The following is a 70,806-nucleotide window of genomic DNA, read 5'->3' on the forward strand; positions in this document are numbered from 1 at the left end:
AACAATGTTTTATTGAGACTTAAATGCACTTTATATGTATATGTTGTTTGTTCATGTGTTTTATCTTATGCAGTGACCTGTATATTGCTTGTAAGGTGACCTTGGGTGTTCTGAAAGGCGCCATGAAATACAAAAATGCAACAAGTTCTTACAATTTGTCCAGTTTGACTTTTAGTGTAATAACCTGATTATCCAGCAAATCAGGACATTTTGTGTTTGTCTTGCAGTCATGAGAATTTCTTTTATTTCACTATATTAATATATATTTCACTACATTATAAATAATTTCATGTTTTTTTTTTTTAAATAACATTAAGATATTCATTTTGCATAGGGAGCGGAAAGCCAGACTGGAAGCTCAGTCGCTCACCTGTCTCAGGTAAATTCCCGGTGTGAAAATAAGTCCTCCCTCCACCTCTACTCCATGTATTTCTCTGTCCAGGACCAGGCAGCAGCAGCGGAAGACGTGAGCCGGGCCCCATTCGATGACCTCTACCCCGCCGCCTCCACCGGTCTTCAAGATTCCCATCCTGAGCTGCTTCACCCAACGGAACGCGACACTGTGATCATCAGAGACTCCATTGTTCACCACGTCCATGCTGCTGTGGCTAAAGGTAAGGCTCGCACTCACTGCTTACCTAGTGCCCGTGTTCTTGATTTTGCTGCCCAGGTACCTGGGATCGTGAGCAGGAACACCGGAGCTGTGGTTCTTCACACCGGCACAAACGACACCAGCCTAAGGCAGTCGGAGGTTCTGAAGATGGACTTCAACACCCTGGTGGAGATGGTTTGCAGCACAGTGCCCATGACAAGGATCATTGTGTCTGGACCGCTTCCCAAGTACCAGCCGAGGAATCGAAAGGTTCAGTAGACTTTTTCTGTTAAATAAGTGGTTACAGTCATGGTGTCAGGCTCAGAATTTACTCTTTATTGATAGCTGGAATGTTTCTGGGAGCGTCCTAGGCATTTCTGTGCTGATGGTCTGCACCCCAGCAGAGTTGGAGTGGAGATCCTCTCGCATCACATCTCCAGGGCGCTGAACACCTTCTGACTGGTAAACTACGATTTAAATCTAAATTTCAATAGCCATCCTTCACCTCATCACATTGACACAAATGCACATACTGTATAGCTCATCCTATAGAAACTGTGTCTGTTCCCCGAAGTTCTCTAAATAATCTTATCGTAATTACACCAGAAAAATACCAAAGAAACAAACAAAAACAGTTCCTAAAGTTTGGGCTTTTGAACATTAGATCATTTGCAGATCTTTTGTTCTATGTTTATGTTCTGTAAAGCTGCTTTGAGACAATATCAATTGTAAAAAGCGCTATACAAACATATTTCTAATGTTCTTTGCAGGAGACAAATAGTGCGGTACTTGGTGAACTGGGAGAGATCCAGGCTGGAGGAGTGAACGCAGGTCTTTCATTCTGGACCACAGAGCCCACCCAGATGGACACGTGAGCATAACAAATGACCTCATGCAGATGGTCTGTTGCATGTGCGTGGTACTTACCTGAGGAAGAGATGGCTGTATATATATATATACAGTATTTTCCGCACTATAAGGCACAGTCTCAATTATGGGTCTATTTCTGTACTTAACCCATACATAAGCCGCACCGGATTATTAGGCGCACGTCCGATTTTTGAGAAAATTAAGGGCTTTTAGGTGCACCTTATAGTGTGGAAAATACTGTGTATATATACAATTATTATATAATTGATTGATTATATGTTAGCTTTATGAGTTTGAATTATGATAAAAGTTCTTGATTATATTGGTTATGTTGTATTGCTGTTTTTGCTAAGCCCTTGCTCTTATAATGTTGCTTTGTATATAAGTGGAGTTCTATGTTAAGAGTCCTTAAGCTTACTAAACCTATGAGCTGAACATTGTTATGATCTCAGTCTGTCCCTGTCCAGACTGGGCTTGCACGCACATGCATATTTTAAGCCTTAGTTTCTCTATTTCCACTAAAGGTCAGGTTCCCCTTAGACCCTCAATCTCAGATTCAGCCGGTCTGTCCATCTGGTCACCTGATTCAGCTGTCTCGCCCTTCTCCCTACATGACGCCTGTTTCAGCTGAACTCTTGACTTTCACTTCCTCACACATTGTTGATCAGAGAGCTCAGACTGACGAGGCCTGACAGTCTGGTTACAGTCTGGTTACTTTTACTAAGTTTATGATTACAATAAACATCTTTTCTTCTTTACATCTGGCCTACAACATCGCCTACATATGTCCTATGACACCACTTGTAATATTTTCCTTACTTATAATATTGTAAGGAATAATACCTTAATTATTTTTACTAAATAAAAATACAACAGTCACAGACTCATTTCTTTTTAACATGATTTATTTTTAAAAATTGTTTAAACTACACAGCAATATATATGACGATACAGAGTACATGTCCGAGGCTCTGAAGCTTCTGAGGATTCACTAAAACATTTTTACTAAATCTAACCAGGACATGATTACAAGAGAAATGGAACAATTCTAATATTTATTGGTTTGAGTAAAATTACTGAACGATAATTTAAATGACTCCCCACATATTTCCCCACATTACATCATCACATGTTTAACACATTCACACTTAATTCTTCAGTGAGATTTCAGGGAAGCGTGTTAGATACAGTGATAATTGTTATGTTCCTAGTGATTTATTTACTATTTAAATCTGAGCTGTAACTCATAACACCGTGCAATATTTAATAGATTTAATAGAAATGTCATGAAAGTAAAATCTGTATTAAAATGTAATTGGAATTGAATTTCAGGTTCAGCAGTAATAAGTAACACAGTTAACACTAATATCACTAACATTAATATTCAGATTTATTTCACATTAAAGTCATTAATATTTATGGAAATCTGTGTGGGTTAAACATCATAATGTGCATTATATTTACTTATAAACTGCCTACAGCTGGGGAATGTGATTTAGCTCATTTACAGTAATTACATTATCCACAGATTTATTTATCCTCTCACATCTGACATGTTTTAAAGAAGAATAAAGGCCTGATGTGAGACCTGAACGGTCATGAAGGTAGCTTTTAAAATCAAACTATGGATTTTATTGCAATTCTAGAATTTTAAGAGAAAATGCTAAGAAAACATTTCAAATGTGAGGATTTTATAAATTTAGGGAAAAAATGCAGGATATAATTTAAAGACCAGCTGATCAAATAATAATAAATACAAATGAGAAGGTTACACAGTCTGTAATGGTGAAAGAACAGAACTTTAGACCACAAATAAGAAGCTTTAGTCTTAAACAATTAAAGCAAACTAGTACATTCATGATTTAAAAATCTGTCTAGTTTTAGTCAAGAATTTAAAATTAGGAAAGAAGTAAATTTTGGTTGTCTTTAAATTCTGAATTAATTTCTCTTTCTCTATTTTACTTTAACTTGAGCATAAACATCTTCATGGCTCTTGGCTCTGGATGTTCTAGAGGATGAAGGTTTCTTATCAAAACCCACAGCTGCATAGTTCAAGACCTCTTCAGCAGCGACCTGATAAAGAACAAGAACTGTTTATAAAATTTCTTTGATTTACAAAAAAGTTATATGTTGTATTTTCTAAGGTGACATCAGTGTACACTTTCTGACACTGATCCATATTCATAATACTTTTTAATATTTTCTTTCCTTTGCTACTGTAAAAGTGATTCGATTCCTATTTTTCTTTTTAATATTTTCTATTAGTGTTTTTTTTTTTTACATTGACAGTCAAAACATTTCACTGCATGTCATAATGTATCTGATTGTGTGTGTGTGTGTGTGTGTGTGTGTGTGTGTGTGTGTGTGTGTGTGTGTGTGTGTGTGTGTGTGTGTGTGTGTGTGTCCAAAAATGTGACAAAAATGTTAAAATTGATGATAAAACACGGAATTACCTGATTTTTGTTATTTGGTTGGTTGTTTGAAGCCCCTTTATACAACAGTAATAAACATAAGGATTAATTACCATAATTGTTTGTGATACTGATAAATTAATTTTAAAAACACAATAAAAGTAAACAAACCTTTTTGTAGTTTAAGTAAACGTCCGAGCAGAGCAATGATCACGATAACACATATTACATTGGAGATTGTTAAGGCAACAATCCACTGCCTATTTGCTGAGAAGATTAAAAACAAAAGAAATTTGAATCAGTATCACTGTAAGTGTCTCTGACTAATCACAGGAACATAAATGTTCTCCAAGTCTTACTTGTATCTGCAGCTTTATTTCCATTCCTGAAGAGGATTTGTCCACACTCAGCCACAGCACAGTAGAGCATTTCTTTACCAGAGGTTGTGAGGTTCCTCTTGGGGAGAGTGTAGACACAGCTCTGTGGAGGAGAACCAGCCTCAGAGCTCTTCTTACACTCATCACTGGTGTTTCCATGAGTGTAAATGATTCCTGGATCAGATTCTCCTGAGCCGTGTCTGAACCAGTACACACTCGGTTCTTCACAGCTTGAAGTAATGGCTTGTACTGAACACTGGAGTGTGAGCGACTCTCCGTTCTCCAACACCGTTACAGCTCGAGGAATTTGTTTTGTCTCCTCATCTTTAACGTAGTAAAAATATTACTATAAATAACGAGTGGTGTGAAATTACAGAGAATTCTACATAAAGTCTTGATCTGGAGCTAGTTATTAGTTATAGTTAGCAGGTTATCAGAGTAAAACTGTTTACCTTCAACAACCAAAAGGGTTCCAGATGTAAAGTCTGGTGAAGTGTTCAGCATTTCTACACAGAAGTATGTTCCTGTATCCTCTTCTTTCACATTTTTAATGTTGAGATTAAACAATTTATCATCACTAACACTGAAGCGTCCATCATTAAATTCTGCATCAAGTCTGATATCGTTCCCCACTGCTCTCCCTACCAACTGAGGAACCTTTCCAAAACTCTGTTTGAACCAAACAAGTTTAGTTTTGTCATTAAACACGCCACATTTTATAGTAACATCTTCTCCACTCTTTACTTTTTTAACATGAATCTCCTTGATGTTAGAAGGTTTCACTGGAAAAAAACAAAACAAAAAAAAACACATTGTTTAATGGTTTTTTAGTAATAAAGTCAAATGTGTCATAATGTTTTTTTTTTAATATAATTTTATAAAATTCTTTAATATAAAAATATAAAAATGTAACTCACCTGATGTTAAGAGGCAAAGAGCAACAAAGAGTGTGATCATCGTTCTTGTACAAACAAAGTGATAGTGATGTTAGGAACTCAGACAGTTCAGTAGAAAACCAAGTTTAGAGACAACCCCTGATTGGATGATTTGAAGCTGTGGTCTGATTTGATTGGTCCAGTGGCTGTAATGAGAACTGATGGTGGAGTTTATACCCAGATATGACACGATCTCATACATGCAAATATTTTAATAAACTGACAGATTTTTCCATGTGGCTGTTTTCTCTGACTCCAGTGATCATAGAACTCTATCCAGATAATCACAGTGCACTGGAAAGTCCGAGATGACTTGCAAAGCTGAACTCAGCAGTTATTGGCTTAGTTTATGTATTAATACATTTTTTTCTAACTTACTTTAAAGCCATAATAACAAATAAATGTGAACAATACAAAAAGAGTGATGAGATCTCCACTAGAGGTGTGAACATGTGTGTAATTCCCATTCCACCTGCTCCAGAAGAATTCATCGAAAAATGATCACAAAGACTAATAAGTGTAAAATATTTGACATGGTCAAGATTGAGTTTGTTTAATGTGTTGAGTGCAGGATTGTTATGTTTCCCAAGGCTCCGGTAGGAATAAGGAGATGGGAGGCAGGCTTGGGACAACTGAAGGAATCTTTTTTTTTTTATATTTTTTAATTTACCTTTAAAAACTGTTATGCATTTTCTACTAGAATATGATTGAATTTCATTGGTTTCATGTTTCCTCCTGGTTCCATGCTGTATGCCAGTGCACCCAGTTACCATGTGTGGAATCAGAGAGGGTTTGTGTGTGCCATCTTGGTGAAGATGTTATATACTGGGAAGGGGAGGCTTACACACAAGTCTGTTTCCCAATTCACCACAAGGGCTAGCCAGCAGAAGCAGGCTGCAGATGAGAAGATTAGCAAAAAAGCATGAACATTACTGCACTTATACACTAGTCTCATCACATCATCCTGTGGTCAAAGCTCCATGGACGCTTGAGTTCTTTCACTCAAACTTCACACACCATGTCTATGATCCAATTGAGTGGAATCTACATCATTCAAAGACATTCTAGACATTTCTGTACTTTCACCTTTCACTGTTTCTAGAGGAAGTTGTCAAAGTATGGTGTGAGTGGGTAATCTAGCGTCTCATGGTTTGGTCACTAAATAAATCCTTTTCACTATTATAGCCTGAAAGTTCTATTATTTTCCTGGGACACTGGAGACAACATAATGTTAACCATTTCTACAAAAGATAAGGGTTACATTCTTATTTATGCAAAACTTGCACACAAACTGCTGCTGCATTTTAACACCTTTGATGAGGTATAAACCACACGCCGTCCTCATGCTGGTGTTTGGTTTAAGAACATCTCACACTATACAGTACATGTGAAAGTTAATGGAAACATCACACCTGCTTAAACTGTTTCAAATCTGAGGAAGTGTTTAGTTGTTAAAATTACAACTATAGTTTATTATTTTTTCATTGGGGCTGTAAGTGTTGGCACAAGTCAACCCTGAACTGATCTGGAAGATTTGTTTATTAGTTATATAGTTTTAAAAAGTAAAAATGAATTTTGAATAAAGATGAACATTTTATTCATGTCTGGACCATTTCCCATGTACCAATGAGGAATCGAGAGGTTCAGTAGACTTTAAATGAATGGTAATGGTAATGTTAATGGTGACCTCAATCTTCCTAAGGCTTCCTGGGCTAAATTCTGCTGAAGCATCTCTCTCTCTCTCTCTCTCTCTCTCTCTCTCTCTCTCTCTCTCTCTCTCTCTCTCTCTCTCTCTCTCTCTCTAACCATTCACTCACTCCCTCACCCCCATTACTTCTACACTGAATAAATTGTGCTACCGGCATTGTTTTTATCTTACAAGAGACGAAATCCCGTGGTCCCCAAACCAGACTCCCTCCGGCCCCCGACTACACCTAGAAATCCTGTCCATATAAATAATGAACAGGAAAGGGCAGCCCAGCCGGAGTCCAACATGGACCGGGAACAAGTCTGACTTACTGTGGGCTATGCGAACCAAACTCCTGCTCCGGGCATATAGGGATCGAACAGCCCTTAGCAGGGCCCCGGACCCTATACTCCCAGAGCACCCCCACAGGTCACCACGAGGGACACAGTTGAATGCCTTCTCCAGATCCACAAAGCACATGTGGACAGTTTGGGCAAACTCTCATGAACCCTCAAAAAACCTGGCGAGGGTACAGAAATTGTCCAGTGTTCCACGACCGGCACGAAACCCGCATTGTTCCTATTCCGTGTCCAGGGATTGGGTTGCTGAGGTCCCCGCCTTCCACTGCCACCAAAGCCACAATGTACCGGCCCCTTACGGTTCCTCCTGCAGGTGGTGGGTCCATGGGAGTTTGGCCCCACGTCGCTCCTTCGGGCAAGACCCGGCCACCAGGCGCTTGCATGCAAGCCCCAACCCTGGGCCTGGCTCCAGGGTGGGGCCCCGGTTGCGCCATACCGGGCGACGTCACGGACCTTGATTTTGATCTCTTCATAAGGGGGTATTTGAACCACTCTTTGGAGGGGTAATGATTTAAAAAGTACTCCAAAAATCATTTAAAAAAAGGAGTTTAACAAACGTTTTTAATCTGATTTAATGCTCAGTGTCTGAAATATAATTTCAGCTTAAACAACCACGTCATGGAGTAACCAGGTCCTTCCCTCACTCACCAGCCTTCACATGCACCTGAGTACTAATCAGCACCACCTATTCCACATTCACCAATCAACACACACCCTATATAAGCCACTCTCAGTCACTCACTCATTGTCTGGTTTTGTTTGTACTAACGTGATTTTCTCTGCAGTCATTCAAACTCCAGATTCCTGTTTGTCTCAGAGCAATCGGCTACCCTTAATTCGTCCTCCCTTTGGACAGGATTCGCTCCTATATATACTTCCTCAAGTTAAGGATTCAGTTACTCGGATTCCTGTGATATCCCCTGCATGTGTGTTTATGTGTGTTGCAACATTTTGGTGCTTCGTACTTTCTTTCCTGATAGATATGTTCATGGACTTCAATAAACCTCACTCTGTTTTGCTTACCTTGGTCTGTAGTGTCTGTGTATCATTACAGAAGGCCAAACGTAGTACCAGAAGCAAGCTAAACGTTCGAGCATCGGATCCCAGTTGCGAACTAGTGGATCTTCTTTGCTCATCGCTACAATCCAGCACCTGTCACGGAACTGTCCTCCTCTGCCACCGTATTCACATCCCCCATGGCCAGCCCGGCACCCTACTCTGGTTCGGCAGAGAATTTCACCAGATTTTTCCTGCAATGATCACTCATGTCCGAGATGCAGCGGCAGCAATACCGCACCAAACGCTCCAAAATAACTTTCATCAAATCACATTTCCAAGGGAAGTTCAAGGAAGTTTTTCATATTTCTGATGCTGATTCCTTGGCACGTGACAAATTGTATCACTTACAACAAGGAAAGTTGAATGTGACTGACAATGCCTTGAAGTTTCGCACCCTAGCACAATGGATTGAATCTTTCATTACGGATACATCTCGTCTTTTATGATGATCTAATGGGATTGGAGAGATTCATTCAACTGTCCATTTGCACGGATCATGGCCACTAGGTTGTCTGACGATGGAAAATTCACCACCCGTTTCAGCCGACCAGAGTTCGCTCCTCCATAAATTACAAACATGCAGGTGGACTCTACTCATCTCTCATTGTCAGAGCATCAGCAGAGAATTAATCGAGGATTGTGTCTTTACTGTGAAGCTTCAGAGCATACTATTACCTCATGCTCCATCCACCCACCATGACACCCGGTGAGTGTTATCCAGTCTGAACCATCCCTTCACTCACCATTGCAAACTCAAGTGTTATATTTTTTCTCCATCACTCTATTTTTATTTCAGCTCTCCTCGGTTCAGCCGGTAACTTCATCTCCTCGAAACTATGTAACTCCCTTAAGATCCCCAAGATCAGAGTTCCTAAGGCACTCCAAGCCCAATCCATCACCGGAAAACCATTAAACAGAGCCAACAAACACCATAGTGCAGGACCCATGGCGCTGACAGTGGGAGCACTGCATGTGGAGAATATCACCCTTCTGGTCCTGGAGAATTCCACCTCGGATATCATCTTCGTGCATCCGTGGCTTATACAGCACCACCCGAAGCTCTCTTGGTAAACCGGTGAGGTAAAGAGGTGGAGTTCTCACCGGTTGTTGACCTGTTTCCCTCAACTGCCTTTACGACGTAGTCCATTAATATCCAGAGTCCGAGTATGTACTACTTCTATTGAAAGACCTCACCAGAATATTCTCTCCAGGATTCCAGTCAAATATCAGGAGTATGTCAACATATTCTGTCCCAAGTGAGCTTCGCAGCTACCACCTCATAGGCCATGGGATTGCACAAATAATCTTCTACCAGGTGAACCAGTGCCCAGGGGAAGGATCTACCCGCTATCTATGCCCAAACAAAAGGCCATGTAGGAGTACATTCGAGAAGCTCTCGCTGAAGGTACATTTACCTCTCCAGCTGCATCCACCTTCTTCTTTGTATCTAAGAAGGACGGAGGCCTCCAACCATTTATTGACTACCGGTCACTCAACAGTATCACCACCAAGTTCCGCTGCCCCCTTCCCCTCGTCCCAGCTATGTGACTGCAAGATCTTCACTAAGCTTGATCTAAAAGGTGCGTACAACCTGGTAAGAATCCACTCTGGAGATGAGTGGAAGACGGCGTTCGTGACCCCGTCAGGCCCCTTCGAATATTTGGTGATGGGGTATGGCTTAGTGAATGTGCCATCTGTCTTCCAGGACTTTATGCACCATGTGTTCTGGGTATTCCTGAATCAGTTCATGATTGTCTATATCGACGATATCCTCATCTTTTTCAATTCTTTACCAGAACATATCCAACATGTCACTGCAGTCCCTCGGAAGCTCCGGTAACACTAATTTGTATCTCAAAGCCAAAAAGTATGAGTTCCATACCTCCCATATAGCCTTTCTAGGCTTATGAGGTATCCTCGGCTGGAATTTCTATAGATGAAAAGAAGGTAAAAGCTGTTCAGAATTGGCCAATTCCCAACACCATCAAGGAGCTTCAGTGCTTCCTGGGATTTGCTACAGATGCTTCTACAGATGGTTTATCCAGAACTTCAGCTTCATAGTCACACCCCTCACCTCACTCCTCCAAAGCAAACCGAAATCCCTGTGCTGGTCTGCCTTAGCTACGAAAGCATGCGAAGAGCTGAAAGAAGCCTTCACCCAAACTCCAGTTCTCATTCATCCCAATGCACAACTTCCCTTCACCGTAGAAGTTGTAACCTTGCTATATTATTAAGGCCCACACAAAAAAATATATATACTTTTGCTTTTTGTTGTTAAAAAGAGGCACAGTTACAAAAAAAGTTTAAAACGCACAGTTTAAAAAGAGGCACACATGGTAACAACACTAAAAGACAAATCATTGACCTCTACTGCAGTATATTTCTCTATTGATAATGATGAGCACTGAGCACCAATAGACTCCTGAAGACGCGGAACGCCACCTTCAGAGCTGGAGATGAGGTGGGCCTGAGGACAGCCAGGGCCAACCTATCCCGTGGCATTAGAGAGGCTAAAAGGCAGTACTCCAGGAGGATAGCCTATCAAATCAGGGACAGCAGAGACACTCGGAGCCCGTGGCAGGGGATACAGACCATTACGGACTACAAATCTCCACCACGGACCTGTGACAGTAACATCTCTCTGCTGAATGAGCTGAACGCCTTCTTTGCTCGCTTTGAGAAGCAAAACAGCACCACTGCTCAGAAGACTCCACCTCCTCCCGGTGACCAGGTGATGATGCTGACCTCGGATAGTGTGAGGAGATCCTTCAGTAGGATCAATGTACGCAAAGCTCTGGGTCCTGACAACATTACTGGGCGTATACTGAGATACTGTGCAGTAGAATTCACAGACTTTTTTAACATCTCACTCAGTCAAGCTGTTGTCCCCACATGCTTCAAAGCTGCCACCATCCTTCCAGTCCCGAAAAAGCCGTCTCCATCATACTTCAATGATTACCGTCCTGTTGCACTTACTTCTATCATCATGAAGCAGAGGTGGCAAAAGTACACACATCCTTTACTCAAGTAGAAGTACAGATACTCATTTTTTAAAAGACTCCAGTAAAGGTAGAAGTAGTGACTACACTCTTTTACTCAAGTTAAAGTAAAGAAGTATGGGCTCTGACATGTACTTACGTAAAAAGTCACCGTTACTACTACCTGTTTAGTGTCATGCTGGTAACTGGACGTCATGTTTATATATATATATATGTATATATATATATATATGTGTGTGTGTGTGTGTGTGATGTACTGATGTAGGTGAGGTAGGGTGGAGTCAGCGTTCACATTCATCCCAAAGGTGTTCAGTAGGGATGAGATCAGAAAACACTTTTGGAAAATACAATATATACCAAGTGTATCACCAAGGCCATATCCCAAACTGTAGGGAGATTCCAGCTCTGTCCTTGAAAACAACTCAAAATTATTGTGATGTTTTACAAATGACAAAATTAATGTTAATTAAATTAAGCACTTCGTGTTTTTTGGGTTGACACCAGGGGCGGTTCTAGGATTTCATCTTTAGGGGGTTTAGCCCTCAGTGAGAATTTAAAACAAGAAGAGTTCTATATTATATATTATATGACAACTCTGGTAATAAGAATAGTGACATTTCACTGCTTTTGGTTGCCGTCTTTGCGTCTTTCCGCCGATTAACATTATAGATAAACGCCTCCAGCTCTGACTGCGGGTGGTGCACTGACAACAATCTCTCTTTGAATGTGGAAAAGACAAAGGAGATTGTTGTCGACTTCAGGAGAGCGCACACTCAGCATGCTCCTCTGACTATCAATGGTGCCACTGTAGAGAGAGTGTAAGTAGCACCAAGTTCTTGGGTGTGCACATCACAGAGGACCTCTCCTGGACTGAAAACACAGCAGCACTGGCAAAGAAATCACAGCAGAGACTCTACTTCCTCCGCAAACTGGGAAGAGCCAGAGCCACGCCACCCATCATGCACACCTTCTGCAGAGGCACCATCAAGAACATACTATCGAGCTGCATCACTGTGTGGTACGGTGCTTGCAACGCATCCTGCCAGAAGACGCTACAGCGCATATAGTGAGAGCAGCTGAGAAGATTATTGGTGTCTCTCTCCCCTCCCTCCAAGACATTTACGAGACCCGTCTCACCCGCAAAGCCCTCTGCATTGCAGGTAATCCCACCCATTACACAGCTTCTTCAGTCTGCTGCCATCAGGGAGGAGACTGCAGAGTCTCCGGGCCAGGACCAACAGATTGAAGGACAGCTTCATTCATGTCAGGAAGCTGAACCCGCTCTCAAACTTGCCTCCACTTCTCTTTTCTGCCCCAAGCACCACAGATCTATGAACCCAACACACCTCTCCAGATCCCACATCCCCAGGTCCTTCCACTCCCCCCTCCCACTGACATACGGAAACCTGCACCAGTCACTTTGTGCAGCATTGGTCTGCTCATTTTTCACTTTATCTGCATACTGTATGCTTTATTTAAATTCCATTGTTAATATTTTGCCCCTTGGGACTGAGAGAAATACATTTTCAATTCTCTATGTATGTACTGTACATGTGGAAGAGTTGACAATAAAGAACTTGAACTTGAACTTGAACTTGAATATGACAACAACACTAAAAGACAAATTATTGACCTCTACTGCAGTATATTTCTCTAGGGATAATGATGACCACTGACACCAATATGGTAACAGACCCAACTAAATGCTTTATGAATGTCAGAACAAACTACGAGCAATTTCCAGGGAAAAAATTGGAACAAAAATACCATAACAATGGTTATACATTCAATTATTAGATATTGGATTAGACTGGTCACTTCCATGCATTCCTACAATATACAAAGACACAAAGACAATTAAGACACACAGAGGACAGAGTTAGAGGAGCTTGTGCAGCACAAACAGCAGGACAAAGTCAAATTTATCTCTAACATATTCATGATCGTCAGGCATAGCAGAGAATGAGCAAACCTCCTGGTAAAACGAGGAACGAACAAATCTCCTGCTACTTAGTGAAGATTAACAACTAATCGACTCCTTTCAGTCACTTTTTACATGATTCAGATGATAAAAACACTGCAGTTTAAGAATATGATATTTAACTGAGATAACAGATGATCACCACATGGTGGCAGATAGTAAGAAGAGGCCTTTATTTGCCACATACACATTACAGCACTGTGAAATTCTGTCTCCACGTGTCCCAACTTTAGATGTTAATGTCAGCCATGTTACAGCTCCCCTGGACCTTACCTCCTCCTGGTTAATCCTGGACAAGCTCTCAGAGAGCTCTGTAGAATCTTTTTGAGTTCACTGCTGCTGCTACATCTGAGCTGAATTAAAGGAGTATTTATACAGAAGGAAGGTGTAATTCTTGGTGTTAACTTTAGGCAACACTGATGAAAAAACATTGTCAGGAGAAACAGTGGTGTGTAATGTATTTAGAAATGGATCTAATCACTGTTCTCTGTTGCAGACTAAGAAGGACAGAAAGATGTTGAAGGGAGAAGTGTGTGTGTGTGTGTGTGTGTGTGTGTGTGTGTGTGTGTGTGTGTGTGTGTGTGTGTGTGTGTGTGTGTGTGTGTGTGTGTGTGTTTGTGAAGAGGTATTTAAACTACTGAAAAAGAAATTGAAGAGAAAAATAGTAAACTGATAATAATAGAAATATGTGGTGGTTAAAACCAGTCACGACGGGAAAAATACAGAAATCACAAATTGGCAAAAAGAACGTTTTTTTCTGCCTATAACAGAAACATGTGAAATCTATATGTTAATATTAAATAAATGTATTGGATGTGGGAAGTGAAAGATTCAATTTTGCTGGTTTTGAACAGAAATGTGTTTAAGGGGTTCAATACTTTTTCATGCTGCAACAATTTGAATGATTTTCTTTGGACTTGACATCTTCATTCACGCAAGCGTGAATAAAAAAGAAAAAATGATGATGACTCTGAAGATCTTATTAAAGTAAAATTTTATTGTCTAGTTTTTATTATCTAACACACACATACACACTGGAGTAAAATTAAAAAAAATAATAAATGTCATGTACTGGAAAATACAGTTAGAGCGACACAGACAACAGTTAAAAGACAATTATTATTAATTATATATTATTATATTCATTATATTATATATTATTATTAAACAAGATAATTATCAAGTTTGAGATCCTGACTTTAAAACCTTGTACCATATTGTAATTATAATAACTGTAACACTGAGAACTCCGATTCTTGAAATGGAGAGCCAGAAGAACAGACGCATGTTAGCAGTACAGCTCTCACCTACAGGGAGAAACACAATTATTGTTAGGAATCGTTCAGTTCTGGATTCTGATTGGTCAGAAGTTTATGTTAAGTTTCCTTTTTTTTGTATTAAATTGTTTTATTGCACATTGACTTGTGTTGTTTTGTGTTGGTAAATTGCTGTCAAACAAAGAATAACTAATAAATCTGCAAAAATAAAAAAAAAATTATCAAATTCAGACATTAAATAAATGTAGTTCTTAAAGTTCTTACTCATTTCATTGCACATGGATGTTCCAAGTGTTGGACGGTGTGTCGTCTCTTTATCTTTACAGATACATCAGAAAAGGAGAAAGTAAACAGAAATGATACCAAATATAAATAAAGTGAAATATTCAACATTTAATACATATGTAGACATAATTCTGGTTAAAGTGTTGATCTGGAATTAGCAGGTTATCAGAGTAAAACTGTTTACCTGAAAATTGCAGATGTGTTCCAGATGTGAACTTCACTACACTTCCTTCCATTTCTCCACAGAAATATTCTCCTTCATCATCTTCTCTTGTTTTTTTAATACTGAGGTCAAATTTACTGTCATTTACACTAAAACTGAAACGAACATCATTAAATCCATCACTAAATCTGTAGCCCAATTCGTTCTTGTATGGATTTGCAAAAAACTGAGGTAATTTTCCTGAAATCTGTCTGTACCAAACTACTTCTTTCTTTGTGACACTGCTAATGCTACACTTCATAGTTACATTTTCTCCACGCTTTACTGTTATCACATCAATCTCCTTGATGTCAGAATGTTTAATATTTAATGTCAGTAAATGAGTTAAATATAAAATATTATAGTTTTACATTAAAGTTTCAGAAAGTTACTCACCAGCTGTGAAGAGAGAAAAAAGAGCACAAAGAGCGACAAAGAGTCTGATCATCGTTCCTGTTCACACCAAGTGATCTAATGAACTTGTGTGTTCAGTACAAAACCAGGTCCAGACTCAGATCATTGCCATGCTGCTCGATGAATTCCAAGTCTGAAGTCTTGTGTTAAACGCTGCTGACAGGTCGAGTAGGATGAGGACAGATGACAGCTTGGCTGATCTAGCAGCATGTAGTTTCTCAGTAACAGCTATTAAACTCGACCACTAGAGAGTCAGCGATGTTCATAGTGGACTTCTTCTGGGACGCCTACAAATCCCACCCCCCGCCCTGTCTTCAAATCAGATCACGCTTCCCTCCTGCTCGTGCAAACTTAAACCCGCCCTCAGAACCAAACAATGCTGGTGGTACAGTTTAGATTCTACGCTACAGGACAGTTTAGATTGCGTGGACTAGGACATGTCTGGGTCTGACTTTGGTGATGGAGCTTTACTCAGATACCATAAAGTTCCATTAGGAAAGTGTTTTTTCACTTGTTCTCTTTTGTTCTTTCTTTTTTTTTTTCCTCTGGCTGATATTTGTTGTTTTTATTGCTGACTGTTGACTCGCTTTTTATAATTACTGCAAATTCATTTAAAAAAGCCTTCATTTTGACCTTTGACCATTTTTTTGCCACTTAATATGTCAGTGTTACAGAAATGTTGTCTTGTTGTGTTCTACCTCATCAGTATTCTTTCTAAAGTCGGACTGGTTTCTGACACACACACACACACACACACACACACATGCACACACACGCACACACATTTACATTTACAGCATATAACTCGGCAAGTTTTTGATCGATTTACACTCGGACAGGTCCTTTAGGACCTTACTCCGGACGAAGTTTTTATTTCGGAATTCCCACGGAATTTTCGGTTTTCCCGTAGTCGACGATCGAACATCCCCTAGACTTGAATAGGGAATTCCGAAAAGTCCTCTAAGCTCTCACACACACAATACATCCAACATTAAGAATTGCATGTAATGTTCTATGTTTTATAATAAGTAGAATCCCATAATGACTGCAGTACTGACATGAAATGTCTAAACCTTCAGTAGCTACTTTTTGCCAAAAGTATTACTGTACCATCCATAATGAATGCCCTGTTCTTTCAACCTCTTGATGCTATGACTGTTGTTGATGATATTTCTTGGGATCGTGTAGTTCTTGGGTTCTGATGCCATCTACCCTCCTTCAGGCATGGAGGCCTTCATGTGGGAGTTTGAGCTCTCCTGATCCCTGCCTCAGTGCATCTACCTCGATCAAACCTAATGATCCACCTGGTCATTTGTTTGTCAATGATTATCTGCTGCTTTCTCAGGCCCACCACTAGGCTTCCTGGTTCACCTGACACCCCACCTCCAGTAGCACTCTGGGCCTGCTGAGGTCACACTTTTGGTGGCCAACCATGGAACCCGCAAAGGACACTCAGTCCTTTGTCTCTGCACTGGAGCAGTTTCCATGGCTAAAAACCTCTTGACTTGTCTTTTGCAGGTTTTGATGCATTTGACATGCCATCCTTCTAAAATGTGCTGTTCATCACTTTAGAAGAAGAAACATGAAAATAATGGCTGCAATTTTGCATAAAAGTGAGCAAAAAGTGGTGAAACTGCAACTGATCCACAGTTCAGAAGGAATTCACACAAGAGATGAATCTCCTTGATGAAGATGATGTACAACCTGTGTCTCTGCTAGTGTGTGCATAAATGTCTATGAGGACTTGTCCTCCTTAACTGGTCTAATAAATAAAGGGTAATAATTAATGAAAGCTCTCACACTATGTGATCACTAAAGAATTAAACTGTAAAACACATCTTGACTTATGCTCGCAAAACCTTTAGACAGAGTGTTGCTGCAGTCTACGAGTCCGGCAGCTTCATCACCTTTAATGTGGTTAAAACCTTAATGGCCTCACGCTTCTGTTTGGTTTGAGCTGTTTGTGCTCTGGTTTCCATCACACCAGAGAATGTGTCAGTGTTAGTGGAAACAGCTCTGTGGTTTAAAGTGGTATAAAGTGGTATAAAGTAAAAAGTTGATTCTTTCTTTATCAGGGCATTAAGAAATGTTCATAAAATAAAATACAAACAAATGTCCTGACATGTATTCATGATTCTACATTAAGAATGTATAAAATAAAGAAATATAAAATAAAGAAATTAATAAATAGAAAGAAAGAAAGGCATTTAAATCATGTGTTGAATAACAATTTATTTTTCAGTACTGTTGAGTTAGTATTTATTCAGTACATTCATTGCAGCTCTACATGACAGTGAAGCATCTGAGACTTTTTTCTTTGAAAAATATATTAAAGCTAAAATACAAAACTACAAGCAAAATGTCAATGAAATCACAGACCATGATTATCTGCTGCTTTCTCAGGCCCACCACTAGGCTTCCTTTTTTCTTTCTTGTTTTATCGTGATCGTGAATTAATTTTCTCGTGATTTTTGCAAAAAAACTTTCTAGAGTTAGCAAAAGCTCAGTAATGCAGCATCATGGATCAATGTGTTTGCTCTGATCAGGGACTCAAACTGAAACAGCTCTCTGTCTGTCAGTGATTGACAACTTCCACATAAGTGTCTGACACTTAAGAAGTAGGCTGTGATGTCTGCAACTTTATTATTGTGATTTTTCTCGCTATACAATTACGAAAAACTGATTTTTATTATGTCGAGATCACAAGAAAACAAGAAAGACAATATGTAATAATGCATATGAAATTACAGCAAAAGTGAAACTAACAATTTTTTTTTATTTCTTTTTACAACAAAAAATGATTGTAAAGATAATAACCAACAACCTGTTTGGAAAAATACAGATGTTTTAAAACACTTATTTTTGAGGATAATGAAAGTTTGTTATTGAACACCGTTCCACCTGTGGAACACTACCGCTAGGGGCTGAAGCTGCATAATTTCATTGTAACTTTTAAGCATTAAATTATCTAAAAACACGAAAAAACTTATGTTTCTAGTAAAGTTTATACTCTCAATATTTTTTCAAGCCTACGCACAAAGCATAATATGATTCATAGCCGTCTTACTCTTAGAAACATTTTTTTTTGGAGAAAACTGACCTAGGTGGCGCTATACCAGTTTTTCCCTTACCTTTAGACGCTTCCCTTTCTTCACTGGGGTAATATTTTCCAAAACAAATATTTCACCAAAAATCCCCAAAGGTCCAAGGAACTGGAATCTGTAAGCCTTTTAATCCAAAACGCTTTCGTCGCGCCGCAAATATTCCAAAAAATTGGAAACAGTGGTGCGCCACCATCATTGTTTCGGCTCTAACTTCTCATTGGGGTATTCAAAAATTCTAAATTCTATTTATAGCCCAGGGCGTAACGAATCAAACAAGCCCTCACTTGAGCCAATCGGTGCTTGTATTGCAGAGATAGACGGCTGAGAAGCCAATGAGGTCAGACATCATTTTTGGGAACCCTCCCTTGACTGACAATTACTCCTTCCAATAGCAATGAAATTGGCCGGGACCTATACAGCTCTTTAGCCAATAAGGAGACGATTCCAACGGTATGCCACGACCCGCCTCTCTAATGCGCGAAAATCGTGCACGATGGGTTTATTGCGCAATCCTCGACCTTTTCTCACTCTCACAGCTCAGGGTGTCAGGTTACAGGCCTCTTTACACAACAGAATAGTAGAGAGAGAAGCTGTGCTTGTTTTTGGCCATTTAAACTGAGCATGTGTGGCGAGGGTAATGTTGTTACACTAGATTATTTAAATTATTATTAATTAATTGTACTAACACAAGGCTTTTATTTTGAAGTTCGTGTTAGAAGAGATGGCACGGTGATGAATGGTCACGTGACCACTAGAAAAATATTATTTTTATTTCTTTTTCTACAAACATTATTTCTTTATTGGTTTTGTTTTCTCTCCTTTTCGAAACTGTTCACCTTTTTAAAAATGTTTATTAAGAATTGTATAATGGTCATGTGCAAGCGTGAGGGTGGAGCTGACGTAATTTCCGGTGTGCGCTCTCTTTCGCGGGATTTCAATGCGATGAGAGGTATGTTTTATCAGCTCCCCAAGAAAGTGTTCAAAAGTAGTTAATTATTTACTGTTTATGTACGTTCTGTACAAAATGTGATTGTTTAGTACTTTTTTTTGTTAAGACATTATTAATCTGAGTTATGCACATTGTAAAAATATGTTTAATGTAAAGTGCGAATTCACGTAATGGCTGCCATGACACGTGCAGTGGGCTGCTGAAACTTTGTTGTATAACGTTGTATTTATTCTGAATGATCCAAGAGATTTACACATATATAAATATACCTGTAATGATTGACAGGCACTTCTCGATCAGACGTAATCCTGTTACTGCCTGATGCTGTCTGTTGTGTGTAACACAGGTATGTAAATAGATAATTTCAGTGTTCGTGCCTATTCTTAGATTTTCTTATTTCTCATGTTACAATTGTATGTTTGATATTTTGTTTTAATGCTCTCTTTCGCGGGATTTCAATGCGATGAGAGGCACTTCTCGATCAGACGTAATCCTGTTACTGCCTGATGCTGTCTGTTGTGTGTAACACAGAGGAGAGATCCCGAGAGGCCAAAAGTAAACCATTTGACAACTGCATCATGGTGTGACATCTCTTTAATTCTAAAAATACACAACGCAGAAGAAAACCCACTACAAAATGGTGCCGTGACCTGTCGTTTGGTTTGCTGGATGCTGACCGCCTGGGGTGCTGAAAGTGTGACCGTCTTTCCTCGGATTGCGGTGACATCATCGTTGAATTGCGTGACTGGAACGGCTCATCTGTGACTGGTTTGGGCTTGTTTATCTTTGGAAGGACAATTGTTGTTTTTATTTCTGAGTACGGACATTTGTCTTTAAGGACTTTTGATTTAAGGACAATTTTTTTTTTGTTTGTTAGTGAAAATTGAGGAAAGTAGTTATGACTGATGAAAGTTTCACATTTGAACACAGCATGTTAGCTGGTAGGGGTAGGGGTGCGCTACTAACTACACCTGACAGAGGTTTTCAGTTTATGAGTCCTCAGTACACAAGCACTGGGAGGGGTGAAATGCTGAGATCATTGAATGCACGACATGACATAAGCTGTAGTCCAATAACAAAACCTGGCAACCCAGAGTGTATCAAACATGATTCAGGGCTCTCGAAGGACATGAATAACCTCATTAGACGCATTGGATCTGAAATTGGTGAAGCTATCAGGGACAGTTTGTTGCAGACTAGGCATTTAAGTATGCCGTCTAGTGGTTGTTTTGGAGGAAACACTAGTGTTTCTGACCCTAAGATGTCGAATGCAACCATTATTGATGCTTCCAAGTTAAACTTAGTATTAAAGTCAGAGATAACTGCACCTCCTTATTATCGTGGAGATGGTACAGATAAGTGTTCCATGTTGGAGTGGGAAGAACTGATGCAAGTGTACTTAAACAAAAAGGAAATGGTAGAATCTGAAAAGGTTGATGAAGTAATGAACAGACTAATGGGGAGGGCCAGGGACATTATCAAGGTCTGGCTGAGCAACAGAACGGTAACTCCCACCGTAGATGCTGTGTTCACAGTATTGAGACACCATTTTAGCGATTCCTGTAGCTCAGGAATGCCTTTAGCCGATTTCTACTCTGTAAAACCGTATTCAAATGAGAGCCCATTGGATTATTGGTTAAGGTTGAACAAAGCTGCTGAGGTGGCTGAGCGAAGCCTTAGGGAGGAGGGCAGAACCTTGGAGAATCGGTGCAGAGAACTGGCTGTCATGTTTATTCGACATTGCCCTGATAAGGAACTGTCTATTGTGTTCAAAAGCAAACCTACACAGTCATGGACAGCTTCTGAGGTCCAGGAGAGATTGGATGAGATGCTTAGGGAACAGAAAGCGACAAAGAGTGTCGTGTGTCAACAAACAGCCAGGGCTCTGGAGCCCATTGATGATCCGACTTCTCTGCCTCCTCATAGGTCAGTAACAGCCACACCGTCAACCGATAACACTTTAGACAAAGTTCTGACCATGTTAGAAAAGACTATTGTGTGCAATGCTCAAACTGTTCGTGGTGGTTGGCCTAAGAATTCTAACAAACGGAGCTGTGAATGTAAAGTTTGTAATAGCAAAGACCATAGTACTACTACTCATTGCAGGATGTATAATCTCTGTTTTAAATGTTTTTCTTCTGGACATATGAGCTTTAACTGTGAGAAAATCATGCCCAAGGAAAACACTGGCAGGCAAGATACTGTCGCGTCTCAGGGAAACTAGAGAGCCTCCATTGGGGGGAGGGCAATGTGGGGCATGATGATAGTTCCTCCTTAAACGCTGATGTTGAATCGGTTTATTCATTTTATTGTGAGAGTGTAAGCAAAGATAAAACTGTGATTTTTCAAAATACTATTCAGTCAATGCAGAGTGGCAGTCTGTTCTACACCAGTGTTTTGGTACAGGACAAGGTTTGTCTTAAGGGAATGCTGGACAGTGGCTCTATGGCGACTACCTTGAGTGCTAGTGTGGTGCCTCAACTAAGAGAAGCCGGAGTCCTGGATCAGGAGTTGTTTCCTCCGTCAGACATTGTCCTGGTTGGGTGCGGTGGGAAGCAGACTAGTCCTGCAGGTATGTGTGATCTGAAACTTGAGGTGTACGGATTCAGTTTTAGTGTACCAGTCCTTATTGTGAGTGGACAAGTAGACCAGCTTATCATTGGCACTAATGTACTGAAACCCCTGATCAGAGAGATGAAATCAAATGAGGGATTTTGGAGAGTTCTAGATAAACCAGACCAATCAAATCAGAGCGAAGACTGTCAGTTTCTGCGTTTGCTTTCGTGCATCGAGAGATGGAGGGGTAGTACTATCCCGGACAAAGTTGGTACTTTAAAGTCTAAGTCTGCCGTGCTTTTGCAGCCGATGAGCGAACACCTTGTCTGGGGTCGACTACCACCAGGGCTAAAACTCTCAGTGGGCAGCACGGTTGTAATTTAACCTAGTACTTCTCGCTGTGTCCACCGTAATGTGCTTATCGGTAGAGTAATCTCTCCCTTATGGGGCGACGGTTGGCTCCCGGTGAAAATGATAAACCCGACGAACTCAGAAATTGTGCTGCGCAAAAATGCGAAATTGGCTGATGTCTACCCATGCATTGCTTTGGAAGATTTTGATAATGTGCAAGGACAACGAGTTTTCCAGAACGTAGCCATGAACAGCGGTAGTGCTTGTGGTAGTTTGTCAGCAAAGAGCTCAGTGTCTGGTGCTAATCACTTCAATGACATTAGTTTGGATGAACTGGGCCTAAATGACTTAAACTTAAATGACTGTGAGGTGTCACCCTTTTGGAGAAGCAAGCTCATTGATCTGATAAAGAAATATGAGTGTGTTTTCTCTAGGCATTCGTTGGATTGCGGTGAAGCGAAGGGGTTTTGTCACCGCATTCGGTTGACCGATGACAAACCCTTCCGGTTACCGTATCGCAGAGTTTCCCCGGCTCAATATCAAAAGTTGAGAGAGACGCTCGATGAGATGGAACAGATGGAGATAATCAGGAAATCGACCAGCGAGTTTGCGTCACCTCTAGTGTTAGTTTGGAAGAAGAACGGTGATTTACGGTTGTGCACTGATTTTCGGTGGCTTAACGCTCGTACGGTGAAGGATGCTCATCCTCTCCCTCACCAAGCAGATGTTCTAGCGGCGTTGGGGGGGAATACCTTATTTTGTACCATGGATTTAACATCAGGGTACTACAACATTCCTTTACATGAGGAGGATAAGAAATTTACAGCTTTCAGTTCTCCCCTTGGTTTGCATGAGTACAACCGGTTGCCGCAAGGGCTTTGCAACAGTCCTGCTACGTTCATGAGAATGATGTTGACTATTTTCGGTGATCAAAATTTCACGAGTTTGCTCTGTTACCTGGATGACCTCTTAGTTTTTGGTAAGACAGAGGAAGAAAGTTTACAGAGATTGGAGTTGGTGTTTCAGCGTCTCAGAGATCACAACTTGAAACTTTCACCCTCCAAGTGTAGGTTTTTGCGTAGATCAGTCAAATTCTTGGGTCACATTATTTCACAGGACGGAGTAGCTAGTGATCCTATGAAGGTTGAGGCTATTGTGAATGTGTCCGAGAAAGACTTGATGGAAGTTGATGGTGTTACCCCATCTGTGGGCAAAATCAGGTCATTTCTGGGCATGGTCGTATACTATCAACATTTCATTGAAAATTGTTCCATGATTGCGAAGCCTCTCTTTCAGTTAATGACCGGTCAGAAGAAACCTAGAAAGGGGAGGGGTGCGATAAAAAGGTTGGGAGTGGTCCGGAAACTCACTCCTAATGACTGGACTGAGGAATGCAGAGTCGCGTTCGAGAATCTCAAGACTGTACTGGTAGGTCAGGTCCTACTTGCTCACCCAGACTTTTCACAACCATTTTTACTGTCAGTAGATGCTTCGACGAGTGGACTTGGGGCTGTTCTATCCCAGGTTCAGGAGGGTCATGCGGTTGCAAGGCCAATCGTCTTTGCATCAAAGTCACTCAATCACGCTCAGTCTAAGTACCCGGCTCATAGGCTCGAATTTTTGGCTATGAAATGGGCCATTTGCGATAAATTCAGTCATTGGCTTCGCGGGCACAGGTTTACGGTTTGGACGGATAACAACCCGCTCAAGTATATCTTGACCAAACCGAGGCTTGATGCCTGCGAACAGAGATGGGTTGCGAAACTGGCCCCTTATGAATTTGACATAACATACATACCTGGATCGAAAAACGTTGTAGCCGATGCGTTGAGTAGGGAGCCTTTTGCTGCTTCCAGGATTTTGCACAGACTGACCAGAACACCGTATGACGTCTTGAGGCATGAAGCGGAGACTCTTGGGGTTGAGCAGGTGCAGGGTATGTTTCATTCGTCTTGCGAACGCACAGAGGGGGAGGTTTTTGAGGACTTGTCTGGGTCACAGAAGTGTCGTGAAATGGCTAACCTGGTGCAGAGTTTTGCTCCAGGGAGAGTGTCCTGTGAGGAGATGTCAGCTGTGTTCCGTACTCATCGTCACTGGGAGGAAGGCGCGGCGGCTAGAGCAGTCGCATATGTTCAGCATTTGAGGGGATTGGAGGACGTAGCACAGTGCCCACTCAACAAGCTTACTCATGATGAGCTGCTCGAAAAGCAATGTCATGATCCAGTGATTAGTAGGGTGAGGTTCTTTGTGGAGCGAGCTAGACGTCCCTCTAGGAGAGAAAAGACTAACGAGTTGAAAGAAACCGTACGAATACTCAGACAGTGGGGCAAATTTACATTCAGGTTAGGTATACTTTACCGTGTGTCTAAGAATCCTGTAACCAAGACTAAGTCTTACTAGTTTGTTGTGCCAGCAGCTTTAAGGGATTTGGTCCTAAAAGGGGTGCATGATGATACTGGTCATCAGGGCCAGCAACGCACTCTTTGGCTTGCGAGGCAGAGATTCTACTGGAATTCTATGGAGAAAGATGTGAAACTGTATGTGTCGCAATGCAAGAGATGTGTGTTAAGTAAAACTCCTGAGCCGCAGGCTAGAGCACCACTCGTATCCATAATGACAACAGCACCACTAGAGTTGGTTTGTATTGATTTCTGGACGGCCGAGAATGCCCATAACAAGTCAGTTGATGTGTTGGTAATAACCGACCATTTCACAAAGCTTGCATGTGCGTATGTTTGCCCAAATCAAACTGCGAAGTCTGTTGCCCGTGTTCTGTGGAACAACTTCTTTTGTATATACGGCTTCCCAGCCCGAATCCATTCTGACCAGGGTGCGAACTTTGAAAGCTCGCTGATTGCAGAATTGTTGACTTTGTCAGGTGTTTCCAAATCTCACACCACACCGTACCACCCTATGGGTAATGGCCAAACTGAAAGCTTCAATCGTACTCTTGGTGACATGATAAGGTCCCTGCCTCCGAGGACTAAAGCTAATTGGCCTCAGATGTTGAACACACTGACCTTTTCTTACAATTGTACCAGGCATGAGACTACTGGCTACCCACCATTCTTTTTGATGTTTGGTCGTACCCCGAGATTGCCAGTAGATGTTTTGTTTGAGAGCGTAATCTTGGATGTGGGGACTGTTGATGTAAGTAAATATGTCCAGTCTCTGGGGAAGGATTTAAGGGAGGCAATGTCACTTGCGCAACAACATGCACGTCAGCAGCAAAACAAACAGGCTGAACATTATAATCGTAAATGCAAGGGTCATTCATTAGAGTTGGGTGATAGAGTCCTGCTGGCAAACAAAGGTGAAAAAGGAAAAAGAAAATTAGCAGATCGTTGGGAGAGCACGGTGTACATTGTTGTGAGCAAGAACTGTTCTTTGAACACGTACAAGATTCGCCACCCTGTTAATGGTCGTGTCAGAACTGTACATCGGAACCTGCTAATGCCTGTAAATTTTTTACCATTGCCTGCTTGGGGGGATTCAGTGAATTCAGAATGTAACTTGAGTTCAATTTGTAATTCATCAAGTACTGACCTCCGGAAAAGTGACACTGCAGACAGAACTTCTCAGTGGATTGCTGACTTGGGTGCAGTTGTAGGGAGGGAGAAAGTTGAACTGAGTGATGTAATTCACAGTAGTGAACATGGGACTTATGGTCTTGAAGTGGAGCGACAAACTGAACATGTTGAAGGGGCAGAGTGTCAAGACATCTCTGACAGTATATCCAGTACTTCATTGTCTGTGTACATGGCTTCGAATGATGAGACATCGTTTATGTCAGACGTACAGAATGTAGACTCTGTATCCCAAACTGTCACGCCTGCTGTTGATAATGTCTATGATGTTTCTGCTGTTGTGAGTGAGATGCCTATGAGTTCATCTCAAGATGCCACACATTCTGGTCACAATGCAATTGTATCTGGTGAACAGCAGGGACCAAGAACAAGATTTGGTAGATTGATTAAACCTGTGTGTAGACTGATACAAACAATGTCATCTCAAAGAGTTCGTCCTGCTCTGGAAGTTTAATTTTGTTTAGGTATTTCTTTTGTTGTTTCAGAGGGTATTTGATGGAATGGGCCTGCATTAATTGGATGGGAAAAATAACCTTCTATGGTCCACAACTCACGAGTTTGCTTGAGAAAATAAGCGTGCAGTGTGATTATTGGTGTACGTCATTATTGAAACTGTGTATATGGCATGGTTTTTCAAATGTTAGATTGGGGATTAGCTACCCTCGGTCTATGTGACTCTTTAATGAGAGAGCTTCAAAGCTGTACAACCTAAGGTGGTTTGTTTAAATGACTACACTGATATGAAGAGATGCTGGGTTGGTTGTCCAATAATCTAGTGTAAAACAGTGGGGGTGAATGTGGCGAGGGTAATGTTGTTACACTAGATTATTTAAATTATTATTAATTAATTGTACTAACACAAGGCTTTTATTTTGAAGTTCGTGTTAGAAGAGATGGCACGGTGATGAATGGTCACGTGACCACTAGAAAAATATTATTTTTATTTCTTTTTCTACAAACATTATTTCTTTATTGGTTTTGTTTTCTCTCCTTTTCGAAACTGTTCACCTTTTTAAAAATGTTTATTAAGAATTGTATAATGGTCATGTGCAAGCGTGAGGGTGGAGCTGACGTAATTTCCGGTGTGCGCTCTCTTTCGCGGGATTTCAATGCGATGAGAGGTATGTTTTATCAGCTCCCCAAGAAAGTGTTCAAAAGTAGTTAATTATTTACTGTTTATGTACGTTCTGTACAAAATGTGATTGTTTAGTACTTTTTTTTGTTAAGACATTATTAATCTGAGTTATGCACATTGTAAAAATATGTTTAATGTAAAGTGCGAATTCACGTAATGGCTGCCATGACACGTGCAGTGGGCTGCTGAAACTTTGTTGTATAACGTTGTATTTATTCTGAATGATCCAAGAGATTTACACATATATAAATATACCTGTAATGATTGACAGGCACTTCTCGATCAGACGTAATCCTGTTACTGCCTGATGCTGTCTGTTGTGTGTAACACAGGTATGTAAATAGATAATTTCAGTGTTCGTGCCTATTCTTAGATTTTCTTATTTCTCATGTTACAATTGTATGTTTGATATTTTGTTTTAATGCTCTCTTTCGCGGGATTTCAATGCGATGAGAGGCACTTCTCGATCAGACGTAATCCTGTTACTGCCTGATGCTGTCTGTTGTGTGTAACACAGAGGAGAGATCCCGAGAGGCCAAAAGTAAACCATTTGACAACTGCATCATGGTGTGACATCTCTTTAATTCTAAAAATACACAACGCAGAAGAAAACCCACTACACATGCAGTCTTTTAATTCAAAGTTATACAGTAAACGAGTAAACAAGAAACACATGACCGGATGGACATTTCCGTAGAAAAATAGTTTTATTGAAGCCATTTTTGGGTCTTTTGACTTGATTTTTTTTTTTTGGTGAAAGCCAAGACATGTGGCTATGACCCTCAGGTGTTAAATGTTACCTAACATGTTCCAGAGAAATAAGATAAATTAAAAACCTCAGGCGAAAATCAAAATTTTCCATTCTAGCCTCTGTAACTTTGTGTCAGTAAGGCCTAGAATCAATCTGACACTTGTATCTGAAACTAGAGAATCACTTATTTCCAATGTGACCAGGGTCCACCCTGTGTGTTAAAGTATGTGGGAGCTGTATCACTTTTTGTTTTGTATACAATTTCGTCCGATCGTTCGTGTGCATGAACAGGTTAAAGTTAAATTTGTTTATGAAGAAGAGGTCTTACTTTTCTCTGAAGGTATAATTCCATTCCTGAAGAGGATGTGTCCACACTCAGCCACAGCACAGTAGAGCGTTTCTTTACCAGAGGTTGTGAGCTTCCTCTTGGGGAGAGTGTAGACACAGCTCTGTGGAGGAGAACCAGCCTCAGAGCTCTTCTTACACTCATCACTGGTGTTTCCATGAGTGTAAATGATTCCTGGATCAGATTCTCCTGAGCCGTGTCTGAACCAGTACACGCTCGGTTCTTCACAGCTTGAAGTAATGGCTTGTACTGAACACTGGAGTGTGAGCGACTCTCCGTTCTCCAACATCCTTTACAGCTGGAGGAGATCGTTTCATCTCCTCATCTTTAACGTAGTAAAAATATTACTATAAATAACGAGTGGTGTGAAATTACAGAGAATTCTACATAAAGTCTTGATCTGGAGCTAGTTATTAGTTATAGTTAGCAGGTTATCAGAGTAAAACTGTTTACCTTCAACAACCAAAAGGGTTCCAGATGTAAAGTCTGGTGAAGTGTTCAGCATTTCTACACAGAAGTATGTTCCTGTATCCTCTTCTGTCACATTTTTAATGTCGAGATTAAACAATTTTACATCACTAACACTGAAGCGTTTATCATTAGGTCTGAAATCTTTCCCCACTGTTCTCCCTAACAACTGAGGAACCTTTCCAAAACTCTGTTTGAACCAAACAATGTTATCTTTGTCACACAATGTTATCTTTGTCACTGGACACGCCGCATTTTATAGTAACATCTTCTCCAATCTTTAGATTTTTAACTTGAATCTCCTTGATGTTAGAAGGTTTCACTGGAAAAAAAAAAATTGTTTAATGGTTTTTAGTAATAAAGTCAAATGTCATGAATTTTTATATTTTTTTTTTTATAAAATTCATTTCTATAAAAATATAAAAATGTAACTCACCTGATGTTAAGAGGCAAAGAGCAACAAAGAGTGTGATCATCGTTCTTGTACAAACAAAGTGATAGTGATGTTAGGAACTCAGACAGTTCAGTAGAAAACCAAGTTTAGAGTCAGCCCCTGATTGGATGATTTGAAGCTGTGGTCTGATTTGATTGGTCCAGTGGCTGTAATGAGATCTCAGTAAAAAACAGACTGTATGTAGTCTTCAAATAATGATGATGAGAAAAGATGCAGCACATCAACAATATTAACTGCACTGAACTCATTCTAATGCTTAAAGAACCCTGGGTGAACCAGTCACCATAATTACACACTGTTATTACTGTTTAACTGCAATTATAACTATAACAAAGTATTTAAACATCACATGCATTAACAGAAATTTAAAAACCGTGCAATATTACCTGTGAGCAGTATGTCTGTTAGTGTAACTACTTACTCATGGTCTCTTTTTTCTTCTTTGTAATTAAACATTGTGTTGTGTTTATACTGTATATTATATTATGTCTTTATTCTTTTATATATTTGCATTTCTTTCTCTTTGCTGCTGTAACAGAAATTTGTCCATTGTGGCACGAATAAAGGTATATCTTATCGTATCATGTTAACGGTGGTTTGTGTAGATTGTAACATACCGTGAACCAAAGGGTCAAACACCAGTTGATCTGATTCCAGGTAATCAGAGGAAAACAAAGCTCAGGGAGTAGAAAAGCTCATGTTGGTCCACATGATACTGACCAACACAGTACACGCAGAACAGTACACACAGAACAGTACACACAGAACAGTACACACAGAACAGTACTCACAGAACAGTACTCACAGAACAGTACACACAGAACAGTACACACAGAACATTACACACAGAACAGTACACACAGAACAGTACACACAGAACAGTACACACAGAACATTACACACAGAACATTACACACAGAACAGTACACACAGAACAGTACACACAGAACAGTACACACAGAATCAGTGACTCTGATCCACTCACCTTTCGCCTCAGAATATCAGCAAGCGTTAGGAGGTAATAGGGGGTGAGCGCCGCAAACTGGAACTCCGGAGTAGTACGCTGACACAGAAAGCCGTAGCCCTTGAAAAGCAGTGCAGCGATTTCAGCCATCATTACTGTCTGGAAAGGAAACATCTCTTTAACTTCATGTCTCACTGAACACAGATTTATTATTTTATATTCATACAATAAGATCTTTTTGTTCAAAAGCGGGACACTTTGCTCTCAGCATCAACATTTCTAAAGTGTCTGATTACAGTAGAATTTAGAGTTTGTAGAACAGCTTTCTGTTTAAAGTTAATTACATTTCAGCTCCATGTGAATTTATCTACATTGAGCTACATCAGCGTATGTTTCTGATCCATGAGGTGATTTTGTTCTCAGAGAGTTTTAACTGAACAATTTCTTACAATTTGTCCAGTTTGACTTTGTGTGATAATAATAATAAAAATTATAAAAATAAAAATAATATAATATAAAAATAATTAGGATATTTTGTGTAGAACCCTGAACAAATCTTTGGATTTCTGAATCTTTAACTGTTTTATTTTGTGTGTGTGTTTTGGGTCTGACATAATGCACACCTGACAAATGTTTTTATTTATGTTATTATTTTCTTTTCTTAGTCATATTTTTAAAGGAATTTTCAAATGTGTGTATGTAAAATATTGAAAAAAAAAACTGCATTATATTGTGTTTACTGAAAACATCATTTCTTTTCTGTCCCATGAGAGATGTGGACTTTGACCTCTCAAATTCAAGGGGAGGGGTTATAGAAAAAAGGATACGGGGGAGTGAGAATATTGCGCGGGAAAAAGTTGAGTTTGACATGGAAAATTGGTCGGTTTGGAGAAAAACTGACATTAGTCAAGGCTCACGGACATTCTGAGTGACAACTTATCTGTGAAGATTTGTGTGTGTAACTTTTGGAGTTCGACAGAATTCGGCGACAGGCCGCGCGCATTTCAACTCGTGAGTCAGAGCTACGGAAGAAAGTTTGTCAAATCCGTGCTTAGTGTGCTTAAGAAATTGAATCCGACGAGTCAAAATCGGGAGTTCTGTGTTGAATCTCACGGATGCATCAAACCCGTTCAAGGAGGGAGGATTTCATTGCGGGTCCTTTCATCGTCGTCATGGAAAATGTCCCGGATGCTGTTTGTCATCTCGTCTGAATGTGAGGATTGGAGGTTGTCATTCTGTAATTGGAATTTCATTTTTCCTCTCATTAGTGAGTACATTGGCCTGGCATGAAAAAAAGCTCCAACTAGCGCACCATCTGTGTATTGAAAATCCCAGCTGGGTAAAATTTGAGAGTACAGGACAATTGTTTTTTTCTTTCTTCATTTCTTTTGGGGTTACAGTTATTGAGATCTACTGTTGTTGTGAGTGACTCTGCGAATTTCATTATTTGACCATTTAAAGGAACACACAAAAGAAAAAAGTACACAAAGACAAAATAGTTCTGAGAAAAAATAAATACATTTGTTGAGTTCATTGTAAAATTGTTTTTTTTCTTTTTTTGAATATTTGTCATTTCCAATTTAAAGGTAAACACAAAAAATCAAGTGAATATCTGAGATCTGGGTGTTGTGATTAATAGGATTAATGTGATTAATGGTATAATTTAGAAATGTGTCTCTCACCAGGTTATTGTTGATTTGTAAATTTCCCTAGACTTAATTCTCACATTTGAGCCACATTTATTGGTGAGACGGCTACATTTGTGTTTGTCTTTCATTCATGAGAATTTATTTTATTTCACTATAGTAATATTTATTTCACTACATTATAAACAATTTCATGTTTTTTTTTTTTTTTTTTACATTAAACTAACATTAAGATATGCATTTTGCATAGGGAGCGGAAAGCCATGCTGGAAGCTTCCCGGTCAGTCGCTCACCTGTCTCAGGTTAATTCCCGATGTGAAAATAAGTCCTCCCTCCACCTCTACTCCATGTATTTGTATGTCCAGGCCCAGGCAGCAGCAGCGGAAGTTGCGAGCTGGGCCCCGTTCGAAGACCTCTACCCCTCCGCCTCCACCGCTCTTCAAGATCCCCATCCTGAACTGCTTCACCCAACGGAACGCAACGCTGTGATCATCGGAGACTCCATTGTTCACCACGTCCGTGCTGCTGTGGCTAAAGGTAAGGCTCGCACTCACTGCTTACCTAGTGCTCGTGTTCTTGATGTCGCTGCACAGGTACCTGGGATCGTGAGCAGGAACACCGGAGCTGTGGTTCTTCATGCCACCACAAACGACACCAGCCTAAGGCAGTCGGAGGTCCTGAAGAGGCTATTTACTTTAAATAAATGGTTACAGTCATGGTGTCAGGCTCAGAATTGACTCTTTATTGATAACTGGAATGTTTCTGGGAGCGTCCTAGGCATTTCTGTGACGATGGTCTGCACCCCAGCAGAGTTGGAGTGGAGATCCTCTCGCATCACATCTCCAGGGCGCTGAACACCTTCTGACTGGTAAACAACGATTTAAATCTAAATTTCAATATCCATCCTTCATCTCATCACATTGACACAAATGCACATACTGTATAGCTCATCCTATAGAAACTGTGTCTGTTCCCCGAAGTTCTCTGAATAAACTTATCGTAATTACACCAGAAAAATTCCAAAGAAACAAACAAAAACAGTTCCTAAAGTTTGGGCTTCTGAACATTAGATCATTTGCAGATCTTTTGTTCTATGTTTATGTTCTGTAAAGCTGCTTTGAGACAATATCAATTGTAAAAAGCACTATAAAACATATTTCTAATGTTCTTTGCAGGAGACAAATAGTGCGGTACTTGGTGAACTGGGAGAGATCCAGGCTGGAGGAGTGAATGCAGGTCTTTCATTCTGGACCACAGAGCCCACCCAGATGGACACGTGAGCATAACAAATGACCTCATGCAGATGGTCTGTTGCATGTGCGTGGTACTTACCTGAGGAAGAGATGGCTGTATATATATATATATACAGTATTTTCCGCACTATAAGGCACAGTCTCAATTATGGGTCTATTTCTGTACTTAACCCATACATAAGGTGCACTGGATTATTAGGCGCACGTCCGATTTTTGAGAAAATTAAGGGCTTTTAGGTGCACCTTATAGTGTGGAAAATACTGTATATATACAATTATTATATAATTGATTGATTATATGTTAGCTTTATGAGTTTGAATTATGATAAAAGTTCTTGATTATATTGGTTATGTTGTATTGCTGTTTTTGCTAAGCCCTTGCTCTTATAATGTTGCTTTGTATATAAGTGGAGTTCTATGTTAAGAGTCCTTAAGCTTATTAAACCTATGAGCTGAACATTGTTATGATCTCAGTCTGTCCCTGTCCAGACTGGGCTTGCACGCACATGCATATTTTAAGCCTTAGTTTCTCTTTTCCACTAAAGGTCAGGTTCCCCTTAGACCCTCAATCTCAGATTCAGCCGGTCTGTCCATCTGGTCGCCTGATTCAGCTGTCTCGCCCTTCTCCCTACATGACGCCTGTTTCAGCTGAACTCTTGATTTTCACTTCCTCACACATTGTTGATCAGAGAGCTCAGACTGACGAGGCCTGACAGCACTGAGTCTGGTTACTTTTACTAAGTTTATGATTACAATAAACATCTTTTCTTCTTTACATCTGGCCTACAACATCGCCTACATATGTCCTATGACACCACTTGTAATATTTTCTGCAGCTAAAGGTAAGGTACACATTAGCTATTTACCTAGTGCTCGTGTTCTTGATGTCGCTGCACAGGTACCTGGGATCCTGAGCAAGCAAACCGGAGCTGTGGTTCTTCATGCTGGCATGAACGACACCAGCCTGAGGCAGTCAGATCACCATTCACTCACTCCCCCACTCCCCATTGCCCCTACACTGAATAAATTGCCCTACCGGCATTGTTTTCATCTGTCAAGTCAAGTCACTTTTATTGTCACATCACCACAGCACATGTGCCTTGGTGAGTGAAATTCTTAGGAGCAAACTCCAGAAATTGCAGAACAGTTGTACAGATATACCGATAAATATATAGGTAAAGAGTTGACAAGTGAAAATGTGCAATTTGCTCATACATATAGTTTTTTTATAGTGCAATGTGTGTGTACAATATGTACAATTAACAAACACAATGAATTCAACAGGTGAAATGTGCAGTATGCTCATATACTGTATATAGCTGGCACAATGTGTGTACAATATGTACAATTAACAAACAGATAATGGAATCAGCAAATGAACATGTGCAATATGCTCATACGTGTCAGTACACACAGTGTGCTATTGGGCCTCCTTTCAGTTGCACTACATTTATATATGTATATGTGTAAATATATGTAAATATATTATATATAAAATACTATAAGGTGCAAAACAGATTGTACAGGTACAGAAGTGTGCATCAGATGGTATCTAGTGGTAGCAGATGGATTATGGCATTGAATGCAGTGTGTATGTAAAGTCCAGTGTGTCTAGTGCAGTGTGAGTGTATAGTCCAGTGGATAGTCCGAAGTTAAGGTGCAGTGTGTGGCTTACCATTTTGTAAAGTATGCTGTAGGGTGAATTAGTTGTGACTGTCTGATAGCCTGATGGAAAAAGCTATCCCATAGTCGACTGGTGCGGGATCGGATGCTGATTTGCTAATTTAATTTATTCAAAAGTTGCACACAAACTGTTGCTGAACTTTAACACCTTGACGAGGTAAAAAAAAAAACACACTGTCCTCATGCTGGTGTTTAGTTTGAGATCATCTCACACTAGACGATACATGGGGAAGTTAATAGAAACAACAAACCTGCTAAAATTGTTTAGTGCTTAAAATAGAGACCAGAGGTGTAGGTGTGATTTTTTGTGTAAGTGTGTAAGTCAGGTGTCAGGTGTAAGTCAGGAGTAATGTGTAAGTCAGGTGTCAGGTGTAAGTCAGGAGTAATGTGTAAGTCAGGTGTAATGTGTAAGTCAGGTGTAAGGTGTGGGTCAGGTGTAAGTCAAATGTAAGTCGGTGTAAGTCAGATGTAAGGTGTAGGTCAGGTGTAAGGTGTAAGTCAGGTGTAAGTCAGGTGTAAGGTGTAAGTCAGGTGTAAGGTGTAAGTCAGGTGTAAGGTGTAAGTCAGGTGTAAGGTCTAAGTCAGGTGTAAGTCAGATGTAAGGTGTAGGTCAGGTGTAAGGTGTAAGTCAGGTGTAAGTCAGATGTAAAGTGTAAGTCAGGTGTAAGGTGTAAGTCAGGTGTAAGGTGTAAGTCAGGTGTAAGGTGTAAGTCAGGTGTAAGGTGTAAGTCAGGTGTAAGTCAGATGTAAGGTGTAAGTCAGGTGTAAGGTGTATGTCAGGTGTAAGGTGTAAGTCAGATGTAAGGTTTAGGTCAGGTGTAAGGTGTAAGTCAGGTGTAAGGTGCAAGTCAGATGTAAGGTTTAGGTCAGGTGTAAGGTGTAAGTCAGGTGTAAGTCAGATGTAAGGTGTAGGTCAGGCGTAAGGTGTAAGTCAGGTGTAAGTCAGATGTAAGGTGTAGGTCAGGCGTAAGGTGTAAGTCAGGTGTAAGTCAGATGTAAGGTGTAAGTCAGATGTAAGGTGTAGGTCAGGTGTAAGGTGTAAGTCAGGTGTAAGTCAGATGTAAGGTGTACGTCAGGTGTAAGGTGTAAGTGTAACCCGCGCGGCTCGCTTATGCGCAGTGTAACGTGCGGCTCGCGTCACCGGGTATTAAAACTTGGTCTGCGTTGTGTTGCGTGATGCAAAAACAGACACGGGACAGCAGGCAGCCGATTCACTGGATCTCTTTACTGATTAACAGAGACAAATAAGCAGCCTCAGATTGAGTGGCCCTTATAACACTCTATAAAACAAATGATGTACCTCTATTAGCATGTGCTGGTCTCACATAAAAAACAAATATACCTCAAAGAATGTAAAATGACAAAAATAATCCCAAGAACAAAGAAAAAAATACTTTACACATAAATTGGGGTGGAAATACCAATATACAAAATAATATTAAAATAAGGATTACATTAAATTAACAGGATGACAAAAGAAACCTACCTCTTCCATTGAATCACAGATTAAAAGGGAAGAGGAGGAGTTAGGACAGGAAATTATGTTATACCGTGACCACGCAACACTTAAAGGAGGAGCACACCTTTATCAGGTATTATAAAATGTACAAGAGAACAATTTTGTGTGAATTATAACAATATTTAGTTGTATACTTTGTATACCTGTTACATAAGTCAGGTGTAAAGTGTAAGTCAGGTGTAAGGTGTAAGTCAGGTGTAAGGTGTAAGTCAGGTGTAAGGTGTAAGTCAGATGTAAGGTGTAAGTCAGGTGTAAGGTGTAAGTCAGGTGTAAGTCAGGTGTAAGTCAGGTGTAAGGTGTAAGTCAGGTGTAAGGTGTAAGTCAGGTGTAAGGTGTAAGTCAGGTGTAAGGTGTAAGTCAGGTGTAAGTCAGGTGTAAGTCAGGTGTAAGTCAGATGTAAGTTATCATTGTTTAATAGAGAACTTTTATTCTAGTATGAATGTTGTTGGTCACTACAACACACTCATTACAAGAAAGATACTGACATGTCCATGTGTTGAAGTGATGAACTATATTAATTTTATCTTTAAAGTTTTCTCTCTCTACTTATTACTGAAGTTTCTCAATAATGAAACGTGTCTCTGAGCTTCAACTTCTGTTCTAATGTTCTAATGGCGGCTTTATAAAAGTCTAACAATTCTTTGTGTCATTTGTTTGTATCTCTCAGATACAAAACCACAGAAATGTTTCCATTAACAGTCACACACACACACACACACACACACACACACACACACACACACACACACACACACACACACACACACACTCGCACTATCTGGTGTGATGGAAAGTACAGCACAAACATCTCAAACAAACAGCAGCATGAGGCCATTAAGGTTTTAACCACAAACAAAGGTGAGAAACTGCTGGACTTATAGACTGCAGCAGCACTTTGTCTAAACATTTTGCATAAATAACACTGTATATGTTTTATTCAGGTTAATCCTTAATTTAGTTATAAAGTCAAACCTTTTGGAAGATATGAATCATTTAATTCCAACTGTTTCTCTGTTGTTAAGTCCTTTAGGGTGGATAACAGGCCTTATATAGTTAGAGCACAGTTTCTAGCACAGTCTGAGTAAACAGTGCTCTTAGTATTCTACATGATATTTATTAAAGACTTTTTATTAATAAAGTTAAACTTTGTGTTTTAGCCTGAGATTCTATTGTAAAGACATTTAGACTGTTAACATGACCCAAAATAGCTACAGTCTAAAACACTTTGAAACACTCGTCTCTGAAACTCAGAAACCACATGTTATTGCTGTTAAACTGAAACTACTGCATGGTGTGACAGAGAGCTGCTGCAGCTAATAACAATGACTGAACATATGACCTTTACCATCACTTAATATTTATAAGTCCTGTTGATTATCACAAGGAGGTGAAAGCCAGTGCCAGGCTAAAAATGAACCTTAGACAGCCTTTCACTCAACCATCATGTTCTCCAATGTTTACTCCCTTAGATTACATCCAAGTCCAGCAGGTTACACACTGAGCTCCGGATGACATCATTCACCTACCAGACAGTGGAGGCTTACAAACTTCCTCCTGCTTTACTCTGACAGGCAGAAGTGCTTGTACTAGGACCACATGCAGTCAGAAGTAAGCTGTCTGTAGAGTAGTTGGACACTTTATGTCCCAGGAAGCCCCCATGTCTGTGTCACATCTTGGCTCTCACTTTTAATTATGATGTCATAGTCTTGCTGGAGTTCCTACCTGCACTTTGCACATAATGTACATATCGTCTTTAACCATCAGATAATTACAAGCATACCTAATCTATCATTTGAAGACGTCAGCAGGAAGGAATTAGTGTTAAGTTTATAATGAACTCAGACATTACCCTGACATATTAGTTTCTCAGGAGTATTTGGTTGCAGAATTCGACTTGACTTCAAACTGTTGTAGTCACACAGTTGTATGATGGCTCTGTGGGCACATATGCACTTTTATTAGGGGATATGGAAAATCATCAGCCTCTCATTCATTGTAGTGGGTGTTTAATTAAAGCTGCGTAAAAGTGTATTACTAATTGCTAGTCCAACACCATACTCCTGTGATGATGTACTGGTTAGGCTTCGTGACCTCGGCTTGCTGCGGAGACCAGGCCTCCAGTCCCCGGTGTCGCCTGATACCAGAGACCAGGGGAGGGGACGCCGAAAGCGGTTCGCGAGGAAGCGGAAGCGTGGTAAGCGAGCGGGCGTCCGTGCTAGGCTAAAAACAAACCCTAGCCGGCCGGCTCTCCCATCCATTCTACTATCCAACGTTTGCTCCCTGGACAATAAACTGGACTACATCCGACTCGAACGCTCTACACGGAGAGAGGTTAGAAACTGCTGTGTGTTTGTTTTCACGGAGACGTGGCTCAGCGACAGAGTTCCGGACGCCGCCATTCAGCTGGACGGGCTAACTTCATTTAGAGCCGACAGAAATGCAGCTCTTTGCGGTAAGACTCGCGGTGGTGGTGTGTGTGTTTATATCAACACGGAATGGTGCAAGAACTCTGTGCTTGTTTCTACTTACTGCTCATCGTCAGTAGAGTTTGTGACTGTTAGATGCAGACCATTTTATTTACCACGGGAATTTACTACTGTTTACATTGTCGGAGTTTACATTCCTCCTAGCGCTAATGCTAAAGAGGCGCTAAGTGAGCTATACGGAGCTATTAGCGACCTACAGAATGTTCACCCCGACGGACTTTTTATCATCGCCGGAGATTTCAACCATGCAAATCTTAAGTCAGTGCTCCCTAAATTCCATCAGCATGTGGACTTTGCTACGAGAGGTGAAAACACGCTGGATCTTGTTTACACAAACATTCCCGGCGCGTACCGTGCGGAGCCCAGCCCCCACCTCGGCTACTCAGACCACATCACTGTTATGCTAATTCCTGCATACAGACCACTCGTCAGACGCTCAAAACCGGTTCTGAAGCAGGTGAAAACCTGGCCAGCAGGAGCCACTTCTGCTCTTCAGGACTGCTTTGAGTGCACTGACTGGAATATCTTCAGGGAGGCTGCAACCAACGGCGACTCCGTCAACTTGGAGGAGTACACGTCAGCAGTGACCAGTTACATCGGCAAGTGCATTGATGACGTGACCGTTTCCAAGACCATCACTACACGCCCCAACCAGAAGCCGTGGATGAATGCTAATGTGCGTGCTCTGCTGAGGTCTAAGGACCTAGCCTTCAGAACAGGGGACAGGGTGGCCCTAAGAACAGCAAGGGCCAAACTGTCCCGAGCCATCAGAGAGGCAAAGCGTGCACATGCCCAGACAATCCACAGCCACTTCCAGGACAGCGGAGACACCCGGCGCATGTGGCAGGGCATACAGGCGATCACAAACTACAAGACAGCTTCACCTGCTTGTGATAGCGACGCCTCCCTCCCAGACGCGTTGAACGAGTTCTACGCTCGGTTCGAGGTACAGAACAACGTTACACCAAGGAAGACCATCCCTCGTCCCGACGACCAGGTACTCTGTCTATCCACGGCCGACGTGAGGAGATCTCTATGCAGAGTTAACCCACGGAAGGCTGCTGGACCAGACAACATTCCTGGCAGGGTGCTCAGAGAATGTGCGGAACAGCTAGCGGATGTCTTTACGGACATCTTCAACATTTCCCTGAGCAGCGCCGTTGTTCCTACGTGCCTCAAAACTACCACCATCGTTCCTGTCCCAAAGAAGTCTACAGTGTCTTGCCTCAATGACTATCGTCCCGTTGCACTCACACCCATAGTTATGAAGTGCTTCGAGAAGCTCGTCATGAGGCACATCAAGACCCAGCTACCACCCTCACTTGACCCCCTACAGTTCGCGTATCGTCCAAACCGCTCCACAGACGATGCCATTACCACAGCCCTCCACTTAGCCCTCACCCATCTGGACAATAAGGACACTTATGTACGAATGCTGTTCATAGACTTTAGTTCAGCATTCAATACAATCATCCCTCAGCACCTGATTGGGAAGCTGAGCCTGCTGGGACTAAACACCTCCCTCTGCAACTGGATCCTGGACTTCCTGACTGGGAGACCTCAGTCAGTCCGGATCGGGAACAGCATCTCCAGCACCACCACACTGAACACTGGAGCTCCTCAAGGCTGCGTGCTCAGTCCATTGCTGTTCACTCTGCTGACTCACGACTGTGCAGCAATGCACAGATCGAATCATATTATTAAGTTCGCCGATGACACGACCGTGGTGGGTCTCATCAACAAGAACGACGAGTCAGCATACAGGGAGGAGGTGCAACAACTAACTGCCTGGTGTAGAGCCAACAACCTTTCTCTGAATGTGGACAAAACTAAAGAGATGGTTGTGGACTTCAGGAGAGCACAGAGCGACCACTCTCCGCTGAACATCGACGGATCATCTGTAGAGATCGTCAAGAGCACCAAATTTCTGGGTGTTCATCTAGCGGAGAACCTCACCTGGTCACTCAACACCAGCGCCATCACCAAGAAAGCCCAGCAGCGTCTCTACTTCCTCCGAAGGCTGAGAAAGGCACATCTCCCTCCCCCAACCCTGACCATGTTCTACAGAGGGACCATTGAGAGCATCCTGACCAGCTGCATCACTGTCTGGTTTGGGAACTGTACGATCTCGGATCGCAAAACCCTGCAGCGGATAGTGAGGACAGCGGAGAAGATCATTGGGGTCTCTCTTCCCTCTATCATGGACACTTACACCACACGCTGCGTCCGCAAAGGCAACAGCATTGTGGATGACCCCACACACCCCTCACACACACTCTTCACCCTCCTGCCGTCTGGAAAAAGGTACCGAAGCATTCGGGCCCTCACGACCAGACTGCGTAACAGTTTCTTCCCACAAGCCATCAGACTTCTCAATAACCGAACTGTACTATACTGAGCACAACATACACACACATCATCTGTATGGACTGCACAGACCCTCACAAAACACACACACTGTTTTGCACACTTTTCTGCTGTTTTTGCACATATTGGACAATATCTCAGTCATCTGCTGTTTTTTGCACAACTCCATATATAATCCAAAGGACCTGCTGCTAAGAACCTGCTGCTGTTCATTCTTTTACTGCACAAAATATTGTTTGAACATTCAGTATTTACACCGGTCGGTCGGCGCTGTTTCTGTTACTGTTTATTGTCTTTATTGTAACTTAATGTCTGCACTGTTTTTTGTCCTGCACTGTCTTTTGTCCTGCACTGTCTTGCTTGTCTTGTCCTGCACTGTTTGCACCAGGTTGCACAGTTGCACTTTATGTGGCTAAGACTACTTACATGTCCTTAGCCCTGTCTTTGTTTTATGTAGCACCTTGATCCTGGAGAAACATTGTCTCATTTCACTGTGTACTGCAACAGCTATATATGGTTGAAATGACAATAAAAAGCTTCTTGTCTTCTTGACTTTCTTGATACTGATATTGGCCACCAGGAGGTAGCCTCTCCAGAAGAATGTATAAGCACCTCCCACTTCTTTCAAAGAACCTTTGCATAGTAGCCTTCACTGAGAGCAGCAATATCCATATTTTTCTATTAGAGTTTAGTCCCTTAGCCTTTGTCTCGGAAGTCTTACCTAGCAGCTTAGCAGGGCAGTGGCAGGCCATAAACAACCTCTGGGCACTAATGCAAAATGCCCTACCAAATATAGCCTGGGGCTTACACTCAAGGCAGTTCCCCAATTCACCACAAGGGCTAGCAGATTAGCAAGTTAGCAAGAAACCATGCAATGTCTACTTACTGCACTTCCACACATGTTGCATCATGTCACCATACACACACACACACACACACACACACACACACACACACATGCACCTACATTTCTCATTTAGTAACAGCTTAATTTCTGAGAAATGTAGATTTGTTAGAACTCTGTTAACAAAGACAGCAGGATAAAAAATCCATATCCAGACCATAGGGTGACAGCCATGAGAGTGAGTGACATCATTTCATTAGGGGAAAACTTTAGAATGAGAGCGTGAACCACAACTTCAGTATTAAAGCCTAGACAGTGGAGCAAATAGGTGATGATTAGGTGACATAGCTGCAAAGCCAAAGCTAATGCTAAGGCTCACTTCACTGGAACTGAGAGGCTCAAAGCCGTTCCATCAGGACTTTGCCCCTGTACACAAAATGAGCTCCATGGACACTCAAGTTCTTTCACTCAACCTTATCACACCGTGTCTTCATAGAGCTCACTTTGTGCACAGGGACATTGTCATGCTAGTACAGTGTTTGTCCTTAATGTCTTACTTCCAGTGAAGTGGAATCTTAAACTACACCATTCATAGACATTCTAGACAAGTCTACACTTTCACCTTTGCTCTGTGTGCACGGTTTCTAGGGAAATATATCAATAGTAAGTTGTAAAAGTATGGTGTGAGTGGGTAAGCTAGCATCTCATGGTTTGGTTGTTAAATCCTTTTCACATGCTCCACTATTACCTGAGGTTTCTATTTTTGTGCTGTGACACTGGGGACAACAAAATGTTAACCGGTTCTATAAAATATAAAGGTTGAATTCGTATTCATTCAAAACTTGCACACAAACTGTTGCTGAACTTTAACACCTTTGACATGGTAAAAAACCACACTGTCCTCGTGCTGGTGTTTAGTTTGAGATCATCTCACACTAGACGATACATGGGAAAGTTAATAGAAACAACAAACCTGCTAAAATGTGTTTAGTGCTTAAAATAGAGACCAGAGATTATTCTGTGTTTTTTGGGGCTATAAATGATGTCACAAGACAACTGTGGACTGAACTGTAAGATTTGTTTATTAATTCTCTACTAAACAGAAATTTTAATACAACCAGTGAAGTCATTTAGAGACATCTGTGGGAATGAACATGTTGCTAAAATTAGCTTAAATAGGAACACAAAAAATACACTGTGGCATTTTTGAAATTTGTTAATGTAAATAGTCTGAAAACATTTAAAATAAAGCACTTCTTGGCACATCATCGGTCTCAACATACATTTTTAATCTGATTTAATGTTCAGTGTCTGAAATGTAATTTCAGGTTAAACAGCCACATCTCATCAGTAATGTTGGAATCTTTATATTCAGCCCTCTTTCACTTACAGGCTCTTAATATTTATGGAAAAGTTAATGTTTTATTAATCTGAAATAACTTAAAAATGGACAAAAACAAAAGCTTAATTAAAATCCTTTAATATCAAAAACAATATTATTATTTTTTTTTACAAATTAGAAATGATCTGCACTATTTCAAGAAAAAATGCTGAGAAAAGGCTTCAGAAAAGAAATATAATTTCTCTATTATATTTTAACTTGAGCGTAAACGTCTTCATGGGTATTTTTGGCTCTGGATGTTCTGGAGGATGAAGGTTTTTTAGCGAAACTCACAGCTGCATAGTTCAAGACATCATCATCATCAGCAGTCTGATGAAGAACAAGAGCCGCTTATTAATCAGAGCGGATTAAACGACTAAAATAATGACTACACTGATATTTAGGTGAATAGATGTCTATTAAAATTCTCTGTGCATTCAGATGTGGATTTATTTAACAGAACAGAATCCCAGTTAATAGAAGACTGGATTACCTGATTGGTGGGAATTTGATGGTTGCTTGATGAAGCATCTGAACAATAAGACACACAAGTAAAGATGAAATTCACATCATACAACAACTTTATACAATAACTCTATAAATAACAACAAATAAAAATAAACAAACCTTTTCTGTGATTTTTATATAAAACTCCAAGCAGAAGTGTGATTACGATAACAGAGAATATATTGGAGGCTATTAAGGGAATAATCCACTTCTGTTCACCTGGAATGATGAAAATACACACAATGTATAAATCTACAACTTGTATAAATATTGTATGATTTATAAACAGTGAGAGGTTGTCACTATGGAACATTCTGTTATAGACAGTGAAAGGAAACCAAATTATTACCTGTTTCTGTGCTGCATTTTGAATCTCTTTCTGTAGTTCCAGATGTATTACTGTGTGTCATCTCTTTATCTTTACAGATACATCAGAAAATGAGAAAATAAACAGAAATGATACTAAATATAAATAAAGTGACATATTCAACATTTAATACATATGTAGACATAATTCTGGTTAAAGTGTTGATCTGGAATTAGCAGGTTATCAGAGTAAAACTGTTTACCTTTAAATTGCAGACGTGTTCCAGATGTGAACTTCACTGCACTTCCTTCCATTTCTCCACAGAAATATTCTCCTTCATCATCTTCTCTTGTATTTTTAATATTGAGATCAAATTTATTGTCATTTACACTAAAACTGAAACGAGCATCATTAAATCCATCAATAAATCTGTAGCCCGATTTGTCATTGTATGATTTTGCAAAAGACTGAGGTAATTTTCCTGAAATCTGTCTGTACCAAACTACTTCTTTCTTTGTGACACTGCTAATGTTACACTTCATAGTTACATCTTCTCCACGCTTTACTGTTATCACATCAATCTCCTTGATGTCAGAAGTTTTCACTGTAAAAATGTTTAATATTTAATGTCAGTAAATGAGTTAAATATAAAATATTATAGTTTTACATTAAAGTTTCAGAAAGTTACTCACCAGCTGTGAAGAGAGAAAAAAGAGCACAAAGAGCGACAAAGAGTCTGATCATCGTTCCTGTTCACACCAAGTGATCTAATGAACTTGTGTGTTCAGTACAAAACCAGGTCCAGACTCAGATCATTGCCATGCTGCTCGATGAATTCCAAGTCTGAAGTCTTGTGTTAAACGCTGCTGACAGGTCGAGTAGGATGAGGACAGATGACAGCTTGGCTGATCTAGCAGCATGTAGTTTCTCAGTAACAGCTATTAAACTCGTCCACTAGAGAGTCAGCGATGTTCATAGTGGACTTCTTCTGGGATGCCTACAAATCCCACCCCCCGCCCTGTCTTCAAATCAGATCACGCTTCCCTCCTGCTCGTGCAAACTTAAACCCGCCCTCAGAACCAAACAATGCTGGTGGTACAGTTTAGATTCTACGCTACAGGACAGTTTAGATTGTGTGGACTAGGACATGTCTGGGTCTGACTTTGGTGATGGAGCTTTACTCAGATACCATAAAGTTCCATTAGGAAAGTGTTTTTTCACTTGTTCTCTTTTGTTCTTTCTTTTTCTTTTCCTCTGGCTGATATTTGTTGTTTTTATTGCTGACTGTTGACTCGGTTTTTATAATTACTGCAAATTCATATAAAAAAGCCTTCATTTTGACCTTTGACCATTTTTTTGCCACTAAATATGTCAGTGTTACAGAACTGTTGTCTTGTTGTGTTCTACCTCATCAGTATTCTTTCTAAAGTCGGACATGGTTTCTGACACACACACACACACACACACACACACACACACACACACACACACACACACACACACACACACACACACACAATGATAGAACACAAATATCTCAAACTAACAGCAACATGAGGCCGTTAAGGTGTGAAACTGTCAAACACATAGACTCATGCAGCTATATATGTTTGAAATGACAATAAAAGCTACTTGACTTGACTCAGTGTTTTATTTGGGCTTATCACAATTATTCATATGTTTACAAAATTGTCAGTTTATACTTTACTCTGTTGTTGAGTCCTTTAGGCTGGATATCAGGCCTTACACAGTTAGAGCACGGTTTCTAGCTCAGTCTGAATAGTGCTCTTAACATACATGTTATTTATTAAAGATATTTTTAATGTATGAATTCCAGCTTTTGTGTTTTGGCCTGAGATTCTAACATAAAGACATTTAGACCATTAACGTGACCCAGAATAAGTGTGTGTGTGAGCTGCTGGCTAAAACACCCAGCCTCTGAAACTCAGAAACCACAATGCTATTTCATTTAAACTGAGACTACAGCGTAGTGTGAGAGAGATCGCTGCTGCAGCCAGTAACACTTCTACACATGTGTTAAGAGTATTTTCAGACATGGCTTGAACACTTCAGTCTACTCTCATGACTGTTTCTAGGCTTGTTAGGAGCTTTGGCTCATAATCTCTGGTTTGTATTCACACAGAAATTAATTCTAAACTATGGATTATTTCTACTGGACAATCTTTTAAAGTAAAAGTTAATATTACAAGGACATCCTTCTAGCTCTTAATTAAAGAAATTTTTTTTTGCTTGCAGCTTTATGTCAGGAAGGACAGCTGACCCAATGTGAGACAGACGTAAAACTGAACAGTCTTTAATGAGCTTTCAGGCAGTTAAACAATTCACAGAAACAGAACTTTCAAACAGTGTTCAGGAAAACAGTCACAGCAAATGGTAGGCAATGGTGACCATAACTGTGGGTGACCATAACTGTGTCAGACCACAAGTGGTAACACCACATTTAGTACTAAGTACTAAATGTGGTGTTACCACTTGTGGTCTGACACAGTTATGGTCACCCAAGGCTTGTTTATGTGCATGAAGAGTGAAGGCTAACCCGTGTGGTCTAATCCCACAAAAGACCAACTGTAGTCAAATTGCTCTAAAGGTTAATGGTGACTACAATAGAAAGGTGGCAGAACACACAGTTCATTGCAGCCTGTCTGTGTTCGATCTGTCAAATAAACTCACACTGCATATGGATCACCAGCCGTACGACTCCTCCTTACAGATAGAAAGGCGGCAGAACACACAGTTCATTGCAGTTTGCTGTACATGGCACTGCATAGCCTCAGACAGGGCAGAGAGCCCAGGCTGACCCCTGTTTATTGTCAGATGTGCAAACAATCATCATGCTCTGGGTCAAAGCCCCTGTGAATTTCTCCGTGTTTCTCCCCTTTTTCATTTTTTTCAATTGTTTTCTTGACTCTCAAACTTATGTGGATGACCTTCTCACCCTCATGTTAATTCAGGATCCCACCTGCCCATTTGTTTGTCAATAATTACCTGCTGCTTTCACCAGTAGGCTTCCTGTTGCACAAAATGACTTGTCTTTTGCAAGTTTTGATGCATGTGACATGCCATCCTTCTAAAATGTGCTGTTAATCACTTCAGAAGAAGAAACATTAAAATAATGGCTGCAATTTTGCATAACATTGAGCAAAAAGTGATGAAACTGCAACTGATCCACAGTTCAGAAGGAATTGACACAAGAGATGAATCTCCTTGATGAAGATGATGTACAACCTGTGTCTCTGCTAGAGTGTGCATAAATGTCTATGAGGACTTGTCCTCCTTAACCGGTCTAATAAATAAAGGGTAATAATTAATGAATGCTCTCACACTATGTGATCACTAAAGAATTAAACTGTAAAACACATCTTGACTTATGCTCGCAAAACCTTTAGACAGAGTGTTGCTGCAGTCTACGAGTCCGGCAGCTTCATCACCTTTAATGTGGTTAAAACCTTAATGGCCTCACGCTTCTGTTTGGTTTGAGCTGTTTGTGCTCTGGTTTCCATCACACCAGAGAATGTGTCAGTGTTAGTGGAAACAGCTCTGTGGTTTAAAGTGGTATAAAGTAAAAAGTTGATTCTTTAATTTATCAGGGCATTAAGAAATGTTCAGAAAATAGAATAAAAACAAATGTCCTGACATGTATTCATGATTCTACATTAAGAAGGTTATATATAATATAAAGAAATACATAAATAGAGCGAAAGAAAGAAAGAAAGAAAGAAAGAAAGAAAGAACGAAAAAAAGATGCCTTTAAATCATGTATTGAATAACAATTTATTTTTCAGTACTGTTGAGTTAGTATTTATTCAGTACATTCATTGCAGCTCTACATGACAGTGAAACATCTGAGACTTTTTTCTTTTAAAAATATATTAAAGCCAAAATACAAAACTACAAGCAAAATGTCAATGAAATCACAGACCAAGATGGAATATTAAGATCTTAGAAATAAAGAGGACTTTTGATTTTATATTCATTATAAATATTAATTAACTGAATAAAATTAACTGAATAAAATTTTTAAATCTAGGTAGAAAAACAAAGCAATTACTACAAAAGTTCTAAGAGACCATGCATTATTAATTTTTTTTCTTTCTTGTTTTATCGTGATCGTGACTTAATTTTTTCGTGATTTTTGCAAAAAAAAACTTTCTAGAGTTAGCAAAAGCTCAGTAATGCAGTATCATGGATCAATGTGTTTGCTCTGATCAGGGACTCAAACTGAAACAGCTCTCTGTCTGTCAGTGATTGACAACTTCCACATAAGTGTCTGACACTTAAGAAGTAGGCTGTGATGTCTGCAACTTTATTATTGTGATTTTTCTCGCTATACAATTACGAAAACTGAGTTTTATTATGTCGAGATCACAAGAAAACAAGAAAGACAATATATAATAATGCATGGTAAATTACAGCAAAAGTGAAACTAACAATTCTTTTTATTTCTTTTTACAACAAAAAATGATTGTAAAGATAATAACCAGAAAGGCAAGAACTCCAACTCTAAACATGGAAAGATAGATCATCACCTGATTCTGGAAACAACAACCTGTATGGAAAAATACAGATGTTTTAAAACACTTATTTTTGAGGATAATGAAAGTTAAAAGTTACATTTGTTTAAGAAGAAGAGGTCTTACTTTTCTCTGGAGGTATAATTCCATTCCTGAAGAGGATTTGTCCACACTCAGCCACAGCACAGTAGAGCATTTCTTTACCAGAGGTTGTGAGCTTCCTCTTGGGGAGAGTGTAGACACAGCTCTGTGGAGGAGAACCAGCCTCAGAGCTCTTCTTACACTCATCACTAGTGTTTCCATGAGTGTAAATGATTCCTGTATCAGATTCTCCTGAGCCGTGTCTGAACCAGTACACGCTCGGTTCTTCACAGCTTGAAGTAATGGCTTGTACTGAACACTGGAGTGTGAGCGACTCTCCGTTCTCCAACACCGTTACAGCTGGAGGAGATCGTTTCCTCTCCTCATCTTTAACGTAGTAAAAATATTACTATAAATAATGAGTGGTGTGAAATTACAGAGAATTCTACATAAAGTCTTGATCTGGAGCTAGTTATTAGTTATAGTTAGCAGGTTATCAGAGTAAAACTGTTTACCTTCAACAACCAAAAGGGTTCCAGATGTAAAGTCTGGTGAAGTGTTCAGCATTTCTACACAGAAGTATGTTCCTGTATCCTCTTCTGTCACATTTTTAATGTCGAGATTAAACAATTTTACATCACTAACACTGAAGCGTTTATCATTAGGTCTGAAATCTTTCCCCACTGTTCTCCCTAACAACTGAGGAACCTTTCCAAAACTCTTTTTGAACCAAAAAAGGTTATCTTTGTCACTGGACACGTCGCATTTTATAGTAACATCTTCTCCAATCTTTATTTTTTTATCTTGAATCTCCTTGATGTTAGAAGGTTTCACTGGGAAACAAAACACATTGTTTAATTTTTGGTAATAAAGTCAAATTTGTCATGAATTTTTTTAGTTTTATAAAATTCATTTCTATAAAAATATAAAAATGTAACTCACCTGATGTTAAGAGGCAAAGAGCAATAAAGAGTGTGATCATCGTTCTTGTACAAACAAAGTGATAGTGATGTTAGGAACTCAGACAGTTCAGTAGAAAACCAAGTTTAGAGACAACCCCTGATTGGATGATTTGAAGCTGTGGTCTGATTTGATTGGTCCAGTGGCTGTAATGAGATCTCAGTAAAAAACAGACTGAAAAAACCTATTTACCTAGTAAAGTTTATACTCTCAAGATTTTCTTAAGCCCACACACAAAGCATAATATGATTCATAGCCGTCATACTATTTGAAAAAAATTTTGGAGAAAACTAACGTAGGTGGCGCTAGACCAGTTTTTCCCTTACATTTAGACGCTTCCCTTTCTTCACTGGGGTAATATATTCCAAAACAAATATTCCACAAAAATCCACACAGGACCAAGGAACTGGAATCTGTAAGCCTTTTAATCCAAAACGCTTTGGTCGCCTCGCAAATATTCCGTTTGTGATCCAAAAACTGGAAACAGTAGTGCGCCACCATCTAGTTTTTTGGCTCTAACTTCTCATTGGGGTATTCAAAAATTCTAAATGTATGTCATATTTATAGCCCAGGGCCTATCGAATCAAACAAGCCCTCCCTTGAGCCAATCGGTTCTTGTATTGCAGAGATAGACGGCTGAGAAGCCAATGATGTCATGACATCATTTTTTGGGAACCCGCATTTGACTGACAATTACTCCTTCCAATAGCAATGAAATGGGCCGGGACCTCTACAGCTCTTTAGCCAATAAGGAGACGATTCCAACGATATGCAACATCCCCCATCTCCGCTGCCTGGATCTGCGTGAACAAGCTGCGCAGAAGAATTCTTGCGTAATCCCTGATATTTTCTCACTCTCACAGCTCAGGGTGTCAAGTTACAGGCCTGTTTTCACAGCAGACTTGTAGACAGAGAGGCTCTGCCTGTTTTAGGCCTTTTAAACTGAGCATGCAGTCTTTTAATTCAAAGTTATACAGTAAACAAGTTCACAAAAACACATGACCGGACGGACATGTCCGAAGAAAAATATTTTTATTGAAGCCATTCTTGGGTCTTTTGACTTGAATTTTTTTTTGGTGAAAGCCAAGACATGTGGGTATGACACTCAGTTGTTATTTGGTCCCTAACATGTTCCAGAAAAATAAGATTAATCAGTTTATCAGGTAAACAACTCAGGCGGAAATGAAAACCTTCCATTCTAGCCTCTGTAACTTTGTAAGGCCTAGAATCAATCTGACACTTGTATCTGAAACTAGAGAATCTCTTCTTTCCAATGAAACCAGGCTCCTGTGTGTCAAAGTATGTGGGAGCTGTACCACTTTTTGTTGGGTAGGTCATGTAGGCGAAAAACCTGCAAAAAGGGGGCGAGGTCCTGAAGAGGTTAAAGTTAACTACATTTCAGCTCCATGTGAATTTATCTACATTGAGCTACATCAGTGTATGTTTCTGATCCATGCGGTGATTTTGTTCTCAGAGTTTTTACAATTTGTCCAGTTTGACTTTTAGTGTAATAATAATAATAATAAAAATTATAAAAATAAAAATAATATAATATAAAAATAATCAGGATATTTTGTGTTTGTCTTTCATTCATGAGAATTTATTTTATTTCACTATATTAATATTTATTTCACTACATTATAAACAATTTCATGTTGTTGTTTTTTTTAAATAACATTAAGATATGCATTTTGCATAGGGAGCGGAAAGCCATGCTGGAAGCTTCCCGGTCAGTCGCTCACCTGTCTCAGGTTAATTCCCGGTGTGAAAATAAGTACTCCCTCCACCTCTACTCCATGTATTTCTCTGGCCCAACGGAACGCAACGCTGTGATCATCGGAGACTCCATTGTTCACCACGTCCGTGCTGCTGTGGCTAAAGGTAAGGCTCGCACTCACTGCTTACCTAGTGCTCGTGTTCTTGATGTCGCTGCACAGGTACCTGGGATCGTGAGCAGGAACACCGGAGCTGTGGTTCTTCATGCCGGCACAAACGACACCAGCCTAAGGCAGTCGGAGGTCCTGAAGAGGCTATTTACTTTAAATAAATGGTTACAGTCATGGTGTCAGGCTCAGAATTTACTCTTTATTGATAACTGGAATGTTTCTGGGAGCGTCCTAGGCATTTCTGTGACGATGGTCTGCACCCCAGCAGAGTTGGAGTGGAGATCCTCTCGCATCACATCTCCAGGGCGCTGAACACCTTCTGACTGGTAAACTACGATTTAAATCTAAATTTCAATAGCCATCCTTCATCTCATCACATTGACACAAATGCACATACTGTATAGCTCATCCTATAGAAACTGTGTCTGTTCCCCGAAGTTCTCTAAATAATCTTATCGTAATTACACCAGAAAAATACCAAAGAAACAAACAAAAACAGTTCCTAAAGTTTGGGCTTCTGAACATTAGATCATTTGCAGATCTTTTGTTCTATGTTTACGTTCTGTAAAGCTGCTTTGAGACAATATCAATTGTAAAAAGCGCTATACAAACATATTTCTAATGTTCTTTGCAGGAGACAAATAGTGCGGTACTTGGTGAACTGGGAGAGATCCAGGCTGGAGGAGTGAATGCAGGTCTTTCATTCTGGACCACAGAGCCCACCCAGATGGACACGTGAGCATAACAAATGACCTCATGCAGATGGTCTGTTGCATGTGCGTGGTACTTACCTGAGGAAGAGATGGCTGTATATATATATACAGTATTTTCCGCACTATAAGGCACAGTCTCAATCATGGGTCTATTTCTGTACTTAACCCATACATAAGGCGCACTGGATTATTAGGCGCATGTCCGATTTTTGAGAAAATTAAGGGCTTTTAGGTGTGCCTCATAGTGCGGAAAATACTGTATATAAATACAATTATTATATAATTGATTGATTATATGTTAGCTTTATGAGTTTGAATTATGATAAAAGTTCTTGATTATATTGGTTATGTTGTATTGCTGTTTTTGCTAAGCCCTTGCTCTTATAATGTTACTTTGTATATAAGTGGAGTTCTATGTAAAGAGTCCTTAAGCTTACTAAACCTATGAGCTGAACATTGTTATGATCTCAGTCTGTCCCTGTCCAGACTGGGCTTGCACGCACATGCATATTTTAAGCCTTAGTTTCTCTATTTCCACTAAAGGTCAGGTTCCCCTTAGACCCTCAATCTCAGATTCAGCCGGTCTGTCCATCTGGTCGCCTGATTCAGCTGTCTCGCCCTTCTCCCTACATGACGACTGTTTCAGCTGAACTCTTGACTTTCACTTCCTCACACATTGTTGATCAGAGAGCTCAGACTGACGAGGCCTGACAGCACTGAGTCTGGTTACTTTTACTAAGTTTATGATTACAATAAACATCTTTTCTTCTTTACATCTGGCCTACAACATCGCCTACATATGTCCTATGACACCACTTGTAATATTTTCCTTACTTATAATATTGTAAGGAATAATACCTTAATTATTTTTACTAAATAAAAATACAACAGTCACAGACTCATTTCTTTTTAACATGATTTATTTTTAAAAATTGTTTAAACTATACAGCAATATATATGACGATACAGAGTACATGTCTGAGGCTCTGAGGCTTCTGAGGATTCACTAAAACATTTTTACTAAATCTAACCAGGACATGATTACAAGAGAAATGGAACAATTCTAATATTTCTTGGTTTGAGTAAAATTACTGAACGATAATTTAAATGACTCCCCACATATTTCCCCACATTACATCATCACATGTTTAACACATTCACACTTAATTCTTCAGTGAGATTTCAGGGAAGCGTGTTAGATACAGTGATAATTGTTATGTTCCTAGTGATTTATTTACTATTTAAATCTGAGTCTTAACTCATCGTACAATATTTAATAGATTTAATAGAAATGTCATGAAAGTAAAATCTGTATTAAAATGTAATTGGAATTGAATTTCAGGTTCAGCAGTAATAAGTAACACAGTAAACACTAATATCACTAACATTAATATTCAGATTTATTTCACTTTAAAGTCATTAATATTTATGGAAATCTGTGTGGGTTAAACATCATAATGTGCAATATATTTACTTATAAACTGCCTACAGCTGGGAAATGTGATTTAGCTCATTTACAGTAATTACATAATCCACAGATTTATTTATTCTCTCACATCTGACATGTTTTAAAGAAGAATAAAGGCCTGATGTGAGACCAGAACGGTCATGAAGGTAGCTTTTAAAATCAAACTATGGGTTTTCTTGCAATTCTAGAATTTTAAGAGAAAATGCTACGAAAACATTTCAAATGTGAGGATTTTATAAATTTAGGGAAAAAAATGCAGATTATAATTTAAAGACCAGCTGATCAAATCCTAATAAATACAAATGAGAAGGTTACACAGTCTGTAATGGTGAAAGAACAGAACTTTAGACCACAAATAAGAAGCTTTAGTCTTAAACAATTAAAGCAAACTAGTACATTCATGATTTAAAAATCTGTCTAGTTTTAGTCAAGAATTTAAAATTAGGAAAGACTTAAATTTTGGTTGTCTTTTAATTCTGAATTAATTTCTCTTTCTCTATTTTACTTTAACTTGAGCATAAACATCTTCATGGCTCTTGGCTCTGGATGTTCTAGAGGATGAAGGTTTCTTATCAAAACCCACAGCTGCATAGTTCAAGACCTCTTCAGCAGCGACCTGATAAAGAACAAGAACTGTTTATAAAATTTCTTTGATTTACAAAAAAGTTATATGTTGTATTTTCTAAGGTGGCATCAATGTACACTTTCTGACACTGATCCATATTCATAATACTTTTTAATATTTTCTTTCCTTTGCTACTGTAAAAGTGATTCGATTCCATTTTTCTTTTTAATATTGATTAAATATATTTATTATTAGTTTTCTTTTTTACATTGACAGTCAAAACATTTCACTGCATGTCATAATGTATCTGATTGTGTGTGTGTGTGTGAGTATGTGTGTGTGTGTGTGTGTGTGTGTGTGTGTGTGTGTGTGTGTGTGTGTGTGTGTATAAAATGTGTCTAAAATGACAAAAATGTTAAAATTGATGATAAAACTCTGGATTACCTGATTTTTGTTATTTGGTTGGTCGTTTGAAGCCCCTTTATACAACAGTAATAAATATCAGTAAGGTTTAAATGCCATAATTGTTTGTGATACTGATAAATTAATTGTAAAAACATAATAAAAGTAAAAAACCTTTTTGTAGTTTAAGTAAACGTCCGAGCAGAGCAATGATCACGATAACACATATTACATTGGAGATTGTTAAGGCAACAATCCACTGCCTATTTGCTGAGAAGATTAAAAACAAAAGAAATTTGAATCAGTATCACTGTAAGTGTCTCTGACTAATCAACAGGAACATAAATGTTCTCCAAGTCTTACTTGTATCTGCAGCTTTATTTCCATTCCTGAAGAGGATTTGTCCACACTCAGCCACAGCACAGTAGAGCGTTTCTTTACCAGAGGTTGTGAGCTTCCTCTTGGGGAGAGTGTAGACACAGCTCTGTGGAGGAGAACCAGCCTCAGAGCTCTTCTTACACTCATCACTGGTGTTTCCATGAGTGTAAATGATTCCTGGATCAGATTCTCCTGAGCCGTGTCTGAACCAGTACACGCTCGGTTCTTCACAGCTTGAAGTAATGGATTGTACTGAACACTGGAGTGTGAGCGACTCTCCGTTCTCCAACACCTTTACAGCTGGAGGAGATCGTTTCCTCTCCTCATCTTTAATTTAGTAAAATATTACTATAAATAACGAGTGGTGTGAAATTACAGAGAATTCTACATAAAGTCTTGATCTGGAGCTAGTTATTAGTTATAGCTAGCAGGTTATCAGAGTAAAACTGTTTACCTTCAACAACCAAAAGGGTTCCAGATGTAAAGTCTGGTGAAGTGTTCAGCATTTCTACACAGAAGTATGTTACTGTATCCTCTTCTGTCACATTTGTAATGTTGAGATTAAACAATTTTATATCACTAACACTGAAGCGTTTATCATTAGGTCTGAAATCTTTCCCCACTGTTCTCCCTAACAACTGAGGAACCTTTCCAAAACTCTGTTTGAACCAAACAATGTTATCTTTGTCACTGGACACGCCGCATTTTATAGTAACATCTTCTCCACTCTTTAGATTTTTAACTTGAATCTCCTTGATGTTAGAAGGTTTCACTGGAAAAAAAATCATTGTTTAATGGTTTTTAGTAATAAAGTCAAATGTCATGAATTGTATTTTTATAATTTTATAAGATTTCTATAAAAATATAAAAATGTAACTCACCTGATGTTAAGAGGCAAAGAGCAACAAAGAGTGTGATCATCGTTCTTGTACAAACAAAGTGATAGTGATGTTAGGAACTCAGACAGTTCAGTAGAAAACCAAGTTTAGAGACAACTCCTGATTGGATGATTTGAAGCTGTGGTCTGATTTGATTGGTCCAGTGGCTGTAATGAGATCTGATGGTGGAGTTTATACCCAGATATAACACGATCTCATACAAGCAAATATTTTACTAAACTGACAAATCTTCCCATGTGGCTGTTTTCTCTGACTCCAGTGATCATAGTACTCTATCCAGATAATCACAGTGCACTGAAAAGTCTGTGATGACCTGCAAAGCTGAACTCAGCAGGTTTTGGCTTAGTTTATGTATTAATATATATATATATATATATATATTTTTTTTTTTTTCTAACTGACTTTAAATCAATGAATACAAAAAAATGTGAACAATACAAAAAGAGTGATGAGATCTCCACTAGAGGTGTGAACATGTGTGTAATTCCCATTCCACCTGCTACAGAAGAATTCATGGAAAAACGATCACAAAGACTAATAAGTGTAAAATATTTGACATGGTCAGGATTGAGTTTGTTTACTGTGTTGAGTGCAGGATTGTTATGTTTCCCAAGGCTCAGGTAGGAATGAGGAGATGGTAGGGAGGCTTGGGACAACTAAATAAATCTTTTATTTTTATTTAATTATTTTTTATAATTTATCTTTAAAAAATATATTTTCTATTAGCTCATGATTGAATTTCATCAGAGAGGAATCAGAGAGAGTTTGTGTGTGCCATCTTGGTGAAGATATTATGTACTGGGAAGGGGAGGCTTACACACAAGTCTGTTTCCCAATTCACCACAAGGACTAGCCAGCAGAAGCAGGCTGCTGGTGAAAAGATTAGTAAAAAAGCATGAACATTACTGCACTAATACACTAGTCTCATCACATCACCCTGTGGTCAAAGCTCCATGGACGCTTGAGTTCTTTCACTCAAACTTCACACACCATGTCTATGATCCAATTAAGTGGAATCTACATCATTCAAAGACATTCTAGACATTTCTACACTTTCACCTTTCACTGTTTCTAGAGGAAGATGTCAAAGTATGGTGTGAGTGGGTAATCTAGCGTCTCATGGTTTGGTCACTAAATAAATCCTTTTCACTATTATAGCCTGAAAGTTCTATTATTTTCCTGGGACACTGGAGATAACTTTATGTTAACCATTTCTACAAAAGATAAGGGTTACATTCTTATTCATGCAAAACCTGCACACAAACTGCTGCTGCATTTTAACACCTTTTATGTGGTATAAACCACACGCCGTCCTCATGCTGGGGTTTGGTTTAAGAACATCTCACACTAGACAATACATGTTAAAGTTAATGGAAACATCACACCTGCTTAAACTGTTTCAAATCTGAGGAAGTGTTTAGTTGTTAAAATAAAAACATTCATTGAGAACAACTCACATTAGACAATACATGTTAAAGTTAATGGAAACACAAACCTGCTTAAACCTGATTGTTTCAAAACTGCTTAAGTGTTTAGTGCTTATATACATTTCATTCATATACATTTTGAATATAATCAGTGAGGCCCTTTACAGACATCTGTTCCAATGAACATGTTTCTAATTTTCTTCATTAGGTAATATATAAGAAATTAAGAAAATGATGTCACTCTGTGGTATTTGTGGAATTTGATGGTGAATCTTGACTTTAATAAATGACTTACAGGCTTTTAAAATTTCTGGAAAAGTGGAAAATACCAAAATTCAAGTGGTCCACAAAAACTTCAGCAAATTTTGTCCCAACAGCCATTTCTTGATATTTTAACCTTCAAAATCAAACAAAATGTATAGGCTTTCATATTCTAGAAATAATTTGAAGAATTTCAAGAAAAAATGCTGAACGTCTTCATGGCTCTTGGCTCTGGATGTTCTGGAGGATGAAGCAAAACTCACAGCTGCATAGTTCAAGACATCATCATCAGCAATCTGATGAAGAACAAGAGCTGTTCATTAATCAGGGCAGATTAAAAGACTAAAATAATGACTACACTGATATTTAGGTGAATAGATGTCTATTAAAATTCTCTGTGCATTCAGATGTGGATTTATTTAACAGAACAGAATCCCAGTTAATAAAGGACTGGATTAAATAGAAGACAAAATGCAACGTTGTGATCATTGGAGACTCCATCGTCTGCCACATCCGTGCTACTGCAGCTAAAGGTAAGGTACACATTCGCTATTTACCTAGTGCTCGTGTTCTTGATGTCGCTGCACAGGTACCTGGGATCCTGAGCAAGCACACCGGAGCTGTGGTTCTTCATGCCGTTATGAACGACACCAGCCTGAGGCAGTCAGATCACCATTCACTCACTCCCCCACCCCCCATTGCCCCTACACTGAATAAATTGCGCTACCGGCATTGGTTTCATCTGTCAAGTAAAGTCACTTTTATGGTCACATCACCACAGCACATGTGCCTTGGTGAGTGAAATTCTTAGGAGGAAACTCCAGAAATTGCAGAACAGTTGTACAGACATACCGATAAATATGTAGGTAATGAGTTGACAAGTGAAAATGTGCAATTTGCTCATACATATAGTTTTTTTATAGTGCAATGTGTTTGTACAATATGTACAATTAACAAACATAATGATTTCAACAGGTGAAATGTGCAGTATGCTCATATACTGTATATAGCTGGCACAATGTGTGTACAATATGTACAATTAACAAACAGATAATGGAATCAGCAAATGAACATGTGCAATATGCTCATACGTGTCAGTACACACAGTGTGCTATTGGGCCTCCTTTCAGTAGCACTACATTTATATATGTATGTGTGTAAATATATGTAAATATATTATATATAAAATACTATAACTTGCAAAACAGATTGTACAGGTACAGATTGTATATGTAAATATATTATATATAAAATACTATAAGGTGCAAAACAGATTGTACAGGTACAGAAGTGTGCATCAGATGGTATCTGGTGGTAGCAGATGGATTATGGCATTGAATGCAGTGTGTATGTAAAGTCCAGTGTGTCTAGTGCAGTGTGAGCGTATAGTCCAGTGGATAGTCCGAAGTTAAGGTGCAGTGTGTGGCATACCGTATTGTAAAGTATGCTGTAGGGTGAATTAGTTGTGACTGTCTGATAGCCTGATGGAAAAAGCTATCCCATAGTCGACTGGTGCGGGATCGGATGCTGTGGAGATGTCTTCCTGAGGGGAGCAGAGAGAGCAGTCTGTGGGACGGGTGGCTGGTGTCACTGATGATCCTTCAGGCCTTTCTTATACATCGCCTTGTGTAGATATCCTGGAGGGAGGGAAGCTTACCTCCAACAATGTGGCTGGCAGTTCGCACAACCCTTTTCAGAGCTTTACGGTTGCCAGCGGTGCTGTTTCCAAACCAGGCAGTGATGCAACCCATCAGGATGCTCGCTATAGTGCAGGTGTAGCATGTTCTGAAGATGCTGGGGCTCATTCCAAACTTCCTCAGCCCTATCAGGAAGAAGAGGCATTGATGTGCCTTCTTCAGTACTGTGTCAGTGTGTATGGCCCAGGTGAGATCCTCGCTGATGTTGACGCCGAGAAACTTAAAGCTGCTCACACGCTCCACAGGTGTCTTGTTGATGGTGATGGGTTTGTATTCAATCCTCTGTCTCCTGAAATCCACCACCAGCTCCTTGGTCTTGTCAATGTTGAGTGAGAGGTGGTTCTCCTGACACCATGTAGTCAGGGTGCTCACCTCTTCTCTGTAGGCCGTCTCATCGTTGTCGGTGATCAGGCCTATCACCGTTGTATCATCAGCGAATTTGAAGATGACTTTGGAGCTATGTGTGGCTGCACAGTCGTGTGTGTACAGGGAGTACAGGAGTGGGCTGAGGACACAGCCCTGAGGAGCACCAGTGTTGAGGATCAGCGGGGATGAAGTATTGCTGCCCATTCTTACCACCTGACTCCTGTCTGTCAGGAAATCCAGAATCCAGCGGCACAGAGATCTGTTAGTCCCAGAGTCTGGAGCTTCGCATAAGTGTGGCAGGCACTATAGTGTTAAATGCGGAGCTGTAGTCCACAAACAGCATTCTCACATAGGTGTTCTTATTTTCCAGGTGGGAGAGAGCAGTATGAAGGGTGAAAGCAATAGCATCGTCTGTGGAAGGGTTGCTACGATATGCAAATTGTTTCTCTGATGAGTCTCTCAAAGCACTTGCTGAAGATGGGTGTGAGAGCAACTGGTCTCCAGTCATTTAGGCATTTTATTTTTCTTTGGTATGGGCACAATGGTGGATTTTTTGAAGGACGATGGAACCACAGACAGACAAAGGGAGAGGTTGAAAATGTCTGTGAACACACCGGCTAGTTGGGATGCGCATGTTCGGAGCACACGGCCTGGGATGCCATCAGGACCCGCAGCCTTGCGGATGTTTACTCGTCGAAAGGATCGGGTTACATCCGTGACAGAGACGGAGAGTGCACTCACATCTTCTGCAGCAGCTCTGTGTGGGTGGGGTTGTGAGCCTCGAAACGAAAAGTTATTTAGCTCATCCGGTAGAGAGGCAGCAATGTTCACAGTCGCTGGTTTGTTCCCTTTAAAGTCCGTGATGTTGTTGATGCCCTGCCACAAGCTTCTTGCATCATTGGTGTTGAATTGTTCTTCAACTTTGTTTTTATATTGCCTTTTTGTAGCTTTGATGGTTTTCCTGAGATCGTAGCTGGCTTGTTTGCGATCATCAGGATTCCCGGATTTAAAAGCAGACGTCCGCGCTGACAAGGCCGCTTGAACATCGCTATTAATCCACGGTTTTCAGTTGGGGTAGCTCTATGTCATCATCATCAGACGCTGCCCGGAACATGTCCCAGTCCACGTGATCAAAAGAGTTCTGTAGTATAGCGTCTGATTGGTCCGAGCAGCATTGGATTGTCCTGAGGGCAGGTGCTTCCCGTTTCAGTTTCTGACTTCCTGACTCAGTGCTGTTGTTTTGTGCCCTACACAATGAACATATTTTGTGTTAATGTTTTTAAATAGAAACACATAAAATGGTCGCACTGTGGTATTTGTGTAATTCGTTAATAAATTTAAAATACTCTAAAAATCATTTAAAATAAAGGACTTAAACAAACATTTTTAATCTGATTCAATGTTCAGTGTCTGAAATATAATTTCAGGTTAAACAGCCACATGTCACAAAGTAACAGGTCCTTCCCTCACTCACCAGCATTCACATCCACCTGAGTACTAATCAGCACCACCTATTCCGCATTCACCAATCGACACCCCCCTATATAAGCCACTCTCAGTCACTCACTCAGTGTCTGGTCTCGTATGTACTAACATGATTTTCTCTGCAGTCATTCAAGCTCCAGACTCCCATTTGTCTCACAGCAGTCGGCTAAAAAAAATGTACAGTTTTGGCTGTAAAGGATTCTTGTGTCTGTGGAATGACGAAACCAAGGCAGCCATCTTCAACGTTCTGTAGAAGTCCCAGGAGAAAAGCGTCCATGCACTAGATTCCCAAACGTCCTGCTATGATCACAAAAACCCAATATCCAAGAGTAGCTTTCTACTTTCTTCCCTGATATATATGTTCATGGACTCTTCAATAAACCGCACTCTGTTTTGCTTACCTTGGTCTGTAGCGTGTGACCTAGTACCGTAAGCAAGATGTATATTCCAGCATTGGATCCCATTCGCGAACTAGTGGATCTTCTTCACTCATCGCTACAATCCAGCACCACCACACCTGTCACCACACAGCACCATCTTCGTCTGCTACCGTAGTCGCATCCCCCATGGCCAGCCTGGTGCCCTACTCTGGTTCGACAGAGAATCCCACCTTATTTTTGCTTCAATATTCACTCGTGTTTGAGATGCAGCCGCAGCAATACCCCACCGAAGGCTCCAAAATAGCTTTCATCAATTCACATTTCCAAGGAAAGGCCCTCCAATGGGAAGATTTGTTGTGGCAACAAAACTCTCCGACAGTACAGTCATACAAACTCAAGTGTTATATCTTTTCTCCATCACTCTATTTCTATTTCAGCTCTCCTCAACTCCGGTTCAGCAGGTAACTTCATCTCCTTCAAACTATGTATCTCCCTTCAGATCCCCAAGATCACAGCTCAGTTTGTGCATCACTTGGCAAGCTAGCATCTCATGGTTTGGTTGCTAAATCCTTTTCACATGCTCCACTATTACCTGAGGTTTCTATTTTTGTGCTGTGACACTGGGGACAACAAAATGTTAACCATATCTACAAAATATAAAGGTTGCATTCGTATTAATGCAAAACTTGCACACAAACTGTTGCTGAACTTTAACACCTTTGACGTGGTAAAAAAACCACACTGTCCTCATGCTGGTGTTTAGTTTGAGATCATCTCACACTAGACGATACATGGGAAAGTTAATAGAAACAACAAACCTGCTAAAATTGTTTAGTGCTTAAAATAGAAACAAAAGCTTATTCTGTGTTTTTTGTGGCTATAAATGATGTCACAAGGCAACTGTGGACTGAACTGTAAGATTTGTTTATTAATTCTCTACTAAACAGAAATTTTAATACAACCAGTGAAGTCATTTAGAGACATCTGTGGGAATGAACATGTTGCTAAAATTAGCTTAAATAGGAACACAAAAAATACACTGTGGTATTTGTGAAATTTGTTAATGTAAATAGTCTGAAAACATTTAAAATAAAGCACTTCTTGGCACATCATCGGTCTCAACATACATTTTTAATCTGATTTAATGTTCAGTGTCTGAAATGTAATTTCAGGTTAAACAGCCACATCTCATCAGTAATGTTGGAATCTTTATATTCAGCCCTATTTCACTTACAGGCTCTTAATATTTCTGGAAAAGTTAATGTTTTATTAATTTGAAACAACTTAAAAATGGACAAAAACAGTGGCCCACAAAAACAAAACTTAATTAAAGACCTTCAATATCAAAAACAATAATATTAGTTTTTTTGCATCTTAGAAATAATCTGAACTATTTCAAGAAAAAATGCTGAGAAAAACTGAAGAAGGCTTCAGAAAAAATATCATTTGTTTATTTTATTTTAACTTGAGCGTAAACGTCTTCATGGCTCTTGGCTCTGGATGTTCTGGAGGATGAAGGTTTTTTAGCGAAACTCACAGCTGCATAGTTCAAGACATCATCAGCAGCAGCAGTCTGATGAAGAACAAGAGCCGTTTATTAATCAGAGCGGATTAAAAGACTAAAATAATGACTACACTGATATTTAGGTGAATAGATGTCTATTAAAATTCTCTGTGCATTCAGATGTGGATTTATTTAACAGAACAGAATCCCAGTTAATAGAAGACTGGATTACCTGATTGGTGGGAATTTGATGGTTGCTTGATGAAGCATCTGAACAATAAGACACACAAGTAAAGATGAAATTCACATCATACAACAACTTTATACAATAACTCTATAAATAACAACAAATAAAAATAAACAAACCTTTTCTGTGATTTTTATATAAAACTCCAAGCAGAAGTGTGATTACGATAACAGAGAATATATTGGAGGCTATTAAGGGATTAATCCAGTCGTATTTGCCTGGAATGATGAAAATACACACAATGTATAAATCTACAACTTGTATAAATATTGTATGATTTATGAACAGTGAGAGGTTGTCACTATGGAACATTCTGTTATAGACAGTGGAAGGAAACCAAATTATTACCTGTTTTATTGCGGCTGGGTGAATCTCTGTCTGTTGTTCCAGATGTTGGACGATGTATCGTGTCTTTATCTTTACAGATACATCAGAAAAGGAGAAAATAAACAGAAATGATACTAAATATAAATAAAGTGAAATATTCAACATTTAATACATATGTAGACATAATTCTGGTTAAAGTGTTGATCTGGAATTAGCAGGTTATCAGAGTAAAACTGTTTACCTTCAAATTGCAGACGTGTTCCAGATGTGAACTTTGCTACATTTCCATCCATTTCTCCACAGAAATATTCTCCTTCATCATCTTCTCTTGTTTTTTTAATATTGAGATCAAACGTATTGTTATTTAAACTAAAACTGAAACGATCATCATTAAATCCATCAATAAATTTGTAGCCCAATTTGCTCGTGTATGGTTTTGCAAAAAACTGAGGTAATTTTCCTGAAATCTGTCTGTACCAAACTACATTCTCTTTCTTTGTGTCACTGCTAATGCTACACTTCATAGTTACATCTTCTCCACGCTTTACTGTTATCACGTCAATCTCCTTGATGTCAGAAGTTTTCACTGTAAAAATGTTTAATATTTAATGTCAGTAAATGAGTTAAATATAAAATATTATAGTTTTACATTAAAGTTTCAGAAAGTTACTCACCAGCTGTGAAGAGAGAAAAAAGAGCACAAAGAGCGACAAAGAGTCTGATCATCGTTCCTGTTCACACCAAGTGATCTAATGAACTTGTGTGTTCAGTACAAAACCAGGTCCAGACTCACACCTGATTGGATGATTTGAAGCTGTGGACTGATTTGATTGGTCCATTAGCTGTAATGAGGTGTGAAGCTCACAGTGAATTCTTGTCTATTCTGATGGTGTGACGAGTCACATGACTTTACAGATATGATACACTGGAGCTTTATCAGTCCTGTGTGCTGAAATCTCTCTGATAGAAGAAGTTTAATGAAGAGCAAAAAAATGTATTTTCTAAATAGGTTTATTATACTTTTAGTTAAACTAAAGGACACAGCTTTACATAAGAGCTTCCAGTTTAAGCTTAAGCTCCAGTTTTGTACCTTCAATGACCTTAAATATTTATTTACTTTCATATTTTTGTAGTTAAAAATACAAAAACTATCTCTTAATGGTTCCATTCCAGTGAAAGCATTTAAAAACACACTTCTGATACTTTTAATGGCATTTTGCTTCCTTTACAGTAAACACTAATAATAGCATAAAACATGACCTGGTCATCTGAACCCATAGGTTCTTAACAGAAGTCATGAACTCATGTAGGTTTGCATTTAACAAATGAACTACAACAGTTTAAGAAACCTTGTTCAGTCTCAGACACGTCTCAACGATCAGTTATGAACTGGTGCGATTTGGGGGATGTCAGGATGTAGCCCGGACTTTTGCCATGTGCCTTTTGTTTATGTTTTGTGTTCATGCATCTGCCCCACTGTTGTCTATTCCTTCCCACCTCAGCACACCTGCCCCTTATGTGTCTAACTGTCTTTCTTATTTATTAGTGCTGTGTTGCCTTTGGCACAGCAGAATCTTTGTTTTATCTCTGTAATGTCTTCGTCTTTTGTGTCTTGTTTTTTGAATCTTGGTTTTCTCCCCTTGGTTTTATCTTGCTCTGTTGCAGAGGATTCTTCTCCCTTTCTGGCTTTCTGGACGTGGGTCTGTCTGCGGCTTGCCGGGGTTGTCGCTTGGTGCTTCTGCTCAGTTGTGGATGTTGCTCGGATCTTCCCTTGTCTATTCCTTTTGCCTCAGTACACCTGTCTCTTATGTATATAATTGTCTTCCTTATTTATTCGTGCCTTATTCTGAATCCTCATCTTTGTTTTATCTCTGTAATATCTTTGTGGTCTGTGTCTTTTTTTTATTTCCATAGCACAGGAACAGTAATATTGGTAATATATTCCACAACACTGGAATAGAAATACACAGCACAGTAACAGTAGTATAATCCAAAGCATGGAAACAGTAATATTCTACACAGGACAGGAACAGTAATATTATGCAGAGCACAAGAAGAAATAATTCACAACACCGGAACAGTAATATTAAAAACAGTGTAAAATCTGAGAAGCAGAGTCCAAAAAACTGTCCAGGTCGGCTGGTCAGGAAACAGCAGCAGCAAAGGAGATGCAGGAGCCTGACAGGGCTTATTGTACTGGAGACTCCAACAAACCTAAACTCAGAACAGAAACTCCAAAATCACCCAATCGCAAAGCTCCATCTCCATAGCAACAGATACTGAGGCTCACGGGTAATGCGGGCGTCCACTTTTGCGATTGGGTGATTTCTGCAGGCTTTCAGGGTTTTGCGAATTTTAAGTGTTTAAATTTGATCATTATATTCAAGTAACATTACTTTGGTAGTGGTTTGAGTGCAATGAAGGAGAATTTGCGGCCTGCAGAAATCAGGAGGATCAAATAAAACGGATGGTCATCACATCGTATTGTTGAATGGTCAAGCAACCTTTCATGATTATAGGTTGAAAGAAAGATGAGGAGACATTAAAAGAAAATCGGCAGTGGGTCATCAGGTAGTTTTAGCTGACGTCTTCAACATAGTAAAAGTAGATAAGGCTCATGGGTAATGTAGTATTTAGTTTACTGTCCGATTTGACACATCAAATAGATGGAAAAAATGGCTTTTCTCAGAAAAGAAACCATAGCACAATGTTTAGTACCCTACAGCAGTGGTCCCCTAACCTTTTTTTCCGTGGACCGGTCAATGTTTGATAATTTTACCACGGCCCGCTGGGGGTGGCGGCTATACAATGGTCGCCGTGTCGTCCACGGCATGGAAGTCAAAATGACCACTAGGAGATGAGCCAGAAACAAGCACACCGTTCCACCTGTGAAACACTACCGCTAGGGGCTGAAGCTGCATAATTTCATTGTAACTTTTAAGCATTAAATCCTCTAAAAACACGAAAAAACTTATGTTTCTAGTAAAGTTTATACTCTCAATGTTTTTTAAGCCCACGCACAAAGCATAATATGATTCATAGCCGTCATACTCTTAGAAAAAATTTTTGGGAGAAAACTGACCTAGGTGGCGCTAGACCAGTTTTTCCTTACCTTTAGACGCATCCCTTTCTTCACTGGGGTAATATATTCCAAAACAAATATTCCACAAAAATCCACACAGGTCCAAGGAACTGAAATCTGTAAGCCTTTCAATCCAAAACGCTTTGGTCGCGCCGCAAATATTCCGAAAAATTGGAAACAGTGGTGCGCCACCATCTTTGTTTTGGCTCTAACTTCTCATTGGGGTATTCAAAAATTCTAAATTTACGTCATATTTATAGCCCAGGGCGTAACGAATCAAACAAGCCCTCACTTAAGCCAATCGGTGCTTGTATTGCAGAGATAGACGGCTGAGAAGCCAATGAGGTCAGACATCATTTTTGGGAACCCGCCTTTGACTGACAATTACTCCTTCCAATAGCAATGAAATTGGCCGGGACCTATACAGCTCTTTAGCCAATAAGGAGACGATTCCAACGATATGCCACGACCCGCCTCTCTAATGCTGGCTTCTGCGCGAAAATCGTGCGCGATGGGTTTATTGCGCAATCCTTGAACTTTTCACACTCTCACAGCTCAGGGTGTCAGGTTACAGGCCTCTTTACACAGCAGAATAGTAGAGAGAGATTGTTATACGCTGTGCTTGTTTTAGGCCATTTAAACTGAGCATGCAGTCTTTTAATTCAAAGTTATACAGTAAACAAGTAAACAAGAAACACATGACCGGATGGACATGTCCGTAGAAAAATAGTTTTATTGAAGCCATTTTTGGGTCTTTTGACTTGATTTTTTTTTGGTGAAAGCCAAGACATGTGGCTATGACCCTCAGGTGTTAAATGTTACCTAACATGTTCCAGAGAAATAAGATAAATTAAAAACCTCAGGCGAAAATCAAAATTTTCCATTCTAGCCTCTGTAACTTTGTGTCAGTAAGGCCTAGAATCAATCTGACACTTGTATCTGAAACTAGAGAATCACTTCTTTCCAATGAGACCAGGCTCACCCCTGTGTGTTAAAGTATGTGGGAGCTGTATCACTTTTTGTTTTGTATACAATTTCGTCCGATCGTTCGTGTGCGATAACAGGTTAAATGAATTTGCAGTAATTATAAAAACCGAGTCAACAGTCAGCAATAAAAACAACAAATATCAGCCAGAGGAAAAGAAAAAGAAAGAACAAAAGAGAACAAGTGAAAAAACACTTTCCTAATGGAATTTTATGGTATCTGAGTAAAGCTCCATCACCAAAGTCAGACCCAGACATGTCCTAGTCCACGCAATCTAAACTGTCTGACTGCGTGTGCACGCTGCGCGTACCTGTGCTTTTCCGTTCAAATAAAGCAGACAGCTGAAGATGCACTTTTGAAACACTACAACACACGCGTGTAAAAGCAAAGTAAAAAATAAAACGCTCTTGGATCAAACTGGTAAATAATTTTCTTTCCCATCGACGACATGTCCTGCATTTTAACGTAATTTTTATTGTTTATTTATGAAAGTAAAAATTATCCTTATAGTTTTAGGGTGGCTGAGATTACAGACAGGGGGCTGAAGCCACCCTAAAAAAGGGCTAGAACCGCCCCTGGCTGACACAATTCGCAACGCCTCAACTGATGATGCCATCTCAACTGCCCTCCATTCAGGACTCACTCATGTGGACAAAAAGGACTCGTACTTTAGAATGCAGTTCATAGACTTTAGTTCAGCATTCAACACTATCATCCCTCAACACATCCAGCACCATCACACTGAACACTGGGGCCCCCCCAAGAATGTGTGCTGAGCCCCCTTCTCTTCACCCTGCTGACCCATGACTGCACACCATCACACAACTCCAACCTCTTTATCAAGTTTGCAGATGACACGACTGCAGTGGGTCTCATTAGCTACAAAGATGAGACAAACTACAGGCATGAGGTGAGACGCCTGGCCGGGTGGTGCACTGACAACAATCTCTCTCTGAATGTGGAAAAGACAAAGGAGATTGTTGTCGACTTCAGGAGAGCGCACACTCAGCATGCTCCTCTGACTATCAATGGTGCCACTGTAGAGAGTGTGAGTAGCACCAAGTCCTTGGGTGTGCACATCACAGAGGACCTCTCCTGGACTGAAAACGCAGCAGCACTGGCCAAGAAATCACAGCAGAGACTCTACTTCCTCCGCAAACTGGGAAGAGCCAGAGCCACACCACCCATCATGCACACCTTCTGCAGAGGCACCATCGAGAACATACTATCGAGCTGCATCACTGTGTGGTACGGTGCTTGCAACGCATCCTGCCAGAAGACGCTACAGCATATAGTGAGAGCAGCTGAGAAGATTATTGGTGTCTCTCTCCCCTCCCTCCAGGACATTTACGAGACCCGTCTCACCCGCAAAGCCCTCTGCATTGCAGGTGATCCCACCCATTACACAGCTTCTTCAGTCTGCTGCCATCAGGGAGGAGACTGCGGAGTCTCCGGGCCAGGACCAACAGATATAAGGACAGCTTCATTCATGTCAGGAAGCTGAACTCGCTCTCAAACTTGCCTCCACTTCTCTTTTCTGCCCCAGGCACCACAGATCTATGAACCCAACACACCCCTCCAGATCCCACATCCCCAGGTCCTTCCACTCCCCCCTCCCACTAACATACGGAAACCTGCACCAGTCACTTTGTGCAGCATTGGTCTGCTCATTTTTCACTTTATCTGCATACTGTATGCTTTAATTAAATTCCATTGTTAATATTTTGAGAGAAATACATTTTCAATTCTCTATGTATGTACTGTACATGTGGAAGAGTTGACAATAAAGAAAAACTTGAACTTGAACTTGAATATGATAACAACACTAAAAGACAAATTATTGACCTCTACTGCAGTATATTTCTCTAGGGATAATGATGACCACTGACACCAATATGGTAACAGACCCAACTAAATGCTTTATGAATGTCAGAACAAACTACGAGCAATTTCCAGGGAAAAATTTGGAACAAAAATACCATAACAATGGTTATACATTCAATTATTAGATATTGGATTAGACTGGTCACTTCCATGCATTCCTACAATATACAAAGACACAAAGACAATTAAGACACACAGACGACAGAGTTAGAGGAGCTTGTGCAGCACAAACAGCAGGACAAAGTCAAATTTACCTCTAACATATTCATGATCTTCTGTCATAGCAGAGAATGAGCAAACCTCCTGGTAAAACGAGGAACGAACAAATCTCCTGCTACTTAGTGAAGATTAACAACTAATCGACTCCTTTCAGTCACTTTTTACATGATTCAGATGATAGAAACCCTGCAGTTTAAGAATATGATATTTAACTGAGATAACAGATGATCACCACATGGTGGCAGATAGTAAGAAGAGGCCTTTATTTGCCACATACACATTACAGCACTGTGAAATTCTGTCTCCACGTGTCCCAACTTTAGATGTTAATGTCAGCCATGTTACAGCTCCCCTGGACCTTACCTCCTCCTGGTTAATCCTGGACAAGCTCTCAGAGAGCTCTGTAGAATCTTTTTGAGTTCACTGCTGCTGCTACATCTGAGCTGGATTAAAGGAGTATTTATACAGAAGGAAGGTGTAATTCTTGGTGTTAACTTTAGGCAACACTGATGAAAAAACTTTGTCAGCAGAAACAGTGGTGTGTAATGTATTTAGAAATGGATCTAATCACTGTTCTCTGTTGCAGACTAAGAAGGACAGAAAGATGTTGAAGGGAGAAGTGTGTGTGTGTGTGTGTGTGTGTGTGTGTGTGTGTGTGTGTGTGTGTGTGTGTGTGTGTGTGTGTGTGTGTGTGTGTGTGTGTGTGTGTGTTTGTGTGAAGAGGTATTTAAACTACTGAAAAAAGAAATTGAAGAGAAAAATAGTAATCTGTTAATAATAGAAATATGTGGTGGTTAAAACCAGTCACGACGGGAAAAATACAGAAATCACAAAATGGCAAAAAGAACGTTTTTTTTCTGCCTATAACAGAAACATGTGAAATCTATATGTTAATATTAAATAAATGTATTGGATGTGGGAAGTGAAAGATTCAATTTTGCTGGTTTTGAAC

At 39.8% G+C, this 70,806-nt stretch overlaps 5 protein-coding genes, 4 long non-coding RNA genes and 1 pseudogene across 10 annotated transcripts; 2 read left to right on the forward strand and 8 right to left on the reverse strand.

The window, feature by feature from the left end:
• Positions 1–992: 992 nt before the first annotated feature.
• LOC125138975 lies at positions 993–2,187 on the forward strand. Its single transcript, XR_007138065.1, has 3 exons — positions 993–1,054; positions 1,363–1,463; positions 1,987–2,187. It is a non-coding gene; the product is annotated as an uncharacterized LOC125138975 (long non-coding RNA).
• A 26-nt stretch (positions 2,188–2,213) lies between these two features.
• LOC113656570 lies at positions 2,214–5,318 on the reverse strand. Its single transcript, XM_047801427.1, has 6 exons — positions 5,168–5,318; positions 4,703–5,032; positions 4,233–4,574; positions 4,045–4,140; positions 3,916–3,950; positions 2,214–3,535 (listed from the first exon to the last, which is right to left on the reverse strand). Exons 1-6 carry the CDS (start codon positions 5,205–5,207, stop codon positions 3,416–3,418), a joined length of 963 nt encoding a protein of 320 aa, XP_047657383.1. The 5' UTR covers positions 5,208–5,318; the 3' UTR covers positions 2,214–3,415.
• Positions 5,319–14,273: 8,955 nt separating this feature from the next.
• Positions 14,274–15,936, reverse strand: LOC113656591. Its single transcript, XR_007138061.1, has 3 exons — positions 15,017–15,936; positions 14,812–14,865; positions 14,274–14,577 (listed from the first exon to the last, which is right to left on the reverse strand). It is a non-coding gene; the product is annotated as an uncharacterized LOC113656591 (long non-coding RNA).
• A 12,253-nt stretch (positions 15,937–28,189) lies between these two features.
• On the reverse strand, positions 28,190–28,951 carry LOC125138990 (annotated as a pseudogene).
• Positions 28,952–28,980: 29 nt separating this feature from the next.
• LOC125138976 lies at positions 28,981–29,683 on the reverse strand. The gene is made up of 2 exons (XR_007138066.1): positions 29,132–29,683; positions 28,981–29,017 (listed from the first exon to the last, which is right to left on the reverse strand). It is a non-coding gene; the product is annotated as an uncharacterized LOC125138976 (long non-coding RNA).
• Positions 29,684–42,975: 13,292 nt separating this feature from the next.
• Positions 42,976–45,072, reverse strand: LOC125138959. The gene is made up of 6 exons (XM_047801448.1): positions 44,799–45,072; positions 44,369–44,710; positions 44,149–44,217; positions 43,920–44,018; positions 43,786–43,823; positions 42,976–43,622 (listed from the first exon to the last, which is right to left on the reverse strand). The coding sequence occupies exons 1-6, from the start codon at positions 44,848–44,850 to the stop codon at positions 43,500–43,502; spliced, it is 723 nt and encodes a 240-aa protein (XP_047657404.1). The 5' UTR covers positions 44,851–45,072; the 3' UTR covers positions 42,976–43,499.
• A 2,837-nt stretch (positions 45,073–47,909) lies between these two features.
• LOC113647942 lies at positions 47,910–49,701 on the reverse strand. The gene is made up of 4 exons (XM_047801548.1): positions 49,662–49,701; positions 49,235–49,552; positions 48,765–49,106; positions 47,910–48,673 (listed from the first exon to the last, which is right to left on the reverse strand). Exons 1-4 carry the CDS (start codon positions 49,699–49,701, stop codon positions 48,564–48,566), a joined length of 810 nt encoding a protein of 269 aa, XP_047657504.1. The 3' UTR covers positions 47,910–48,563.
• A 2,129-nt stretch (positions 49,702–51,830) lies between these two features.
• LOC125138977 lies at positions 51,831–52,960 on the forward strand. 2 transcript variants are annotated; one of them, XR_007138068.1, is made up of 3 exons: positions 51,831–51,891; positions 52,200–52,341; positions 52,822–52,960. It is a non-coding gene; the product is annotated as an uncharacterized LOC125138977 (long non-coding RNA). The 2 variants fall into 2 exon arrangements; XR_007138067.1 differs by having other exon boundaries at positions 52,200–52,300.
• Positions 52,961–53,472: 512 nt separating this feature from the next.
• On the reverse strand, positions 53,473–56,027 carry LOC113653806. The gene is made up of 6 exons (XM_047801430.1): positions 55,973–56,027; positions 55,546–55,863; positions 55,077–55,418; positions 54,888–54,983; positions 54,756–54,790; positions 53,473–54,362 (listed from the first exon to the last, which is right to left on the reverse strand). The coding sequence occupies exons 1-6, from the start codon at positions 56,010–56,012 to the stop codon at positions 54,243–54,245; spliced, it is 951 nt and encodes a 316-aa protein (XP_047657386.1). The 5' UTR covers positions 56,013–56,027; the 3' UTR covers positions 53,473–54,242.
• Positions 56,028–62,514: 6,487 nt separating this feature from the next.
• LOC125138962 lies at positions 62,515–64,264 on the reverse strand. Its single transcript, XM_047801455.1, has 5 exons — positions 63,926–64,264; positions 63,706–63,774; positions 63,477–63,575; positions 63,343–63,380; positions 62,515–63,179 (listed from the first exon to the last, which is right to left on the reverse strand). The coding sequence occupies exons 1-5, from the start codon at positions 64,206–64,208 to the stop codon at positions 63,057–63,059; spliced, it is 612 nt and encodes a 203-aa protein (XP_047657411.1). The 5' UTR covers positions 64,209–64,264; the 3' UTR covers positions 62,515–63,056.
• Positions 64,265–70,806: the final 6,542 nt, after the last annotated feature.

The sequence above is a fragment of the Tachysurus fulvidraco genome, chromosome 16 (genome assembly GCF_022655615.1).
Source record: "Tachysurus fulvidraco isolate hzauxx_2018 chromosome 16, HZAU_PFXX_2.0, whole genome shotgun sequence".
Taxonomy (NCBI): Eukaryota; Metazoa; Chordata; class Actinopteri; order Siluriformes; family Bagridae; genus Tachysurus; species Tachysurus fulvidraco.

Excerpts from the sequence above, each read along its gene's own strand:
- LOC113656570 (XM_047801427.1), bottom strand. The coding sequence starts at position 5,207 with ATGATCACACTCTTTGTTGCTCTTTGCCTCTTAACATCAG. Across the intron at positions 4,575-4,702 it reads AACCCTTTTGGTTGTTGAAG|ATGAGGAGACAAAACAAATT; the intron begins GTAAACAGTTTT and ends ACTACGTTAAAG. Across the intron at positions 3,951-4,044 it reads TTTACTTAAACTACAAAAAG|GGGCTTCAAACAACCAACCA; the intron begins GTTTGTTTACTT and ends TGTTGTATAAAG.
- LOC125138959 (XM_047801448.1), bottom strand. The coding sequence starts at position 44,850 with ATGATCAGACTCTTTGTCGCTCTTTGTGCTCTTTTTTCTCTCTTCACA. Across the intron at positions 44,019-44,148 it reads AAAATGCAGCACAGAAACAG|GTGAACAGAAGTGGATTATT; the intron begins GTAATAATTTGG and ends TCATCATTCCAG. Across the intron at positions 43,623-43,785 it reads ATCAAATTCCCACCAATCAG|ACTGCTGATGATGATGATGT; the intron begins GTAATCCAGTCT and ends GTTCTTCATCAG.
- LOC113647942 (XM_047801548.1), bottom strand. The coding sequence starts at position 49,701 with ATGATCACACTCTTTATTGCTCTTTGCCTCTTAACATCAG. Across the intron at positions 49,107-49,234 it reads AACCCTTTTGGTTGTTGAAG|ATGAGGAGAGGAAACGATCT; the intron begins GTAAACAGTTTT and ends ACTACGTTAAAG. Across the intron at positions 48,674-48,764 it reads AATTATACCTCCAGAGAAAA|GTTGTTGTTTCCAGAATCAG; the intron begins GTAAGACCTCTT and ends TTTTCCATACAG.
- LOC113653806 (XM_047801430.1), bottom strand. The coding sequence starts at position 56,012 with ATGATCACACTCTTTGTTGCTCTTTGCCTCTTAACATCAG. Across the intron at positions 55,419-55,545 it reads AACCCTTTTGGTTGTTGAAG|ATGAGGAGAGGAAACGATCT; the intron begins GTAAACAGTTTT and ends ACTAAATTAAAG. Across the intron at positions 54,791-54,887 it reads TTTACTTAAACTACAAAAAG|GGGCTTCAAACGACCAACCA; the intron begins GTTTTTTACTTT and ends TGTTGTATAAAG.
- LOC125138962 (XM_047801455.1), bottom strand. The coding sequence starts at position 64,208 with ATGAAGTGTAGCATTAGCAGTGACACAAAGAAAGAGAATGTAGTTTGG. Across the intron at positions 63,381-63,476 it reads ATATAAAAATCACAGAAAAG|ATGCTTCATCAAGCAACCAT; the intron begins GTTTGTTTATTT and ends CTTATTGTTCAG. Across the intron at positions 63,180-63,342 it reads ATCAAATTCCCACCAATCAG|ACTGCTGCTGCTGATGATGT; the intron begins GTAATCCAGTCT and ends GTTCTTCATCAG.